This window comes from Bidens hawaiensis, unplaced genomic scaffold (genome assembly GCF_021521415.1).
Source record: "Bidens hawaiensis isolate Kalapana, Puna unplaced genomic scaffold, B.hawaiensis_p1.1 tig00006845_1, whole genome shotgun sequence".
Taxonomy (NCBI): Eukaryota; Viridiplantae; Streptophyta; class Magnoliopsida; order Asterales; family Asteraceae; genus Bidens; species Bidens hawaiensis.
The window spans coordinates 720,027-792,115 of NW_027491467.1; the positions used below are offsets into that span (position 1 = coordinate 720,027).

The 72,089-nt window shown below is 37.4% G+C and overlaps 3 protein-coding genes and 3 pseudogenes across 6 annotated transcripts; 3 read left to right on the forward strand and 3 right to left on the reverse strand.

The window, feature by feature from the left end:
- Positions 1 to 21,410: 21,410 nt before the first annotated feature.
- On the forward strand, positions 21,411 to 25,427 carry LOC143633658 (putative beta-D-xylosidase 6). Its single transcript, XM_077101913.1, has 5 exons — positions 21,411 to 22,160; positions 23,109 to 23,275; positions 23,373 to 23,470; positions 23,555 to 23,905; positions 24,373 to 25,427. Exons 1-5 carry the CDS (start codon positions 21,411 to 21,413, stop codon positions 25,362 to 25,364), a joined length of 2,358 nt encoding a protein of 785 aa, XP_076958028.1. The 3' UTR covers positions 25,365 to 25,427.
- Positions 25,428 to 27,330: 1,903 nt separating this feature from the next.
- Positions 27,331 to 30,218, forward strand: LOC143633673 (ABC transporter G family member STR2-like; annotated as a pseudogene). Its single transcript, XR_013153708.1, has 2 exons — positions 27,331 to 27,777; positions 28,529 to 30,218. The product of XR_013153708.1 is annotated as an ABC transporter G family member STR2-like (transcript).
- A 652-nt stretch (positions 30,219 to 30,870) lies between these two features.
- LOC143633675 (putative inactive purple acid phosphatase 29 pseudogene) lies at positions 30,871 to 32,950 on the reverse strand (annotated as a pseudogene). The gene is made up of 2 exons (XR_013153709.1): positions 32,893 to 32,950; positions 30,871 to 32,354 (listed from the first exon to the last, which is right to left on the reverse strand). The product of XR_013153709.1 is annotated as a putative inactive purple acid phosphatase 29 pseudogene (transcript).
- A 2,374-nt stretch (positions 32,951 to 35,324) lies between these two features.
- Positions 35,325 to 39,496, forward strand: LOC143633659 (nodulation receptor kinase-like; annotated as a pseudogene). Its single transcript, XR_013153703.1, has 10 exons — positions 35,325 to 35,508; positions 35,639 to 36,152; positions 36,702 to 37,177; positions 37,259 to 37,378; positions 37,452 to 37,678; positions 37,774 to 37,900; positions 38,144 to 38,212; positions 38,315 to 38,504; positions 38,591 to 38,723; positions 39,152 to 39,496. The product of XR_013153703.1 is annotated as a nodulation receptor kinase-like (transcript).
- A 134-nt stretch (positions 39,497 to 39,630) lies between these two features.
- LOC143633688 (protein BRICK 1) lies at positions 39,631 to 41,408 on the reverse strand. The gene is made up of 2 exons (XM_077101942.1): positions 41,230 to 41,408; positions 39,631 to 41,063 (listed from the first exon to the last, which is right to left on the reverse strand). The coding sequence occupies exons 1-2, from the start codon at positions 41,360 to 41,362 to the stop codon at positions 40,939 to 40,941; spliced, it is 258 nt and encodes an 85-aa protein (XP_076958057.1). The 5' UTR covers positions 41,363 to 41,408; the 3' UTR covers positions 39,631 to 40,938.
- Positions 41,409 to 43,143: 1,735 nt separating this feature from the next.
- Positions 43,144 to 47,829, reverse strand: LOC143633689 (serine hydroxymethyltransferase 1, mitochondrial). Its single transcript, XM_077101944.1, has 16 exons — positions 47,623 to 47,829; positions 47,471 to 47,521; positions 47,299 to 47,385; positions 46,651 to 46,772; positions 46,464 to 46,540; positions 46,249 to 46,373; positions 46,075 to 46,167; positions 45,560 to 45,652; positions 45,265 to 45,462; positions 45,066 to 45,170; positions 44,909 to 44,974; positions 44,347 to 44,424; positions 44,136 to 44,247; positions 43,946 to 44,056; positions 43,376 to 43,538; positions 43,144 to 43,294 (listed from the first exon to the last, which is right to left on the reverse strand). The coding sequence occupies exons 1-15, from the start codon at positions 47,710 to 47,712 to the stop codon at positions 43,393 to 43,395; spliced, it is 1,554 nt and encodes a 517-aa protein (XP_076958059.1). The 5' UTR covers positions 47,713 to 47,829; the 3' UTR covers positions 43,144 to 43,294; positions 43,376 to 43,392.
- Positions 47,830 to 72,089: the final 24,260 nt, after the last annotated feature.

Genomic DNA, 72,089 nt, shown 5'->3' on the forward strand with positions numbered 1-72,089 from the left:
CGTCACACTCATGAGTGGTACAGCCACTGTTGTTCCACTAACTTTGGAGAAAAAGTCTCCTGATGAAACGCAGGAAAGGCTGACCCCAACAAACACAGTACAGCCTAAGGAACCAGTCCGAACCTATGTTCCGCCTATTCCATACCCTGGAAGACTGAAGCAGGAGCGATTGGAAGCCCAGTATGGGAAGTTTCTAGAACTCTTTAAGCAACTCCATATCAACATCCCTTTTGTCGAAGCTATCGCTCAAATGCCAAAATACGCCAAGTTTCTCAAAGAAGTGCTGACAAACAAAAGGAAGCTGGAGGAACTCTTGCATGTCACCCTAAGTGAAGAATATTCAGCTTTCCTCCAAAGCAAGCTACCGACAAAGATGGCCGATCCAGGGAGCTTTACTATCCCTTGTCTCATAGGAAATTTATCTGTTAGCAATGCCCTAGCAGACCTAGGAGCTAGTATTAATTTGATGCATTATGCGGTTTTTGCAAAACTAGGGATAGGAGAACCAAAGCCCACCCGCATGAGCGTTCAGTTAGCTGACCGATCCGTTAAATATCCTCGGGGCATTGTTGAAAACATGCTTGTCAAAATTGACAAGTTCGTTTTCCCAGTAAATTTTGTGATTCTAGACATGGAGGAAGACAAAAGTGTACCTCTAATTTTAGGAAGACCCTTTCTAGCCACCGCAAAGGCTATCATTGATGTTTGCACCGGCAAATTCACTCTTAGGGTCAATGACGAGGCAATCACTTTTGACATAGGAAAATCTATGCAATATCCGCAACAACACGATGACACCTTATACTGTGTTGATATCGTAGACTCCATCGTAAGTTGCTATATGCGAGATTCCTCCATCAATACTCCCCTAGAAACACAAGTCTTAGACAAAACACTAAACAAACCCATTTTAGAAAATGAAAATTTCAATAACAACTACCACGAAGAATCAGTAACGATATACGAAATCATTGAAAACAATGAAAAATCAAAACCATCAATCGAAGAACCACCAGCCTTAGAGTTAAAAGAAGTGCCAAAACATCTTGAATACGCCTTTCTCGAGAAAGATTCTCAACTCCCAGTAATTATTTCATCTCACCTTTCTAAAGAAGAGAAAGACGAACTTCTTAAGGTTCTCAAAAACCATAAGAAGGCTATCGCAAGGAAGATCATGGATATCAAGGGCAACAGTCCTTCGTTTTGTACCCAAAAATCCTCATGGAGGAAGAATACAAACCCGTGGTCCAACATCAAAGACGTCTCAATCCCAACATGCAAGATGTGGTGAAGAAGGAAGTAATAAAACTGCTTGACGCCGGATTAATCTACCCGATCTCGGATTCACCTTGGGTTAGTCCCGTTCAGGTAGTACCCAAGTAGGGAGGAATGACAGTCGTAATGAACGAGAAGGACGAACTAATACCAATGAGTACCATCACAGACTGGAGAGTTTGCATCGATTACCGGAAGCTAAATGATGCCACAAGAAAAGATCATTTTTCACTTCCTTTCATAGATCAAATGCTCGAACGATTATCTGGAAAAATTTTCTACTGTTTTCTTGATGGATTATCCGGATACTTTCAGATTCCCATTGCTCCTGAAGATCAGGAGAAAACTACTTTTACATGTCCATACGGAACCTTCGCTTACCAAAGAATGCCATTTGGATTATGTAATGCTCCAGCCACCTTCCAACGCTGCATGGTAGCCATCTTTCATGAAATGATTGAAAACTCTATGGGAGTTTTCATGAACGACTTCTCAGTATTTGGAGATTCCTTCGATCATTGTCTGAAAAACCTAGACAAAATGCTATCTAGGTGTGAAGAAGTAAATCTAGTGCTCAACTGGGAAAAATGCCACTTTATGGTAAAGGAAGGCATTGTTCTAGGTCACAAGATTTCTCAAAACGGACTAGAAGTTGATAGGGCCAAAATAGAAACCATATCCAAACTTCCACCACCAACTTCAGTCAAAGCCGTTAGAAGTTTTCTAGGTCACGCCGGTTTCTACCGCCGCTTCATAAAAGACTTCTCAAAAATCTCAAAACCTATGACCAAACTTCTAGAGAAAGACGCACCATTCGTGTTCTCTGAAGAATGTGTTGAGTCATTTAATACACTGAAAGACAAACTTGTCAACGCACCAATCATGACCACACCCGACTGGACCCTTCCATTCAAAATCATGTGCGATGCAAGTGACTTTGCAGTTGGAGCCGTACTCGGACAACGCAAAGAAAAACACTTTCACCCAATTTACTATGCCAGTAAAACTCTTAACGATGCACAGGAGAATTATACCACAACTGAAAAAGAGTTACTAGCAGTAGTATTTGCCATTGAAAAATTTAGATCATACCTAGTTCTTTCCAAAACCATAGTTTGCACCGATCACGCCGCAATACGATACCTATTCAACCTTTAAGATGCCAAACCTAGACTCATCTGATGGATCCTATTACTCCAATAATTTAACATCGAAATTAAAGACAAGAAGGGAACAGAAAATGTAGCCGCGGACCATCTTTCACGATTAGAATGTCCAACTCCCGAAGAGCTTCAAGAAGAAATTATCAACGATAATTTCCCACATGAGGTTCTCATGCACATTCAAGGAGTGATAGAAGAAAAGGACGAAAGTCCTTGGTATGCCGACTTCGCCAATTACTTAGCTTGTAGGATCCTCAGAAAAGGACTTACCCATCAACAGCGGAAAAAATTCTTCTCCGATCTTAAGTATTACTTCTGGGAAGATCCATACGTGTTTAGGATAGGTGCGGATCAAATCATTCGTAGGTGCGTAGCAGGAAAAGAGGCCTTAGACATTCTCAAACATTGCCATGAAGGACCAACAGGCGGACACCACGGTACCGCCACCACGGTCAGGAAAGTGTTTGATGCAGGATTTTTCTGGCCCACTATATACAAAGATACACATACTTTGATCCAAGCATGCGATGCTTGTCAAAAATCCGGGAACATCTCATCAAAAAATGAGATGGCTCAAAAAGGCATTCAAGTTTGTGAAATCTTTGATGTATGGGGGATAGATTTCATGGGGCCATTTTCTAACTCATTCGAAAATAAATACATCCTTGTAGCAGTTGACTACATGTCTAAATGGGTAGAAGCACAAGCTCTTCCCACCAACGATGCTCGAGTAGTTGTACGATTTCTGAAAAAGTTATTCTCAAGATTCGGTACTCCAAAATCCCTCATCAGCGACAGAGGTACTCACTTCAGTAACACCCTGATGGACAAGGCCTTAGCACGGTATGGGGTTCACCACCGACTAGCAACACCATATCACCCGCAGACCAGTGGGCAGGTGGAGGTCTCAAACCGAGGAATTAAGAGGATTTTGGAAAGAAGTGTGGGGATGAATCGCAAAAATTGGCTAGAAAAGTTAGATGACGCATTGTGGGCCCTCATAACGGCCTACAAAACTCCCATAGGAACGACACCCTTCAAGCTCGTTTACGGGAAGCCATGTCATCTACCAGTGGAATTAAAACACAAAGCTTATTGGGCTCTCAGAGCAGTGAACTTTGATCTAACGTCCGCCAGAGCAAACCGGGAAGATCAAATTCGTGAGCTCGAGGAACTGAGAACAATGGCCTACGAAAATTCCTGGTCCTACAAAGAAAAGACTAAACGAATACACGACGCTCATTTAAAAGGAAACAAGAAATTTCAAGCCGGCGATCGTGTACTGCTATACAACGCTCGTTTACGTCTTTTCCCAGGAAAACTGAAATCCCGATGGACAGGTCCATACGTAGTTAAACAGTTTTTTACTATGGAACCATCGAAATTTTAAGTTCAAACGGCCAAAAGTTCAAAGTCAATGGACATCGATTAAAACCATACATCGACGGTCCACTTAAAGAAGTTTTGGAGGTACTAACCCTCCAAACGTTTTAACATAAGACATTAAGGAAACAAGGTCTGGCCAAGACCTTCACAAAAGTAGGCCTTGTAAATATTGTTATTAAATATATATATATATATATATATATATATATATATATATATATATATATATATATATATATACGTAAAATATATAAAACCACGGGGGCGTGCTCCTTAAAGCACGGTCTCGTGCCTAAAAATGCGGGCCGGCATCTACGCTGCAAAAATCTCAGTCAGACTGGTTTGTAACAGAATTGTCAGAGTAAAAACACGGGGGCGTGCTTCCATAAGCACGGTGCCGTGCTCGGTTTCCTGTTTGGTTATAAAAGGCACCTTGTGTCATTGCATTCCTTGCACAAACCAAAACCAAAACCAAAACCAAAAACCTCTGATAATTCAGCATACCAACTGAGATAAATGAAGTAATTCCCGTTTCCCAACATCCAAGAAACGATGCCTGCCATGTTTCCAAAACCGAGCTTCTCTTGAAACTTCAAGAACTCATGAGAGAACTCACCGAAATGAATCTACTCGCGGAGATGCTTCTCGTGCAACTCAACGTGTTAGTGCACGAAATTGTTGTCCGGAGCATTCGAATAATGTATACATAGTCTAGATTGTTTATTTATTGTAAAATGGCCATTCGCTATGGATTGTATAGCGAATGCATCCATTCGTTTGTAATCTAGGCTAGTTCGTTAAGTTTATAAGCCCATTCGTTATGTAATATAACAAATGGAGGCTGGTTTGTTAAGTTATCATCATTCGTTATGGAATCATAACGAATGGAGTCTAATTCGTTTATGAAGATATAACGAATTAGACATAAGTTAACGAACTGGTGCATTGGCCTATAAATACGCATATCCATGCTCATTTGTAGGTGTACATATTTAGAGAGAGATCTAGATCTAAGTTAATACTCTCCATAACTTATTATGTAATTATTCACACTATTTATCAATAAACTATGTATTTAAAGTATCTATATCATATTGTATAATCGATGTATCATAGCGGCTAGATCCGTAACGGGTTTCTACACAATGAATCAGTGGAAAACATGAAAATGGAACTCCGAGACATCAACGAGCAACTCCCGTTTCAAGTTCTCGGTTTCACGTATTTTCCACCACCAGGACCATTCGGAGGAGGAGCGCCTTTCGGAGAGCTCTAGGAAACTTAATTTTATGTTTTTATATGTTAAAAAGTGCATTAAGCACAATGTGTTAGGACTTCGGGATTAACCCGATTATTTTCTTTTCTTAGGAAACCCGGGCTTATCCCGTAACTGTTCTAGGATCTTTCTTTAATGAAAAGTAATCTTTAGATGACCAAACTTCCAAATTATTACAATAAATGTCATTCTAAAAATTCCGCATTGTGAATCATGTTGAGAACTAAAAAAGAAATGCACTGTGACAAAAAGCACGGGCCGTGCTTTCCTAAGCACGAGACCGTGGTCACCCAGAATCTTCAGCATAATACGCGCTGACTCCGTACAATTCTCTAACTCAGAAACATTTATTCTTCTAGCAGCATGGGGCCGTATTCCCATAAACATGGTGCCGTGTTCAACTTTCCAGTCTCTATATAATGCATGCATAAATTCACTATTCCATTCACACCAAACAAAAACTACCTAAATGGAAGGAAAATGGGTTGAATGGAAACCAGTGAAGAAGGGGAAACAACATGAATCTTCCTTCCTTGAGGAACAAATCATGAGACTCCAATGCATCGTAAGAGACCAAGTTGAGAGCAACATGCAAACCGAGGCTCGAGTAGTCAAGCTGATCAACAAAGTCGACCTGCTTAGGTTCGAGAAATTCCATGTTGTGGATGGCCACCACAAAGATGTGACTTCCAAACTTAACTTTCTCAATCGAGAACTCGTCACGCTCAACAAAAATCTTGACGAACTTTTGGAAGCCAAACAAACACCACCACACATCCAGGACTTGTTCGGGGGTGGTGGCCGTTGAAGTTCTAACTCTGTTTCGTGTTTAAGTTGTTCCCGCTAGTACTATGTGTTAGGATCGAGAGTTGTTGTTGTACTTTTCGTTTTATCTATCTTTAAATTATGTCTTTAATTTTATGTTTTAATGAAATCTAGGACTTTTAATTACCATGTTAAAATAACCAGAAAATAAAAACCCAGTAAAAACAAACCAATCTCGACAAAAAAAAATAAACAAAACAGTATTATTTGCACTAAGCAGCACGGTACCGTGCTTCCAAAAGCACGGGGCCGTGTTTTTGGTGTCAGGGCAGTTACGAGTTTTAACTTAACAAAATAACTTTCTCCAACAACCAACCCTATTTTTCACTGTGTTCGGAACCAAGAGACCGCCGACCTTCAACTATTTTGCTAATTTCTTCATCTAATCTTCAATCCTAAACCTAAGGTATGTTAATTTAACAATTGAATTACTCAGATTTGTCATTCTAGGTTTAGATTAACCCTAAAATTGTTCAAATCGACCAAATCGGGTCAAAACCCGAAAAGGGTATGGGTTATTATGCTTGATTATGATGAATAGATTGTAGACTGTTTGTTGGTTAGGGATTAATTGAAAGAAACAATTCGGGTTTTGGGTGTTAGGATAAATACCCGACAAACCATTAAACCCAATTGATATAACCGGTTAGAAACGAGGGTTTTAGTCTAAGAAAGTTAGAAATCGGTATTAAAAACATGAGCCGTGTACAAAAACAAAACGAGTCGTGGTCAACAAAAAGTCAAACTTCAAAGAAAACTGAACCAGAAGCAGCAGCACGGGGTCGTGCTTCTGAAAGCACGCCACCGTGCTTTGCTCTCTGTTTCAGCAAATTGGAATTTTTATGAGTTTTGACTAATTTAAGTTTAACTTGCAGATGGCCGAGTATGGGGAAGAGTTTCATGCATTCCTAGTCTTCGGAAACCGGAAGACTAAGGACCGATTGGCAAACGAAAGATTAACCTATCTCAATAACAGATATCCTGAAGCTCACTTCCATGCATGCGGAGAAACCCTCAGACAAGTTAACCAATGAGAGTGCTATCAGAACATCGTCACAGGGCCGTGGAGACGAGTTTTTAACCAGACAGGGGATTCAATAACTGAACTTACAAAGGAGTTCCTAGCCTCATTCAACATGAAGAAGAAAAGGTTCGACATGTGGGACACCAAGGCAATTGAGTTCCGATGTGGGGGTGTTTTGCATACAACCTCTGTCACTCAACTGGGGATTGATTTGGGTATCTACACAACCGAGGAAACTGACACAGATATCTGGTTCGAGGCCAAAACGACTTTTACAGATGAGGGTGACGATGATGAAGCTGAAACAGGTGCCATAATGGACGAAGCTTGGGAACAGTTAAGTTATGGAACAGCAAAGTATAGACCAAGCGTTTCGAAAAGCACAGCACTGCGTGACCCGCTCATGAGGTACATCCACCGTTTGCTGAGTCATACCGTCATAGATTGAGGACAGAGCGAAGGGGTTGTTAACCTAAAGGACCTTTGGGCATTATATTGCATAAAAAACGAAATACCATGCAATATCACTATGCTATTTTGCAAGCTTTTCATGTCAAATGCCACTGCCCGAGGAAATACCACGATCTTTGGTGGTCCCTGGATCTACAACCTCTATAGGGCCTATGGTGCAGACACAGAAGGAACCCCGAGCCCAGACTCGATAGCTCTCAACCTTGATTACTGTGAGAGCATGCAGATGGTTCAGCAAATCAGCCCGGGTGTGTGGAGATTTTGTGACAAGTACAATCAGGTTTGGGACCCAGAAGACCCGTCAGAGATAATGATACAGGATGTGCATGAGAGACGACAATCACTGCTCAGACAACACCGCCGCCGAACCTACCATCAGACAGGAGGCCCATCTTCATCAGGGGCCGGCCCCAGTTCATCACATGATAGCCGATACTCTTTGGAGGGTATATATGGACTAATCGATCAATTCTCATCTAACACTACCGCCTCATTTAACAGGATCAACGAGCAAATGGCTGCCTCCGATGCACAGCGAGCAGCCGAGTATGAAGCAACGAGGCGAGAGATTGAACGATTGGGCTATTGCATGGACAGGCAGTGGGGACCGTTTGACCCGGACACGGGTAACTGATGACTGACGGCACAGGTAGGTGAGCATGGGCACGGGCATGGGATGGTAGTACTTTATGAACTTATTATTATTTGTGTTTGAACAATTTACTTTTCGTCGTACTTGTTTATTTGTGTTTGTGTTGGTTTGGATACTATTATGGCCATGAGTGCCAAAGACATTATGTTAGGTACTAATTTAGCCCGAAAGGGCAAGGGATGGATGATTCCATACCCAATTTTCAGTAGTTTATGCTTGGTAGTTTATGGATGTTTGCAGTTTTATTTTATACAGGTACAAAAACAGGAAAACGGACGAAAAACAGGGGACGCTCTGTCGAAATTTCGTTAACCCGTAGGGAAGTAACTCTCCATTTTTACCCATAAATTAGAATTTTTATATTTTCATGAATCTTGTCACATTAAGGACAATGTGAGATTCAAGTGTGGGGAGGGGAATTACTTGACCAATTGTTTGTCCAACTAATTATAAAAATTCTCTAAAACAAATATTTTTACAGCAGACAAAGATTATTCTAAACCTAAAAAGAAATCCAAGAAAATTTTTTGCAAATAACAAATCATTAAAAAGTGAAAAAGTAAGAAAAAGTTTTGTAATATTGAGAATAAATTTATGCAAAATATGGCGTTAATACCCAATTCCTCCGTTATTGTGAGATAAACCTTATGCCGTATCAATATTTTTTCGAAAGCTTTGAGTGAGTCATATATTTCATGTGATTTAGAACTTGTCGCAATTATTCATTTCAAGACCGAACGAAGAGTTGTATAAGGAAGAAGGTAATATTTACACAATTCCCTCAAACCCATTACCAAAATTACAAAACCCAAAAAAAAACCGATCACTTTATCCATTTTCACCGGTAAAATACAACACTGGTCTTTTACCGGCAGACCCTAAAGAACTGGAAATGCATTCTTTCGATTTCAATTTCATTTGCTGCATACACTTCACAAAACCTAGGTTGCCTCCAGAACTTAGGGAGAGAATCTTTCTCTTTAGCAATGAGGTGAGGAAAAAGTGGCGCCAAAACGAACAAAGGCCACCATTCTGTGGAATTTCCAAAAACGCAATGAAGAGAAGAGCAAAAAGATATGAAAGATGTTTAGGTTGCGGAAACTGGTCCCACGAAGGAAGATGTAGAAAAAGTCAAACTCAGTCTCAGCATGAATACACCGAACTAATGAGGGTGAGGGCTATTAGGCTCAAAGCCGAACAATTCATTAGAGTTGGAAGTTATATTCAAAACATGATTGAGGAAGAATTGATCCACATCCTCGATAAAACTGGTCTTGACGATCTGACCTTAAAAGAGTCATTAGGTATCTAAAAAAACTCGGAGAAAAAAGGAGCTAACCATCGAAGACATCTCAAAACTCCCAACAAACAGTGGAAGTTGTATTTATCATTAACCCTTGAACCACCACAAAACACCAATTCCGACTCACACTAAACCAAAACCCCTTTTCACCTTCTGATCTATGAAACCCTTCGAAAAGGTAGAGATTTAAACTTGTACAAGCTTATTTATCACAGGTTGCATTTTGGCTAAGAGTGTTCACATACTTACATCACAGGTATGATCAGATATAAAACCGAGTGTGAGTGAACATTGTGAGAACGTGACGTTTTGCATAAACAGAAACTCATAAAAACAAAAGTTCTCTCTTTCATCACTAACATAAAGATTGGTTATTTTGTTTCGTCTTCTTGAAGCTCACTTAAGGGGTAGCTATGATCTAAATTTGTTGTTTTTAGAGGATATTTATAAGAGGATTGCTTGAGGACAAGAAATGTTCAAGTGTGGGGATGTTTGATGTACATATAAATATACATCTTTTCGGCATCAAATAATCTCTAAAACTGCAATTTCTATCCAATAACATAGCATAAAAGACTACTTATCATAATAAAACATAATTTCAGGTGAAACCAAGCCTCAAACGAAGAAACAAGCAAAAAGACGAAGAAAAACAAAAGAAAACACAAGAAAACAAAGAAACGCGCCCCCATGCCTCAAGAAACACGCCCCCATGCTTCTGACACAAGAAAAGACAAAATCTGGAAGCAAAAGCACGGGGCCGTACTCATCATACACGGGGCCGTGGACGGGAACACAGAATAGACAAAGAAGAATTTAGCACATGTCACTAAAAATCACGGGGCCGTGCCTACCAACCACGGGGCCGTGGCCACGTCACAGAAAAGACAAAACAAATCTGGCACATGTCATAAAAATGCACAGGGGCGTGCTCATCAAGTACGGGGCCGTGCCTCACTCTCCAGATTGCCTATAAATAGTTTTCTTGTGCCATTTGAAGAGTGTGCCTTGAAAAGAATTCTCTCCGGTTTTCACTTATAAAAAAACACACTAACACTCATTTTGAAGATCTAGTGAAGAGTTTGAAGGTTTGGAGGTCATCACCACTAATCTTCATCATCAACCATCATTACCATCATTAAGAAGAAGGATTCATCAACAATTGGTTAGATTGTTCCAAGTTTAATCATGTATTTGTTATTATCAATCATCTTAATGCTTATCATTATGCTCATTATGAGATAAACTCCTTTTACCACCTAAAATCTATGGAGAAGCTTTGTTTTACTTGATAATTAATCAAGACATGTGATGTAGTCTAGTAAAGTACATGGTTATATTACAATTATCTTTTGATGAGAAATGTTTCACCATCTTAAATCAGTAAATCAAAGTTGGTGGTTGTCAATATCTTTGGCAATCGTTCATGATCGATTCATGTTCTTAAAAGATAGAAATACTTTGATACATTATCGAAACATTGATCCTTATATTGTACTTAGAAATGATGATATATAAGTTATGGTGTATTTTTCTAAACCTTGGTAATCCGAAAATGGCTTTGCTTAGGATATCAAAATAGTTAAAGACACCATATGTTAACGGAATGTGTAATTATAACCTACATAAATCAACCAAGGGGAGGTTGTGTGATGAACTACAACCACCCGAAGTTGTTAGAATTGGTATTTGAGAAATTGAAGTCAATCCTAATCTTTCTACTTTACGAAACTACTTGTCAACTCAAATCGACATCATTGAGATGGTATGACATTAGGAAAGGGTGGACTTTAAAATGCGCATACCATCTCCTTAGTGCCGAAGATGCTCACTTAAGGTTTAAGGAGCTATCTATCATATATTGCTACGAGCAAGTTTATCACATTTCTACGTATTAATTATCAATGTTAAAATGGAGTGGATTCTTGATCTTAGATGGTAACCTTCGCATAATTGAACAACTCGTTTAGAATCTCTTTTCCCGGTCACCTATATATTATATATAAGTATTTATATTTTATAAAAAAAAAGTTAAAAATCAACCCCAAAATGATTAAAACCTTCGACTGAAGTTAAACAACGATTTGTTATTAGAAACCTTTGTATCCACGAATCGATACTTGGTTCTTACCAATACTATTCTACATATACGATAGGTACACTTGCCTATTTTGTGTGTGTTTAGTCTTTGTAGAAATCACTTTTATAAATTTAAAACACGATCTTGTGCAAAAGCTAAATATCCAACCTTTTATATTTTAACCGCACACGCACGCACACATCAATAACTTAAACAACCAAAACATAATATTCAAGAACACAAACATGGATACCACAAAAGCTTGTTTAAAACCTATTCAAATACTTGTGACAGGATCAGAGAATGAGTTGGACGGTTGTACTCGAGTAGTCATTTCTTCCCCAAATCGAGCGAATTAAGACGAACAAATTCTGGCCAGTCATGAACTCTAAACTTGTAATTACTATGATTGTATTCAATGTGGATTCTAGTCATCACATCCTCACCATTTGGGTTTATCAACACCAACCTAGTCTCTTTATCTAATCCATTGTCACGTGCAAATTGAACAGGTAAACGCTGTAAAATATATAAACAAAAGTATTTAGTGTTTATAATAATGCATACTTGAATACAAAAAAGTAAGTATACCATAACCAATTTATGACATGGAAAAAAACTTACCAAACGATCCCTGATAACAACTTCAAGAAAATTGTCACTGACATCCTCATCTCGAATCCAAACACGCTCACCTTCTATATCAACAACACCAAAGCTATCATCATCTAATAATAAAAACATATAAAAAAAGTTAACAAATAATTATATTTTGATACACAAATTATTTCAATATTGAGAAATTAACCTGAAACAGTAACTATATCAACATTGTCCGAATAACCAACAATATTCATTCGTTAAACAAACTGTGTCCGTTCAACACCACGACTATCAAACACATATAACCTGAGAGTATTGGGATCAACTGGTAAAAACACAAGATAATCATTAACTTGTAGGTTAACATGCCTTGCTAAAATGGGGCATTCACCAACAAATGCATATCCATGAATACTGCTTTTGACACTTTTAAACACAAGAGTCCATCTACTTCCATCAGCTGCAGAAACATCCCAGTTGGCAGATGACCTTCCACGATTCAGATATGACCGATAAAGTACAAGCTGATCGTCTCTTAATTGCTGACATGCAAATTTATAAAACATTGTTAAGAATACTGTAAAAGACAAATTTTAAGAAATAAACATATAAATATATAAAAATTTAAAACTGATATATAAGTAAGAATAAAAATACGCTTTAACATACCAACTTATTCATTGATGGATAAGAGACATAGAAATAAAAAACCTTATGCTTCCAATCCGGATGTTCAGGAACATATAACAATCTCCACTCGTGTGGCTGAGTGGGAAAGAAAAGAAAAACATCACCAAATCTGAAACCGTTGTCTTTTACAAATGGGAACCATCCATTGCCAAATACATACTTATCAAAGCTTCTATCAATATCAACACTCCACTATTGATTTAAATGTGCAATCTTAACGATCTCATGGACAGACTCATGAGGGAAAAGAAGCTTAAAATAATCTTTGGGAATTTTCTATAAAATACAACATAAACAAAATTAGCATAGATTAACCTAAAAATTAGAAGTACATTATAATAACGACAACTTTTAACTTGTAGATACTGACCATATGTTCAAGGAATGGTTGATTAAACACGGCTAATGCAGGATAATTCATCTGATTAGTCAATATTATTGGTAATTAGCTATACAGTAATAAAAACAAATATATTAAATTCAAGTAAATGATGAACAAATATGTGTACTAATCAACAAAATCTATTAATATAGATTATTTGGGAATAAAATCAAACAATAATTAGGGTTGAAGTAACCAACTTACCTTCAAAACACGGAAGAAAATCGAGAATTTTTTTTATATTGATCGAATAGTTGAAATAGAGTAAAAAGAATTTAAAATTGGTTATAAATAATACCAAAAGTCGGTTTCACCCGGGTCATCAAATGGTAAACGGGTTTCTTGAAAATATAAACATTATATTTTAATCTTGGAATATAATATTATAACCTAGATAGCATATCTATGCTATTTATATTGATCTTATCTTAAACTTTAATATTTGTAGAAGTTAATTAAATTATTTTAAGTCAATATTGAATACATTTTTTATAGTCAATATTGAATTATGTAATCCCAAATTTAAATAATTAAATTTTCAAAAACGTAAAATAATAAAATTAAAACTAAAATATATGAGTTGCAATAAACAAAAAAACCCAAAATAAGGTAAAGGATAATTAAAGAAATTAAAAACCACCATCATAAATAAGAAATGTATGTAAATAAAATCAAAACCGAACCATAAAGTCTTCAAAAACACCACCAAAATGAAGTCTAAAAATATAAATAACACCGAACACAATCAGGTGTATTTATTATTAATTACTAAAATGTAAATAAAATAAAACCCAGCAATAAAGTCTTCAAGTCACTTCTCGACCTTCGGAGTAAGAAATTTAACACCATCCTTGCTTGATCCAACAATGCTAACCAACTCAGAATCATCTTGAACATCAATTATCTTCGACTTAGTAGAAGAAAATCCCGATGGTTGATCACCCTCAAAAACATCCACAAGCTTACGCTTCAGTTTGTCATCTGAATCACTACTTGACAACTTGATCTCATTCACTTCATCATCAACCAAACGATAAGAAAGTGGAGTCTTGTTATCCACATCATTAGAAATCTGTCCAAAAAAAAGGTGTAAACAATATAAAAACAAACCAAAAAAACAAAATAATGAAAAGTATATAGAAGTGAAAAAAACCTTTAAAGAAGCATAACTTGTAGATTGAAGATCAGTTAAAGAATTTCCAAAAGTTAGCGATCCAGAATCAGAAGGCTACAAATATAATACAAAGAATTAAAACATAAGGCAATAATGTAGTTGCTACAAGTTTAAGGCAGATGAATTTACCACTATAAACTCAGGCATTAGTCTTTTCTCAATAGCAGAAATTATTTGTTGATCATCTGTTAGCTTTGATATACCGTATACCTCAACATTATTCCTAAAATTGAAATCGGCAATCTCAACTTTAAAAACAAACTTCTTTTCTAACAAACAGTTCAACTCACTGGGAAATCCACTATGCTCAACATCATCCTAAAAATTTATAATAAAAACATGTGTTACATAAATTTCAATTTATATAAATAAAAAAATAAGCAGTAGAATATGAATACATAAAAACATAATCTCGTCTTTAGTAGCAAGAAATTCAGATGCTGTTTTGTTGATAATAAGTTTGGCATCCCGATCAAAAAGGGTCAACGAAACAACACCACTGCCATCTTGAACTCTTAGCTTAATCTTAAAACTGAAATAATTTTTTGAATCAACAACATTGCAACATTTATTATTAAAACGTATTTACATATACAATATACAATATACCTAGGAGTATGTGTAACATCCAAAGTGTTACATCTCTGATTCTTGCATTCATAAACATCTTCGCCTTCCACCAGTCACGATCACCTTACGACTACAACTATTGCAACCGACATAGTACCATTCTGAATCCGGTCAAACCGCCTTTATGGTCCCGAGTACTATAATACTCTTAGGCTGAAATAAATCAATTAAAAAAGATAACATAACCTTATGTTAAATGTTATAAACTATAATTAGATATTATTATAAAAAAAATACCTGCATTATAGTGCAAATTTCACAAATGTTGAAAAATGATGTAGCCATCAGAAACTCTTCATCAAGAGTAGACATCAATTTTACAGGAATCGACCTACGAATAACACCATCAACATTGAAGTCTAAAAATTCAAACAAACTGCAAAACAAATTCATAAGAATTTAGAAATGCAAAGGAAATAATTATTGAATAAACAAATCAGGAGATATATTAATAATATTACCGTGTCTTATAATCTTTAATCTCAGAAATACTATCATTGATGAACACACGAGTAACATTAGAACCGTAGGAATTAGACACATACTGTTTCTCTAAAAATTTAAACACAAGATAGTCATTATGATATTAAAATAAGAAAGTCATAAAAAAATCAATTACATATTAAAAATAAAAAAGCAAACCTGTATGGTATTTAACTCTACCAAATTGCATGAGAATAGTCATATGTGATTCATCAAAATGGTCAACAACATACTAAGAGAACTGTGACACGTAATCCCCCCAAAGAGTAACGTAAACACTGTCACCGCTATAAAAATCACAAATATTAGAACAAAAATTTTATAGTGTTCCAATATTAAGAAATATTAATACAAACTGACATATAAATTAATGAAAAACATGTACCTGATGTCAACAACCTCCATAGTTAATCTTGCATTTCGTTTTACATCTCTCAGATTAGAATTGTTATCTTTAAAAACATGAACAACATGTCCAATTATATCTGGCCGACATCGGATTAAAGAATTAGAAATACAAAAAATGTTGATAAATAAAAAAAAATAAACTACTTAAATAATACCTATAGTAGCTTTCAACGGGATCTCTTTATTAATAACTGACTTGAATGAGTAAAACTTAAAACCGAATGTAGGACCATATAACTGGCTACAAGGATTAACATGGGTACTGGAGTTTAACACTAACTTATTAGGGCAGTCGATAGCCTTGTAATTAGACGCATTAGATCCAAGGCTATGGTTGACTATAGTTAATATAGCATTCTCGTTTAAATAATGTTTAAAACGGAATATATATTGTTTAAAAACTGTAGACTGCATTCAGTTACCCTGGATTTTTAAAAAAACAAACAACAAATTATGAACCATAACAAAAGGGACAAAAAATAATAAACATAAATGGTAAAACTAAAGATTACCGATTCATCCATAAAAACCATCTCAATCAAGAAATCTTCATTAGGTTTATTGTTATCCTTGACACCCCAAATCTTCAACACTTTTACCTTAATTGTACATGGAGTAGATCTAAGAACATCAATCTCGTGTAACATAGTAAAGTTCCGGGACTCCATTGACCTTAAGAAATAAGAATAAAATTAATTAGTAACGTATAATGAATGAAAAATGTGAAAGACAAAACAAAAAATATTAAATTAAAACTAAAATTGACATTAACTTGGATGAAGATAAACAATGGAGGTTCTAGTTGCTGAAGGTGATGAGAAAGATTAAGAAATGAACGAATATATAGTGTAAATTATTTAGTTATTTATGTAAAATGAAATATAAATAGAAATGATTTAGAATAATTGGGAATTATAATTATAATTCTGGACAAATTGATGTAGACATCATATAAAAGTATCAACTTGATTTTGACTAATTGCGAATTATATTGTTCAACCAATAAAATATTTTTAATGTTACAAAATATTCTGAAACATTAATATATTTGATTTGGACTAAAATATCTTTAGTGTTACAATATATATTTATCACATATATTGTTTAAATAAAATAAAATATATGTAACATTAATTAGTTAAGGGATTGTCAACATTAAACCAGAATGAATGTGATTTGAATCAATATTGATTTTTTAAAATTAAAGGAAACATGTTAAATAGGAAACAAGAAACTTTTTGACCATATATTAAATGAAATTAAAAGGAAACATGTCAATTAATATGGACTTTTTGTTTATTATAAATTAAAATTAAAAATCAAATCATATACCAAAAATGTATAGAGATACCATAGATAAATTGTATAACTTGATTTGCAATTTAAATGTAAATTAGTAAAGTTGTTACTCCGTATTATGTATTATTATTTATAGATTATGAACATTTAATTTTAAATATATTGTATAACTTGATTTACTTATTATTATGTAAATTACGCTTAATTAATATTAAGGATTTTAGTATAGATGGTAGTAGTGATTTACTCATTGTATATTAATATAAACTAAATTAATTGTATTAATTGAGGAAAGTCAATGTATAACACCGAATTCGATCACAAATTAGGAAAGTCAAACTATTATAAATGGAATAGTTAATGGTTTAATTTATTAACAAAATGGAAAACAAATAATATATATAATTGAAATATTTAAATACATGAATATTGAAAATTAAAATAAATATATACATGAATAAATAATAAAAATACAGATACTAAAGTCTTCATCAATAGTCATATTAGTATAGATGAGTCGAACAATAACCTGAAATAATACAAATGAGAATTAATAATTATATTATGAACTTTTAAACAATAATTAAAAAACAGAAAATTTAAAACGTGTTACCAGAAAAAAGATATTGTCAGAATGACCATGGTATACCGGAAAAGCGATATTAGTATAGATGAGTCGAACAATAACCTGAAATAATAAAATCGAGAATTAATAATTATATTATGGAGTTTTAAACAATAATTAAAAGACGGAAAATTTAAAAGGTGTTACCGGAAAAAAGATATTGTACGAATGACCATGGTATACCGGAAAAGCGAAAGGAGCATCTATTAATCTTGTCATTAACCTGAAATTAAAAAGGTAAATGAATAGATGATAAATGAAAGGAACAAATATTGCAACAAATATAAAAAAATCATTGTTATAAACATGAAAGGAAAATATAACCGACAAAACTTACCGGAAAAAAGTAGAACGTCCACATATCACCTTCATGACGGTTTATGATTTACAACCTAAATTGATTTTTTTAAAATCAGTTAACAATGAAAACAAAACATAAAAAGCTTAGAAGAAATAATAACCGGAAAAAATAATAAGGTTGCCGGAAATTAATTTATATAACTTTACCTTAAATTGGAAAGATTAACCGGAAATAAGAAGCTTAGAGCGGCAATTAGGGATTGTGAATAGCTGAAGCAGACGAAATTAGACTTAAATATAGTATTTGAATTAACGGGTCAATGGGTTAAAGAGATATCCAAGACCCGCGAGAAGTTAAGCTTAAATGGGTTAATGGGTTAAATATAGTTTAATTGCTGAGTTGACATACTTAAGAAAGAAAATGAATGATATGGAATTGAGGTGGGATCCTATGTGAACACCCTAGAATGATACCATATGAAAATAGTTCCTTGATTTAATAGTATGTATCGATTGAAAATTAAAAATAAAAAAATGGTTTAGTTACGTAGTGCCAAGCGATGTCACGTGGCCAACCATTAAATTAGTATATTGTTCACGTTTTGTGAGGTCAGTATCTAAAATATTCTAAATATAATTTAGTAAAATACATATGAAATTATTTAATAGATTAATGTAATTTTTTATATAATGTTATATATAATCTTTTATGTAATGTTAGAAAATATTATATTACAGTAATATAATAATATAACACGGCATAACAATATATGATATTATCTTAAGTTTAAATCTTAAAAGAGTTAAGTGTCATTTTAGTACACGTGGTTTGATTAACTACGCAATTTTAGTACTTTTTTTGATTTTTTCGCAACTGGCTACTACATGTTCAAAAACTGGCCATTTTAGTATTTTTTCGTAACTCCGTTTAATTTGTCCGTTAGGTCAAAGGCATAATTGAGGACACTTTGATAATTTCATTATTTTCTTTATTTCTTTTCTTTTAACCCCCCCCCCCCCCAATATACCAGTAATACCAGTAAACCCTAAATTACTAACCCATAACATCAACCAATCCAAACTCTAAATCCCCAAATTAAAAGCCCCTATCTCCTCCATCGATCCTCGCCGGAAAAACGCACCCAACCACCGTCGCACCCCCTTTTACTAGTCGGAAAAACGTACCCAGCGTCCCAACCACTTTCGCGTCCACCGTCTGCTAACCGGAAAAGCGTACCTCTTGTTCGCCGGAAAAATGCACCTCTTAATCGCCGGAAAAATGCACCTCCTCCTCGCCGGAAAAACGCAGCCACCTCTTGCTCGCCGCACCAACACTTACATCCACCATTTTTACCCACCTCCATTATCTCCATCGCCGTTGCACCATACTTGTCATCTCCATCACCGGAAAAGGCGAGTTCCTTTCGCCAGCAGTGAATTAGGGTTTTTTCAAATTTGTTTAATTTTTCCTGTTTGAGCTTCGATTGAAATTGGGTTTCGTCTGATGAGGGTTTTGGTTTAGGGGTTTGGTTTGGATCCTCTACGAGCTTCGAATATGCTGCAAAGATGCTTGACTTTGCCTTTGATTGAATCAGAGGGTTTCTTAACGAATTCGGAGCGATTTAGGGTCAAATTACGTGAGGGTTTTAGTGGGTAATAGATGGTGGAGGTTGAATTAATGGTGTAAGATCGGTTGTAGATTGAGAGGTGAAAGAATGAGATTAGGGTTTGGATAATAATATTAAAGGTGGAAGGGAAGGAGATTAAAAGAAAAAAGAAAACAAATAAAATAACTAAAGTTACCATTATACCCTTGACTTAACGGACAAATTAAACGGGGTTACGAAAAAGTACCAAAATGGCCAGTTTTTGAAACATGGGGTAGCCAGTTGCGAAAAAATAAAAAAAAGTACTAAAGTTGCGTAGTTAATCAAACCACAGGTACTAAAATGACACTTAACTCATCTTAAAAATATATATAAACACGAAACCTTCCTACATTCTCTTAAGTTGCCAGATTATTTTATTTATAAACTGAGGTTTCTCATACATTTGATCAGAATCCACATGTATGAGTCTCACCAAACTCAGGTAGCCTTTAAACAGATTATAACATCTCATTAAATTAAAAATTAATCTCACCAAATTTGATATCAAAATCATATTGAATAGGGATATACTAAAAATTAGTATCCGATTTTTTTTAAAGATATCACTTATAATTAATAAATAATTTTATAGTAAAAATATAAGCGGGTCATGAGTTTCACCAAATCCAGATAGCTTTAAACCGGTTTATAATATCTTATTTATTTGTGATACCTTTTTATTATCAAATCTTAAGTATATTATTATCTTACTTACAATAAATAAAATTAAAATCCAAAAAATATATAAATATTATAAACGAATAATGTAAAACAACTTCATAATAATAGGGATAAAAAGTAGTTATATTAGAATAATATGTGAAAAGTTAACATATAAAGAAAATTAACCTGTTAAACGTGAGATCCAAATAAAATAATTATAGATTAATCATTTAATTACATCATATAGTAATTATTAATTTTATTTGTATTTGATTTAAATCAACAATAATATAAGATATTAGATAATGTTAGATATTATAATAACATAATAATGCCATTATATATACAAGATACCATTATAGGTGGTTTAGTTTCAAAGTGATGGTCATGAGTTCAATCCTCATTATAACGTATTTGGCTGTAAAAAAAATTATATATATATATATACAAGATACCCCACCAAACAATCACATTTATTAACTTTTCAGCTAAAAAAACGTAACAAACACAATTATTATTCTCTTTTAAAAACAACTTTTTTTGTCAGCCTTGTTCTTGAGTTTTTTAACCAAGGAAAGAGAAGGAAAGGAGAGGGAAGGATAAGAAAGAGAAGAGAAGAGAAGGAATTTTTTTTAATTATGTGTGTTCTTGAGTTTGAAGGAAATTAGAGAAAAGGAAATGATAACTATGTTAAAAAATAGTTATCCTTAGTAATCATCCTATTTTTGAGAGGATAACTTATTGGGAAAATATATTAATTTAATCTCTCCTAACTCCTCCTACTCCTTTCCTTTCCATCCTAAAAAAACTCAAAAACACTCATTTTTATCTATTCTTAGCTTTCTTTTCCTTTCTATCCTTTAAAAAAAATTTAATAACAAGACGCCGTAGTGTGATAAATTAAACTCCAAAATGTAGCATCTCTTATATATAGTGGATTAGTGAAGAACAAAACCAGGAACAAATCATCATCAACAAACAATGGAAACTTAAACCAACTTAAGAGTCAACGCCATCTACAACTACTTGAACTTTATCCACTTTCTCCGATGACCACCACCACCACCATCCTCTTCACCACCTTATTATTATTATTATTAACACCTTCCAAATCAAAACCCATTAACTACCCATGCAAACCACCACACAACACCTACACCTTCTGCAACACCACCTTACCCATCCACACCCGGGCCCACTCCCTCTTATCCCACCTCACTCTCTCCGACAAGATCGCCCGCCTCTCCAACAACGACACCGGCACACCCCGCCTGGGCATCCCGCCGTACGAATGGTGGTCGGAGTCCCTCCACGGCATCGCCGTCAACGGCCCCGGCGTCACATTCTCCGGCGGACCCATCCCCACCGCCACCGGGTACCCGCAGGTCATCCTGACGACGTCCTCGTTCAACCGGACGCTTTGGGGGTTGATTGGTGCTGCCATTGCTGTTGAAGCCAGAGCAATGTACAACTCCGGTCAAGCTGGGTTGACTTTCTGGGCGCCGACGATTAATGTGTTTAGGGACCCCAGGTGGGGCAGAGGGCAGGAGACGCCTGGGGAGGATCCGGCGGTGGTGGCGGCGTATGCGGTGGAGTATGTCACTGCCTTTCAAGGGCTGGAGACTGGTATAGGTGGTGGTGATTATAATAATAATAATAAGAAGAAGAAGATGGGTCAACGGAGAAGGGTGTTGGTAGATGGTGATGATGGGTTGATGGTGTCTGCGTGTTGTAAGCATTATAGTGCTTATGATTTGGAGAAGTGGGAGATGTATGCCAGATACAACTTCAATGCCATTGTAAGACTTTATAACTATCCATTGATGCTGATTTCGGGTTTCAGATTTTTAAATTCTGACCCAAAATACGACCTGAATCTGTCATGGGTTTTTTTGGGTTCGGGTAATCGGGTTTCAAGTATTTGTCATGCTTTTTTCGGGTTTGGGTTTGAGATTTTTAAAGTCAAACACGAAACCCGACCCAAATCTGTCATGGTTTTTCAGGTTTGTGTTTGAGATTTTTTTAACTCAAACACGAAACCCAACCCAAATTTGTCATGGTTTTTTTGGGTTGGGTTAATAATGTTTTGAGTATTTGACCAAGAAAATAGATTTTTCGTTTTAGAAAGTAAAATGGAAAAATTTGAAACAGCATAATTATGTTCACTTGTGAACGTAAATAACCAAATAATAAACCAACATAATCCAAAAACTCAATCCGCAAACATGTAAAATTGAAAAAAGTCTATCCGCAAACATGCAAAATTGAAAAAAGTCTAATGACGAAAAAAAATCCGGCATAAACGTCTTCAATCTTCACGATCAATCCTTTGTTTGTTCCTCTAATTCTAATGGTATATTAGAAAAATAAAGTCAAACATAATGAATGTTATAATTTGTTAGATATAGCATGAACAAACCATTAACAATAACAATAAAAAAAATGCCTTTATCAATTTCGGGTTGACCTGAAACCCAAAAACTAGATCTAAAATCCGACAAGAATCACTACGGTTTGAGTTTGGGTTAATTCTTTTTTCAGTTTCTGGTTTTCTCGGGTTGGTTTTCGATTAAAAGCGACAAGCTTTAATGCAATTTATCTAATCATCTAATATTCTAATTCCATCAATGTGATTTTTCTTTAACAATTTAGTAAAAATCGAAAATAAAATGAATCAATTATTTGTATAGAATCTGGTCAAAATTTTAAAACAGATATCAACCAAAATAAAAGTTGCATGTGTGCAGGTAACCAAGCAGGATATGCAGGACACATATGAACCACCATTTAGAAGTTGCATCCAAGATGCCAAAGCCAGCTGCTTAATGTGTTCATATAATGCAGTGAATGGAATACCCGCTTGCGCTGACCGCACTCTGTTACAAAAAGCACGAACCCAATGGGGTTTTAACGGGTTCGCGATTTATTCAGTATTTCATAAACTTATACAAAATATGAATAAATTCCATTTTTTGATATTAAGGAAATCTGATTAAATGCATAAACTACAGATACATAACTTCTGATTGTGACGCGGTGGCCACTATATACGAGTACCAAAATTACACAAACAGCCCCGAGGATGCAGTAGCCATTGCTCTAAAAGCCGGTTTGTTACATTTTCAATGATAATTGTATTTGTTAATATTATTTGTTGATTCACTGATTATCCAAACTTGATGCACGTGTGTAGGAACCGATATTAACTGTGGAACATACATGTTGAGGAACATGATGTCTGCAATTGATGATGGGAAAGTGAAAGAAGAAGATTTAGACAAAGCTCTTATAAATTTGTTTAAAGTACAGCTTCGGTTAGGACTTTTTGATGGGAACCCACTGAACGGAAAGTTTGGGAAATTGGGGCCCGCGGATGTTTGCACTTCGGGTCACAAGAATTTGGCCTTGGAAGCGGTTAGACAAGGCGTGGTGCTTTTGAAGAATGATAACCGGTTACTGCCTTTGCCAAAGAAGGTTGTTGAGTCGTTAGCTGTTATTGGTCCGATGGGGAACGTTACTGATGAGTTGGGTGGAGGATACACAGGTTTGAAGTTCTTTAATTTGATTATTTCGGAGATTATATAGTTAGAAATTCAGAGCTCGGCTCGTTTAGTTACGTGTATCTAAAGCTTGAGCCGAGCTCGTGATAATTTTCCAAGCTTGAACTCGGTTCGCTTATCATTTATTAATAGCTTACGTACATTTATAATTATATATACATACATATATATATATATATATTGTAATTATAAGTTTAATATACAATCTTATATATAGTAATAATTATTATAAAAGTATATATTTATAATAAATATTTATTAAAAAATAGACTCGTTTAGGCTCGCGATCCAGCTTGAGCTCGAGTTCATTTAAGCTTTATAAGTGAAGCTTGGGCTTGCTTATTAAGCAAGCATATTTTTAGGCTTGACCTCGTTTAAGCTCGGCTTGATTCGAGTTTTTAGCGAGCTGCTCTCGAGTAGCTCACAAACAGTCCAATTTGTTCATATGCAGGAGTTCCATGCAGTCCAACAAGCATATTCGAAGGCCTAAAACAATACATAAAGAAAACAACTTATTCACCGGGCTGTCTAGACGTTGCGTGCACTAACAACACGGGATTTTCAGAAGCTGTTTCCATTTCCCGAGAAGCTGATTATGTAATCGTGGTGGCGGGTCTCGATTTGACTCAAGAAACCGAAGACCGTGACCGGGTTAGTCTTCTTTTACCCGGTTATCAAACTGACCTGGTCACCACCATTGCCAACAAAACTAAAAAACCCATAGTTTTAGTCCTCACAGGTGGTGGGCCCCTTGATGTATCCTTTGCACAAAAAGACCCACGGGTCGCAAGCATAATATGGGTCGGGTACCCTGGAGAAGCCGGTGGCAAAGCACTTGCAGAAGTCATATTTGGTGATTATAACCCGAGTGGAAAGTTACCCGTGACGTGGTATCCTGAATCGTTTACGCGCGTACCGATGAATAATATGAACATGAGACCCGATCGGTCTAAACATTATCCTGGTAGAACCTATCGGTTCTACACCGGTGATGTTGTTTATGGGTTCGGGTATGGTTTAAGTTACTCTAACTACACCTACAATATCCTCTCAGCGCCCGACAACCTTAAAGTTTACAAAAACATAATACAGAGAAAACAGGATTTTGACAACTATCTTTATGTGGATGAGCTTGAAGAACAGTGTGATTCTTTGAGGTTTCAGGTGGAAATCTCGGTTACAAACCATGGCCCCGTTGATGGTGGTGCGGTTGTGATGGTGTTTGCTAGAGTCCCAGGCTTGTTTAAAGGTGCGCCGTTGAAACAACTTGTTGAGTTTGAACGTGTGCATACGGTTTCTTACAAGGATACTAAAACAAGTATCTTGGTTGATGCATGTAAGCATCTTAGTATCGTTGACGAGTTTGGAAGATCGATATTGCCTTTGGGTGATCATCTGTTGTTGGTTGATGATATCGAGCATGTTGTGTCGATTGTAATGTGATGAAAGTACAAAGTGTATACCCCAGCACATTGCTGTTTTGTGTTGAAATTATTGGTCATGAAGCATATGATACCATGCATTATGTTTCAATTTTTCTAACAGTCAGCCCCCCTTCTCTCTTAAATCAAGGAAAAACAAACCATGAAGAACAACCAAAAATAAATAAAAAAAGATTACAGGGGATGAAAGATAAATACAAGGAAAATGAACTTTAAACATATGTTACAGGGTTTAATGACAATGAGTTTTCTTAGTCATGCCGTTTTACCTCTTGTCGGTGTGTTTTGTTTAGATTTGATGCTTGTTCATATGTGAACCAACTCAAGTGTTTCACATGTAAACTAATGTTACTCTAGTGTGTAACTCAGTATAGTCATAGAGAGAAAATTTACTACACATGAGATAACATCGAGTTTGAACCGCTTTCGAATACAAATAAATTAGCTGATTGGTATTGTTGGTTTGCTTCTGAACTGAGAATTTTTAATTACCATAAAAGTAGTATATCAATTAACAAATAGGGAGCCTAATTATAAGATAAAAAAGACACTCCTTTTATTTAATTTACTTCTTATATATATTGGTTTAAAATCAAAATGATTTTGAAATTCAAGTATCAACTCTATTTGGCTTTTTTTTTTTTCCTTCACGTAGCAAAAACAAAATTTATAAGACACTTGATTTTAATTATTAGAGTGTTATTTACTGTGATTATGAATTTTAGTGTCGAGAACCTGAAATTACTTGATTCAACTTGAAAATCGATCTAGATATTTTATTATTAGATCGTTAATTGTGAGAATATAAGATAAGAGAATGATTAATCACATTTTTAATTCACAATTCAGATAACTGTAAGTCATATAACCAAACATGTTCCGATCTAAAACCTATCCCATGTTGAAAACCGTCCCGGCCCGTAACCCGAAATGAACCCGTTCCAATCCGAAACTTGTCGGGTGCTGACACCCGTATCGTGTGGAAATCAATTCCGGCCTCGAAATCCGATCTAAACCGAATCCATCCTGTGCCAAAACTTGTCTCGGCCTGAAACCCGATCCGAACCAAACCCGTTCCGATTTGAAACCCTTTCTGTGCCGAAAGTCGTGTCCGCCCGTCCCGTGTGGAAACTTGTGTTGACTAGAAACCCGATCCGAAAAGAACCTATTTTGATCCGAAATTCATCCCGTCCCGACACCCGTCTCAGCCTGAAATCCGTTCCGGCCCGAAACCCGTTCCGATCCGAAACCCGATTTGTGTCGAAACCTATCTCGTGCGGAATCTTGTGTCGGCCCAAAACAAGCTAGAACCAAACCCATTCCAATTTGAAACCTGCCTCATTTCTTTGAGACACTAACCCAAATTGGTCCATTTCTTTTAATTTGTTGACCCGTTTTAAACCAAAAATAATTGAATGGAATTTTAAGTTAAAATATCTTACCTAAATCAACCCATATAAATTGTAAAAGCAGCCCAAACTAACCAATTTGAAAGGTTTTAGTTACATACATACAAAGAGAGGGAGTGTATTGGTTGTAGTTTTAACTTGAAAAACAAAAGAGTGAAATAACTCTTTCGGTTTGTCGTTTGATTAATCAGTTTCTCTGCGCACTTCAGTCGTACTAATCGTGAAATCAAAATCAGACTGACAAAGAAATAATAAAAAAAAAAGACGAAGAAAACAAGAAGAGTCTCTATATAGGGAATGTCATCTGCTTCGATGGCTCCAAACCCATTTGCACAATGCAACTTGTACGGTTGTACCGCACCATCATTGGAACCATCACCATTTCAACTCTCACAATTAACAAATAATTAAAAATAAATTACCTAACTAACTAACTAACCAACCTCCTACTTAAATCCCTTTCCAAACTTCATGGAATCAAACTTTCTAAACTAAAATATATCTTCAACAAACCAAAACCCGACCCACCCGTCAAATGACTCATAACATATGTCACTGATCGATATGGTGAAGCCCACAAGCTTCACGGGTCGGTTAGAGTTCACGAACCTAACATACACCGTGGTCAAGAAACACAAAACCGATGAGGGGAAATGGGCGTGTCAAGAAGCCGACTTGCTGAACAGGATCACTGGGTATGCACCGAAAGGGTGCATCACCGCTGTTATGGGTCCTAGTGGTGCTGGGAAATCTACTTTTCTTGATGGGCTAGCCGGGCGTATTGCAAGTGGTAGCCTTAAGGGTAAGGTGGTGTTTGATGGAACCGAGATGAACCCAAGCTTGATCAAGTGAACTTCCGCCTACATTATGCAGGATGACAGGCTATTTCCGATGCTAACGGTTTATGAAACGTTGATGTTTGCTGCTGATTTTCGGTTAGGGCCGATCGCAAAGGCTGAGAAGAAGCAACGCGTTGAGGCATTAATCGAGCAGCTCGGTTTAACTGTAAGCACAAAATTTCATTTTCTATGCAGGCCTTATTTGTGCAAATGTGTAATATTATCATCAAAAGGGGGTGGCGGCGTAGCTTGTTGCCCACTTACCTGCCTCTTTATTGTAATTGGAACTATTTTTAATATTAAAAAAAAATGATATTAATTAACAACATAAAAGCCTTTATACTTTCTTATATTTCAAAAAAAATGTTTTTAACCTGATTTTGCAGTATAATAGTCACTCAACTTGTAAAAAATACACGTAAAAGTCACTAACTAGCATTTGTATATCAAAATCCCTAAGCTTGTTTAAAATGAAAGTAATTGTAATTTTTTCAAAATAATGAGTTTTTAACTATTCAATTAGTTAAAAACTGATAAAGTGAAATTTAACTAGGTATAAATATTTTTTTAACCCATCTTATTTTGTTCATTTTAAAAGTTATTATTTTTAGAAAGTTCCAAAACTACATGCATTCAAGACAAAATTAGGGACTTCAAAATATATAAGAACGAACTAGCTAGTTTAGTGACTTTTTCATGATAATAAGAAGCATGTTGATTTTTTATGATATCAACTTTGTTATTAGTACAATAATATAACTTTTATAATCAGATTTAACACATTAATAATTTATAAAATTAAGGAGAAAATAAACGAAATAAGTATTAATGGGTCGGTCCAACCCGACTGTATCTGTTTGGACCCTCGTTAAAATTTGAAAGCTCAATAATCAACTTACATTTTTTTCTTCATGTAGTCAGCAAGAAACACCTACATAGGTGATGAAGGTACTCGAGGAGTCTCGGGGGGTGAACGTAGGGGAGTAAAGATTGGTGTAGACATCATCCACGGGCCACCATTACTCTTCCTCGATGAGCCTACTTCGGGTTTGGACTCGACCAGTGCTCAAAGTGTCATTGAAAAGGTTCACAACATTGCACGAGCCGGAAGCACAGTTGTTCTAACCATTCACCAGCCCTCTTCGCGAATCCTACTTCTACTTGACCACCTTATCATACTGGCCCGCGGTCAACTCATGTACCAAGGCCCACCAAAAGACGTGGGCCCCCATCTTGGTCAAATGAGCCGGAAAGTTCCTAAAGGCGAAAACCCTATAGAATTCTTTATTGATGTGGTGCAAAAATATGATCAATCCGAGTATGGAGTAGATGCATTGGCGGGATTCGTGACAACAGGCACGAAACCGCCAATGCTATCAGATGATGACGTGGTATTTCCAGTCACACCATCGCCACAGCCACGACATCAGGACAACGGGTTTGATCATAGCGTGAGAAGCCCGTGGAACCAGTCGAAGTCTTGGACCCAGTTGGGAGTCATGCAATCGGTTCGGTCAAACTTGGTCAACGAAGACGACTACATTACACCATCAGTGGCTACAGAGGGTTCAAACCACCAACACCATTTAGGCCCTAAATTTATGAACTCTTTTGTTCAAGAAACATGGGTTTTGATGTGTAGAAACTTTATAAACATTAAACGGACACCAGAGCTGTTTCTATCACGGCTCATGGTCTTAACCATCATGGGTTTCATGATGGCTACAATGTTCAACAACCCGGAACGAACCATGCAAGGGATAACCAACCGGCTCAGTTTCTTCATCTTCACTATCTGTCTATTCTTCTTTTCATCAAACGATGCAGTCCCCGCTTTTATCCAAGAACGGTTCATATTCGTTCGAGAGACTTCTCACAACGCGTATCGGGCCTCATCTTACACTATAGCAGGCCTTGTTACTTACCTCCCATTTCTGTTACTCCAAGCAGCGGTTTATGCGGGCCTCACATGGTTTGCTTTGGAGCTCGAAGGCCCATTTGTTTACTTCTTGGTTGTGCTTTATGTTTCCCTACTCTCAACCAACTCGTTTGTAGTGTTCGTGAGCTCGGTGGTCCCGAATTTCATTCTTGGGTATGCTGCGGTTATTGCGTTTACCGCTCTTTTTTTCTTGTTTTGTGGGTATTTTTTGAATGATAATGATATACCAAAGTATTGGAGATGGATGAATAAGATATCTACAATGACGTACCCGTATGAAGGTCTTTTGATAAACGAGTATCAGAGAGATGAAGTTTTTGGGCAGACTCCTGATGGGACGAACGTGACTGGGATCGATATTCTGCGGTCCCTGCAAATTTATCATGAAAAAGATAGAAAATGGTTAATGGTTTACATAATGTTGGGATGGGCAGTTTTATATAGGATCTTATTCTATATAGTCCTTCAGTTTGCTTCCAAGAACCAGCGGACATAAAGATTAAAAGCGGATCTTGAGTTGGTTTTATGTCTCAGATAGAAAGGGGGAAGTTTTCTAATGCAATAACTTTTACTGATTCAGGTTTATATAACATACATATAAATTCAAATGTAAAACTAGAACAGAATTGACATCCGTTTATAGTTTGTTTTCTGATGTTGTACATCTTCAGAAAATTTTATTATTTCTCTATGGTTGTGGTGCATACAAAGATATTAACATACTACCAAAGACCATGTTCTATTTTCTGATCATAAACATATGATAGTCCGTCATTGTTTGCAAGCTAGAGTCACAAGAACACGTGCATAAGGCACACAATAAGGCTCGCTCAAAGCTTAAAACGATCTGAGTTTAAATGAGATGATGTGAGCTTAAGCCTAAACTGGAGATCATTTAATAAACGAGGTTGAGCCCTAGTTTCATACACCGAGCTTGATTAGGCTCACTAGCTCAAACGAGGATATAATTTACATTTATATATTACATATAACATGTAATCATACAATTGGTACTAAGCTCGATCTCTATTAGAGCTCAAGTATCATTCATCTGGGGCTTAGCTCCTAAATCATTTTATTCAAAAGATCAGACTACTATTAGTATAGTTCTTGTAAGCATATTTGACATAATAATTCTTTATTAAAACTTAACTATTGAACAATAAGTGTAAGTATTGTGAATCACACATTCAGACAAAAAACATATCTTACATGTCACCATTTGAACTTAGTTTTTATCGAAACCTATGTACAGTCTCATATAAGATACATGGATTAGGTCCTGAAATAACAAGAAAGCTACTCACAATATTCTCTCTTTTTCATCCCACACCATGTAATCAACAGGCTTATGCTAAAAAGATGCTAAAGATTATCTTTAGATGAGATACACAAACTGAGTTTACAACACAACACATTACCATTCAAACCAAATCCTTCACTAAACTTTTATTTTAAGACACAAAAAAAGATACTAGTAATACAAGACTATCAAATATTATTATATACCTTCACCAAGCTTCAGCATTTAAATCCTCTGTACAGTAACTGATGATGGTAAACAATTCATGTATGTAGGATTTATATTTTGGTACAAGTATTAATTACACTTTCGGGACGATTCAAACAACACTTTTTCCTTTCTTTCTACCATTTCCAGATGGAGTCTTAACCCAAAGAGTTTGATTATCAATCACAGTTAGGTTTTCATCATCAAGCCGTTTATACGTTTCAATAGATTTAACCACTCCCCAACCACCCTGTGACCTTTTCTCCAACGACACCACAACAACCCTCGCCCTTCTTGACCATCCCGCCTTTCCATAAGCATGGTACCCAAATCCTCCAGCATAACATAGTTGAATTCCTGTCAGTTCTCCACAAAAATCATTAATATGATCATGACCCGTGAAAACCGCCTTCACATCCCCTGCTTCCACTAATGTCGTAAAGAAACCGGAATTAACAGAAGCAGAGCTTATCCCTTCTTGTTTCACACCCGTAAAGTTTGACGAGTCAAAGCTTGAATATTCAGGCAATGGGATGTGAAAATAAGCAAGTCCAGGAGCTTTTGACATTTTCTGAAGTTTCTTAGAAGTTTGTTGAAACCAAAACTGTTGAGACGGTTTGATCCACCCGTAGCCCGGGATAGAGGGAACTGTAGAGTAGTCACCACTGTCAAGAAAGTATAAGTTGAGAACTGATTCATTATTTGATCCTTCAGGTCCGTGTACTTCAAGATTGTAATTTCCAAAACCGTCAATAATACCAACACCAAAAGGGTTTAACTGGGATAAAGTATGGTTCATTCCAATTATATGTTTCATGACATCTTGTCTTGACAATGTGGATTCTTGATCATGATTGCCTAAGACAGCGGCCCATGGGATGTTCGAAGAGACAGCGGGGGCGAAAGCTGCATTCATGGAGGCAACTGGATCTGTTGTATCAGCTCCGTAGATATTGTCACCAGTGAAAACAATGAGGTCTGGTTTCTCGGCTTGGATCATTCGGTTGATGAAGAAAGTGGTGTTTAGGTCGGAACAATGGGCGTATTGTTCAGGTAACACATTCTCACATGGTGTGGTTCTTCCATTAGCATAGTGCATGTCAGCAACCTGCAGAATCCTAAACTCGCCCTTGATTTTATCGAAGCGCAGCTGTTGTATGCCATTGCTAAAAGAAGACGAACTTTGAACCAAAATAAAGATTGAAAAGGAGTAGAGGAAAACGATGATGATTCCTGGTAATCTAGCCATAGCTAACCGATTAAATTTCCTTTTATTGCTGGATGTTGAGTAATTCTACAATAAAGTTGTGAAGAAACCATGTTATGCATCACTCAATTTCCACAATTCATAATCACACACAAATCAAAGCCCTAAATCGTAAAATAAAAGGTTTCAATTCTAGAGCTAGAGCTTCAAATTTAAAAAGAAATTCCTTTTATTTATAGATGCTGATGAATTCTAGAACAAAGATGTGAAATAAAAACTATGTCTTCATCACTCAATTTCCAGAATTCATAATCAAATGCAAATCAAGCCCTAAATCGCCTATAAAAAAGCCAATAAGCAAAATTCGCAGTAAACAAAAGGTTTTATTTCAAGAGCTAGAGCTTTAAAGTGAATAAAAATTTCCTTTTATTACTGGATGTTGATGAATTCTACAACAAAGATGTGAATCAAAAACTATGAATTCATCACTCAATATCTACAATTCAAAATCACACGCAAAATGAAAGCCCTAAATCACCTATAAAAAGCCAATAAGCACAATTCACAGTAAACGAAAGGTTTCAATTCTAGAGCTAGAGCTTCAAAGTGAATAATAATAAACAACCTTTAATTTGATCTTAATCGATTCTAAATTAAGGCTTACAGATCACACACAAACTATAACTGAAGCAAAACCAAAGCAGATAGATATTATATAATATAATACAATACAATACAGTATAGGATTAAGACACGCTAAACAGTACATACAGAAGTGGTGGGGCCGGTGGCGGGAATGGCAGTTGCTGTAATTACTGACAATCGTGTTTAATTTCTGAAGCGTCTTGCCTTTTATAGTGATCGAATTTACAACTAACATATGTATGTTTAATTACGTTTTGCCCCCCTGTATTATCAAGATCTTTTGTTTTGGGATTTAGTGTGTCTGTTTTGGACAAACAAAGTTGATACCGAGATTTGGCAAGATTTGGCATAGATTGTAACGAGTTATTATACCATTGCCCATTACGGCTGGTTTGATACCGAGATTTAATAACATCGTGGGAGGTTCTGGCCACTCCAACCCTAACAAATGGCCTTGCTGGCCAATAATAAGAGTTTGTTAGAAAGCTCATATGAGAATATTGTAATTTATTAAAGAACGAAAATAGTCTGCCCGGTAAAAGTAAACCATAGTTATTAATTAGGTGGTGTTTTGTTATAGCTTTGGGGACATGTGTTTTCATTTCTCTTATTTTTTAATTCAATTAAAACATGTTTTGCTACAAGTCTGATTTTTCCCCGTTGCATGTGACAAGAACAAGAATAAAATAAAATTTTTCTTTCATTCAGGCAATTAATATATCATTTTATGATTTTGAGCTAGACTCGGTTACTCGGTTTGATTCAGTTATTGCTTCAGTATATCCTGTATAACCAAATTAATTTTGTTCGGAGCTCTATGATCTTTTGGTTTTTTAGGATGAAATTCTTTGAGTGTTTATTTTTTTTATAAACCAAGGACGTCCAGTGGTCAATGGTCCACAATCTAACTCATATTTTGGGAATTTTCCTCTTGCTCGTCTCCCTGTATGAATAAGGTTTATGTGAAAAGCTTAACGATCCTAAGAAAGCACGATATATAATTTGGACATTTTATCAGAGCAAGTAATTGCTAATCACATGGACTAGAATGAGCGAATTGTATGGCTCAGAGAGGCAAGATTGACAAATTAGATAAAAAGTATACAATGATGATTATTACCCTTCCTTACTTTCTAGTATGGTTGATTGACCTTGATCAAAGGTCCATGGGCACTTTTTTAAAATAGACTTTTTATTTGGTCCAAACATAATACGCTAAGATACACTTAGCACATTTTTATAACAGACTATTTAATTGTTCCGTCTATTATAGGTCTAGATACATTTAATACATTTTTAAAATAAACTGTTTATTTGATCCACCTACTATACGTTTAGATACACTTGGTACATTTTTGAAGTAGACATTTTTATTTGGTCTATCTACTCTAGGTTCAGATACACTCGGTACATTTTTAAAATAGACTTTTTAATTAGTTCGTCTAAAATAGGTAAGATACACTTGGTACATTTTTAAAATAAACTATTTATTTGCTGTGCCTCCTATATGTATTATTCATTTACTTGGCTGTTTTTTTGGCTGCAACTTAGGAGACTCTTTCAATATGTTTGATCATCAAATAATTTTTATGCAGATTGTTACCATATTTTTGACATGAAACGTTAATAATTAAGATTAAAGGTCTCCAATATACTATAAATATCATTCATGGGTGTTTGAACGTGCTGCAAAACAATCTAACTTCTTAACTTTATGGTTGGGTTATTATCTTATTGGAACCCCAATGTTCATGTCTTTACTTTGCTTATTATTATATGGTTCTCTGATGTTACAATAATGTTTGAAAATGAACATCCAGTACTTTAGTCGGTTCATCAAATTGGTCAACCATTGTCACTTTCACCAAACTAACAAATAACTTATATTCTATTAATTATGCTGTGGTAAACAATATTAACATATACAAAAAAGAACGGTCCTAGCTTACCTGCAAATCCATCATCTTCCACCTGCTCAACTTTCCTATCTTGTACCGTGGCAGATCCAGTGGTTACGGTTTCTAGTTGGAGATACATGAATTAAGGTCACTAACCGATGATTGAAGGTCACTAACCGATGAGCGTTTTTGAATAAAGTAAGGTTTCATGTTGTTGGATTCTAAGGTAGCAAACACTAACGACTAGTCTAATGTATATAAAAATAATGGAAATTTCCAAGCAAAATTATTGAGAAATTTAAGTTAAATTATTCCAAATCACACATTTCTCTCTCATCTTCCTTTAAAGGCATCTGCAATACTTCAAATTTAAAGTCAAACCACTATTATTTCATGCTTTTTTTTGTCCTTAATATCACCAAAGACTCATCCTTTATTAACAAGGTCAAAAGGGTTCTTCAAAAACTTCATATTCTCCATCACATTTTTTTTTTGGTTTTGATCTGACAAGATGCTAAATAAACCCCTACAGGTCAGCAGTTTGTGATCAAATAATGGGTCGAATTCATGGTACTAAAGCAAGATGTTCAGTTATCAAAGCATGATGGAAGACCTTATTAACAAGAATTTAAGATTAGCTTCATGTTGTATTATAATTTGCATCTTCATAGTCATCCAGCCAACATGTTCACAAGAAGGTATGCATAATTTTCATAACCATCATGCAAATCATATTTATGATAATATTGATCGATAAACTATACTAACCATAACTTGTGCAAGACTTAATCTTGGTCCCATTATTATTTTCCTTTTTTTTTTTTGTAGGTTTTGTAAGTGTACAATGTTGTGCTGATTCCAAATTCACCGATCCAAATAACAATATAACATGGATCCCAGATAATAAATGGCTTCCTGACAATCGACAATGTGAAGACACAACATCCTTACGAAATGGTAGAACTTATACTCATGCTCGGTTTTTTGGCACAAAATATGGTTCAATATGGTGTTATGATTTGCCAACAAAAAAGGGACACAATTATCTAATTAGGGGCACATTTCCTTTCGAAGATGTGAAAACATCATCTGTAAACACGTCTTTTGATGTTTTAGTTGGTGTAACACCGATAGGGCGAGTTAACTCGTCACATGAAACCGAGGTTGAAGGGGTAACAAAAGCTACTACTGATTATATCAACTTCTGTTTGTTACCAAAAGAAGGAAATCCTTATGTTTCCAAGATTGAATTAAGACAGTTGGGTTTTAATTATGGAGAGGCGTCAGGTGTTCTCAAACTTGTGCATAGAGTTGATGCTGGTAATACGGGAGGAGAAATCAGGTGTGTTCCAAATCTTCAGTAAAAAAGTTGCAATTTACCTACATGCCCTTGTAATAGGGGTGTGCACATATCAGTTTCCGCTAATTATATGCTCAAACCAAACCGATTTTGGGTATTAAAAAATCATTCGCTTTCGATTTTTTTTTTTTTGTTATTCACAATGAGTTTGGTTTAATCATTTGAGCTTCAAACTTTTGGGTCAGAAGAAAAAAATGGCCCAATATAATGACTTTATTTGGGTGTAAATTGTTTTCTTTTTTGTACATTAAAGAGTAATTGCTTATGATATAGATTAGAAACTAATTGTTTGGGCTACACTGTTTGTTAACTATTTATAAATATAAATGACTTAAAATCGGTTTTTTGTTCAGTTCGGTTCCAATTGGTTCGTTTTGGTTGATAGCAGAACCAAAAAATCGTTTAAAAAAAATTAAAACCAAACCATCGGTTTTTAATTTGACCCGGTTGCGTCGGGTATTCCAGATACAGTTTGATTATTTTGGTTCTGTGCACCATGCTAGCTTGTAATATTCAAATATGCAATTTCAGGTTCCCACAAGACATATATGACCGAATCTGGAAACCCGACTCTGATTTGAACAAAAATGGCAATTCCACGTCACTAAAAAACAGTGGTATCATTGTTCCTAAAGACATAAAAGCACTGCCTCCTATCCAAGTGCTACAAACAGCTAAAACACATTCAGACCGTTTAGAATTTTGGCATAACTTTAATTCGGTGTACAATAATTATATTCTCAACCTCTATTTTCTTGAACTCGATGACTCGGTGCAAAATGGGCAACGGGTGTTTGATATATACATCAACGATGTCAAAAGGCAACAGATTGATATAATGTCGGCTGGGTTAAACTACAAGGCTATTTCTATCAACTTCACAGCAAACAAATTTCTTAACTTGACGTTAGAAAAACCCTCTAATGGATCTCAGTTTGGTCCAATTTGCAATGCTTATGAAGTTTTTCAAGTTCTACCGTTGCTTCAAGCTACAGATCAACAAGATGGTAATTTAAGTGTCTAATTTTATATGACCTTAACATCTTAATTTAAATATTTAACCGATTCAGGCTACACCTTTTTTATAGCAGCAAATGGGGGTTCAGTTATTGTAGTTGCAGGAGTATTTGCCTGTCTAATTTGCTTTTATAAGAAAAGGAAGAGAACAGAACGGAAAATACATACAAATATACAATGACCAAAAGTGAGTACATTATGAAAAGTTTATATGATTCTTAAAAGATCTTAAGCATATGTTTGTGTGACAAACCTAATTTGCAGATGCCATTTATGCAATGCCAAATAGTAAGGATGATATTAATTTGAAGGAGATATCCATACAAAGCTTTACTCTTGAGCAGATAGAAAGTGCAACACAAAATTATAAAACTTTAATTGGTGAAGTTGGGTTTGGATCCGTTTATCGGGGGACCCTAAAGGGTCAAGAAATAGCTGTAAAGGTCCGGTCAGCAAATTCAACACAGGGAACCCGTGAATTTAACAATGAGGTGAAGTATATATGTTTCATAATTATTTTAAGTGTATTATGTTTAGCAATGTGATATAAGCAATTAAAAATAGGTAATTACAATGTTATCTACAGTTGACACTTTTATCAGCTATTCAGCATGAAAATTTGGTGCCACTTCTCGGTTATTGTTGTGAAAATGAGCAACAAATTCTTGTTTATCCATTCATGTCTAACGGGTCTCTACAAGACAGGCTTTATGGTATGTTTCCTTACACTATGTAAAAGTAAACGGGAAAAAATCTCCAAAAGTTGTAATTAGAATGAATGGGATTAGGGGAACCTTTAACCTTAATATATACCGGAAAGAAACCAGAAATCCTATATAAACCTACCCTGTGCCAGGGGCTAAACACAATTAAACCCTAACAATACAATACTAAATAACTATATTTAACGCATTATACTATTCTCATGGGCCCGGTTGTGTTTTAACAATTAACAGGTGAAGCATCTAAACAACGGGCACTAGACTGGCCCACCAGACTTTCCATAGCTCTAGGATCTGCTCGAGGTAAGTTAGCCGCATCTTATATATGCATGTGTGAATTTAGATTTATTTGTAGGACAGATGTGATGATAATAAACCATCAATGCACACAACTTAAACCTTCAGGTTTGAGCTATCTTCACACATTCTCCGTGCGTTCTGTCATACACCGGGATGTGAAATCAAGTAACATACTCCTAGATGATAGCATGTGTGCCAAGGTGGCAGACTTTGGTTTTTCAAAGTATGCGCCTCAAGAAGGGGATAGTAATCCATCCCTAGAAGTTAGGGGAACAGCTGGATACTTGGATCCAGAGTAAGTATAACTTTTTAAATTCCTAAATATAAAAACTCGATCATATTTTTAAACTTTGAACATTTACAAACTAAAACTCATGGTAGGTATTATTCAACGCAACATTTGTCTGCCATGAGTGATGTCTTTAGCTATGGAGTAATGCTGCTTGAAATCATCACAGGTCGGGAACCTCTTAATATACACAGGCCACGAAATGAATGGAGCTTGGTTGAATGGGTATGCATCAATTTATCCAAAATCAAAACTTAACGCTATTCAAATAGAATAGAAGCCCCTGTGTTTTGATCTAAATAACCATTTTAGTCCATTTTTTTTGGCTTTTCTAATCAATAAGTTTCATTGAAACTCCACGCTTTTAAGAGGTAGAAATGGTAGTATTTGTTATTAAAGAAAAGGGTAGTTTTAATATTTGTATCAGCTGTATTAGTACTTGTACCTCAGATACAAAGACTAAAACGCCTTTTTATGAGAATATGTAACATAGTTAGAAACGTGGAGTTAACTGGAACAGTGGAACGGGAATGAAACTAATGGACTAAAAAAGTCCCAAAAAATCTGACTAAAAGAGTTATTTTTGACAAACCACAGAGACTAAAACCGTGTTTAACAACATTGAAAGATCATAAATTGCCATTTTTATGCAGGCAAAACCTTATATAAGAAACTCGAGAATTGAGGAAATAGTGGATCCAAATATAAAAGGAGGATACCACATAGAGGCTCTGTGGAGAGTTGTGGAAGTAGCATTGGCATGCACCGAGCCATTTTCAACTTATAGACCGTCCATGATAGACATTGTTCGTGAGCTAGAAGATGCTTTGATTATTGAAACTAATGCATCTGAATACATGAAATCACTTGATAGCTTTGGAGGATCGAATCGGTTTTCCATTGAAAGACCAATTTTTAATATACCGTTATCTTTACCTACTCCAACTCCATCAGAAACAAAGATAAATTTGCAACTAAATGTAGCAGATGATGAATAATATTAAGTAAATGTGCTTACTTTCTGTTTATACTATTATAGTAAACTTAATAATGAATAATAAAGTTTTTTGAGGTCTCCTAAATCTCAATTATTTTCATGGCAACTTATCCCTTGTTTTGCTCTATATCAATATATCATGAACAACATAGATGAGAAATAAACAGATTAAGGAAAGACGCATATGAAGGCAAACGAAGATTGTTTTTTTATATTTCCATTTTGTTTTTGTTCCTTTTTCAACCAACTTATGATTCAAACAGACTTTATTTGAGCGAGATGAAGGCATCTTCAGGAAAATAAATTCATAAGTTCCAAACATGTATTTGTAAGAATCATATATCCTATATCCAAATGGATTTAAAACATAAATATATAAATTCCACCATTAATATACATGCTACTCTATGCAGCATATAAATTCACCAAAGTTTTTCAACCATATATTAACCCAGGTTTAAGTTCAACCATAATCGTTTAACAATTGAACAGCACATAAAGTTAGGAATGAGCAACTCACGAGTCTGACCCGTGAAACCCATGGAGTAATCAGTAAACCATGAATCCCATGTAATCAAACCGTACACATATATAGAGTTGGTTCTCGGTCCACAATAATTAGTCTAAAATGTTCACGGGTCAGTTCTATACAAACCCGATGTCATTGTTGAAACATGTGAAGCCGATTTAACCAATATTTATTACAGGTTATGTCTCCATGAAACATGTAATCATGATTCATAAAACGACAGCGGCATTCATCTTCCTCAATCCTCACGAGCCTTCATCATCATCATGATGAATGCTCGCAAGGATTAAAGAAGACGAATGCTGACTTGGCTTCATGAATCAAGATTATAAATTTATATGTATTATGGAAACATTTCCTATTATAATTTGGGTTTAAATCGGTTTCGCAGATGAATCTACAATTAAAAGGGGACACAAATACATTATACACAATCAATTCTTTATACGAATTCCAAACTACAACATATGTTGTTTTTCCTAGATGAATCTGAGTCCTACTGTTGATATCTCCTAGTGTTCCCTCAGATAAACATATGTACAGATTTTAAACTTATTGTGAACGCATTCACCAGAGCTTATGTTCACATCCCTATTTAACATCTAGATAATCTTATATGTTGGTCTATACTCTACTCCAAAGATCCTACTCGACATGCCAATTATTCACACACAACTAAACTGATATTCTAACATTTATTTATCCTCTAAGCATTCTTTTGGGACACTGATATGCAGACACGCACAACAAGCCGCAGTCAGATATTCATCAAAACAAAAGATTATGCAAAAACATAATGCACAAACGAGCTACATAAATACTTATACGAACATAAGCATTAACGAAACAACATCCAAATATATCACACTCAAATTTGAAGAAAACAAGCTAAACAACTCACAGTCCGTATCGCCTCAAGTTTTGAACAAATTCGGATTGGCCGTAGCAGTACTAACTTGCACTTCAAGCAATTCCAGCCGACGCTCTAGCGTATCGAGTTTCTCATTGAGAGACGCCAATTTACTCTTTGTTGTAGCCTCTGAAAGAGAATCACATCACATGTTGTGTAAACACACAACATCAATTAAATTAACAGTTCTATAGCATATTCTACAATAGTTGTAATCAAATACACAGTATGCACAAATGTCATGATAAATAAGGTGTAACAGAAGTAAGGAGGCCTAATTAAGTGAGGATATTACCGAATTGAACGAGGAAATCGAAGAGTTGACGAACGTTGAGAGAGATGTGAGAAATGAATTCGCGATTCTCCCAATCAGCTTGCACTGCGATCCCTACGTTTACTGCATTCGTTATTCCACCTGCTCGAGCCATGTCTTCTTCTGATGATGATTGATTTAAGCAACGGATTCGGTACCAGACGTGATGGTGCTATTTCTGGCAAGTGTTTTGTCAAAGGGAAGAAAGATATTTTAAGAAGAACCCTCCGGTTTGTGAAAGCTAACAAACTCCCTCAAAACTTTTTTAATATTAAGCTACGCGTAGTGGGCCGGTTCACCTCACAAAAACGCCCCAAAGCGTCCGGCACACCGTCCACCAAGGCGTCTTGAACTGGTTTTGGGTTGGAAGCGTTTTCTACAAAGTGCCTCCCCCATTATTCATTCAATCAATCAGGTTTTTTTCCCACAAACTCTAACCAATCAAATCTTTATGTTTATTAAACATAGTAATATATAGAAAAAATATTAATTGGGTAATGATTGAAAGGGCTCCATCCACTAAATCATTTTGTTGTAAAAAGCTCATATGATGACCTGGCGCAAAACGCCCCCATATGGGCTCCATCCACTACACATTGTCTTACATAGCTCGTTATCGAAAGGTGGATTGTGGTTTTTCACGGTCGTTAGAAACAATAAACTAAAACAATAACATGGTTTGAAAATTTTTCTTAAGTTATGACTGAAGCTTTTCAAGAAACCAGTCGTAAAATTAAATTGATAAGTAGTTTGGACGGTTTCATGGTTGAAACTATAAACCGTCCAAATAGTCTAGAAAACTATGTATTTGGTAAATTAAATCCATGATGCTTATGTATGCTTCCTAAAAATTTCTTAAGTTATGTTTTATTAAGTTTTGATGTTTATGTTTGTCTTGCGGATATTTTAGATTTTGTAATTTGTACAATATATTGTTGAATAAACCAGCCAAAACACGAAAAAGTAAGAGAACACGTTCAAACTCGTATTTATAATACATGTATTAGGCATTATAAGAGCATCCGGTGTTTTTTGATATTCTCTTTCCTTTCTCATCTCTCCTAGTCACTCTCACAAAGGATATTTTCGTGTGTTTTTATGAAAGAATAAAACTACAATCTTTCATTTCTAAACTATCTGTTTTTTTCTTCACCTTATTTTCTCTCTTCCCTGAGAAAACCAAAAAAATTATAGTGTGAATACTTTAACTTACTTTTTCATTTGCTGGTACATATATATTAAAATACGATTGAAATTTAACATGTTACTTTTATACATAAGGACTATATGTTTATTATGTGGTATTTAAGATGGATAACCTACTTCTATACGATCTCCTTCTTCTACAAAAAAAAAATAATAATAAAAACAAAATTACGCCATCATTTTAATCATATTTTCTAAAGTTGAAAGCTTTAGATTTATCCTTTTATTTTTACTCTTAGTTAATGATTTTTCGATTAAACCTTAAAAACTTGCATAATAATATATATGTCCAACGAAAATAATTATCATGTATCAATATAAAAAAACTTAAGACTTTATACCCATTTTATTATAATACAACTTATTATAGGTTTATAATACGCATATATGTGTCCTTTACACTCTAATTATCTTATGCTAACACATGTTTTAAGAAAATGCTATAATGTGATAAAATAAAAAATGTGTATATATCAATCAATCAATTAATCATTCCTAGTGAAAATAAACCTACAATAAAGGTATTGATAAGGTTTGAGTAGAGATGTGACACACCATACCTCTATCAAATATAATAAAGAGGTTAAAAAAAAGTACATTTGATATTGTAAAATTTTTTGTTGGGTAGTATATATGATATCATACCAAGTTTTAAGGGGATGTATGATAAGGAAATCACACAAAGAGTAATTAGTAATTAATCAAGATTAAATAAAAAGTTTAATTGAAATGCTCCATTGATTTACATATACATAAGTTTCATCATACAGAAGCCTTATAATCCACATTCTAGAACAGATACTGGTTTGATATGGAAGCATCACTTCCATCTTCATGGTACCTGTTCCATACATCAACATATTAAACAAAAAAATAAGAATCACAAAATAATCACACCCCAATGTCTCATTCAAATCCATACCTAGCTTGTATGATTCCTTAGTTTTTGTATTTCATGGTTTCTTTCTCAAACCCGATTGTTGGGAATTGTTTCGCATACTCCTCCACGTCATGGCGTAGCTTTGAGATTTCTGATTGGAAGCCACTTGACTGCAATGCAGCCACAAAGTCCTTCAACTTTGTCCCTGATTCACAAACAAGAATATATTAGTTAGAATTTATTATTGTTGTTGTTATTATTATTAATTTATTATTATTATTATATTAGTTAAAAGTTTCGATGTAAACTTCAATCTAAACCGAGTTTCTATGACAATGTACAAGTCATTGAAGCACAGACATACAATCTGTCAAAGCTGCTTCAAGGTTTTGTTTTTTTATAGTTATTATTTTGTTTCCTCTTACAACCTTTAGATATGATGTTTTATAAAAGTCTATATTTTAATCAGTATTTCGACCTGAATTTTGTTCGCGGGAACAATACTAATGCATAAGTCGTCAAAACCAAGCCTTACAAATTTTAACACTGCTGCCCACTAGTTGTCTCACATAACATAATAATGATGAACATGAAGGTATGAATGTGTAATACCTTGGGCTTCACCCTTGACCTTCAGAGCCAATTTTACAGCAAGGTCAAAGAAGTAAGCAACTTTAGCAAAATCCTCTTCAACAAATCCCCTAGAAGTGAGAGCAGGGGTTCCTAAAACAACACAGGTATGGATAATTATTGGTAATATTGATTAAATGTGAGTTAAAAAAAAATAAAAAAATTTGCTCACCCATTCTGATGCCACCAGGAACCATGGCGGAAACATCACCAGGAACAGTGTTCTTATTGGCTGCAATGTGAACAGCTTCCAACACCTTTTCAACCCTTGAACCATCAATTCCCTGGTAATAAGTAAAGTAGATGCAAACGAGTATAATTTCAATATATATTTTAATATTATCGTCAAAATGAATATTTGAATGGAGCTTTCTCTTGTTTACCTTGTTTTTCAAATTAACCAGAACTAAGTGGTTATCTGTTCCGCCAGAAACAAGTTCATACCCGTGCTTAACTAGAGTCTGAATAAAAAAAAATGACTTATGATGGTTATTGAATTTGAAAAAATGAAAATGAAAATTTCCAGAAATTACATGTGGCTTAATTATATCTAGGGTTGTTCTAAATGCTCTTGGCTTGTGGCTCGCTCGAAGTTCGCTTGAAAAAGCTTGGCTCGGAAAAAACTCGTTTGCAAACAAGTCGATCCGAGCCAGCACGCTTTGTAAGCGAGTTGAGCCCAAGCCAGGGTTGGGTCGGCTCGATAACTGGCTTGCTGGCTGCTTGATTAACTAATTTAAGTTAAACCCCAATATTAATAATAATAATAAATCTATTATGTGTATGTTCGACGAGCCAAGAGTTGGTTAGAGTCTTTTACGAGCCGAGCTTGAGCTCAACTTTTCAGCTTGTTAAAACAAATGAGCCGATTCGATTTGGCTCGTTTAAGTTTGAGCTCAAACTCGAGCCCAACCTGGATCACCCTGACTTCGTTACATTATATCATACCTCTGCAAACTTGGCAGAATTACTCATGACTTGTTCTTGGTACGCCTTGTATTCTGGTGTTGTTGCCTGTATTCATGTAAGTGCAAAACATAAACAGAAAATTGGGAAATTAAACTATTATCAAAAGAATTTATATAAATCGTTGAAAGAAACAAACCTGTTTCAATGCAACTGCCAATCCAGTGATGGTGTGATTGTGTGGCCCCCCTTGAAGTCCAGGAAAGACAGCCTGGTTGATTTTGTCTTCATAATCATAAAACACCTTCCAGAAATAAAGAGCGTATTATAAATAATTCAATATATGATAGTAATAATAATAATCCAAAATTAGAAATTAACTACTTAGACAAATGTACCTCTTTGCCTTGTTTGTTAACTTCTTTCAGTCCTTTCCTGTAGAAAATCATAGCACCACGTGGGCCCCTGAGTGACTTGTGGGTTGTGGTGGTTACAACATCTGCATATTCAAAAGGGGATGGGACGACCCCGGCTGCAACCAACCCGCTAATGTGAGCCATATCTGCCAACAGAATAGCCTTTTGCTTGTCGCAAACCTGTTGAATAAATGATATTTGAGAATATGTGAGTGTAATAATATAAAACATAACCATGCTTATATTACAATAAACAATCTAATTTTATAGTACTTACTTTGCGGATTCTAGCATAGTCGTATAATCGAGAATAAGCACTTGCACCAGCAACAATCAGTTTTGGCCTGAAGAGCGTAGCACTTTTCTCCAACTGCAATTTGGGAATTACCAAATTAACAACCAAATCCTCTTTAAATTTCAATATAGTAAACAGACACACAAACACAAAGGATCAGGATCATTCCAAAACTTCCAGAGAATATGAAAACTCTTAACAACCAATCATTTTTTGTATTTAGTTTATATATCTAATAATACTTGAGGGTGGTTTTGTTAATTATTATATGTAATTTTGTGATCACATATATGCAATCACAAATTTACATGTGTATTAATCAATTTACATATTATGTAATCATGAAATTACGTATGATAAATGCCAAAACTACCCTCACATAATATTAAATGTATAAAATAAATAAATAAATAAAATGGTTGGTTGTTAAAAATTCTTGAAGTTCTTAAATTTTGTGGAGTTTTGAAGAGATTCAAATGGTATAGAGTCAAGAGTACCTGGTCATAATCAATTAAGCCAGTGCTCTCGTCCAATCTGTAAGGCATGGTCTCGAAAAATATGGACACCGCAGATATTTTTTTTGTATCAGTCTGAAATTGTTAAAAGAATAAAAATCAGATTATAGTAAAACGACACTGTTCTAGATGAGAATGAAAGAACATTTTTAGCACCTGATAACCATGTGACAGATGACCACCATGAGGAAGATCCAGTGCCATGATTCTGTCATGGGCCTTTAATAACGCAGTGTAGACCTGGAAATTAGATGGTGACCCTGAAAGAGGCTGCACATTCACTGCATCATAAATGATAATTAAACATCTTGTAAGTTTAATGAATATAAATTGGTATTAGCAATATGCATTATTAAGTGAATTGTAACTACCTCCCCATTTTGCAGGGTCTAACCGAAAGGCTTCCAAAGCGCGCTTCTGACACAAGGTTTCTGCCATGTCAATATACCTAGAAGCAGAATTTTGTAACATCTTAAAAATCAAATTGCAACAGAAGATGTATAAACTAAACCATCAACACCTAACAAACACCATGATTCAGTAAAGAAAAACGCTTACTCATTTCCACCATAGTATCTAGCACCAGGGTATCCTTCACTGTATTTGTTGGTCATCACTGATCCAACTGCTTGCATCACTGATAGGGAGGTAAAGTTCTCTGATGGAATGAGTTCAAGACCCTTTAAAAGCAAAATAAAATAAATAACCAAATCAGAGTCAGATAATGAAACTTCAATCCATTGTCACTGTTTTTAAAAACTTGAAAACTGAAACCTAATCTAGCATCACTGTTGTCTCAATTTATTAAAATAAACAAATAATACTAATAACAAAATCCGGATAATCTCTGTTTTACAAATAATAATAATACTGTTTTTCTTGTGTTTTATTTATTTAAACGCTTCCTCACTACAATTTAACACGGATTTCAATCCTACTATTACGCGATTATGAAGAAAAACACATAATTAACCTAAACACCAGGAAGCTAGAAAGTATATACACCTTCTAATTTATCAATCTTCATAGAAAGTTTATAAAGCATAATCTATCTATACTTGTTAAATATACATTAAACTATTTGAATTTACAAACAAAACTTCACTTTAAACCTAAATAACCTTATCTTCTCTATTAAACCACCTAGATCTGCCAATTGAAAACCTAATACACATAAAGTAACAGTATCAGATTAACAGAAATAACCTTCCATTGGCGAGCCTTTTCATGCTCGATAATATCCGCAATCTCAGGATCCACAACCTCAAGCGGAGCATTCAACTGCTTCGGCCACTACAATTCCAAAATCCTCCACCATCAATAATAAGCAACCAATTCACACACAAAATCAACAAATCAATTAAGAACTTAAACTCACAGTAACTCCAGGCCTCTCCTTCTCGTACACCGCCTCGCTAGGTAAACTCGCCTGCGAAACAAATCACACAACAAACTCAAACCAATGCAAAATCACCTATAACACACATATAACCAATTGAAACTAATAAGAGCAGAAATGAATCAACGGACCATTGCGTACAATTGACCGCCATTGAAGAGACGTTGCAACGGCTTGTCAGCAGAAGATGAGAGCCTGCGAAGAGCTAAGGCCATCGCCATTGGTGATATGTTTCTCTCTCTCTCTAGGTTTGGGTTTCTCTCTCTAGAAGAGATAATAATAAGGAACAGTTAATGGAGTACAGGTATTTGGCGCGCACAATTTGTTTTGGTGCGGATTGGATTTGGGTGAGATTTTGGTGGTTGGAGATAATTGGGGTCACTTTTATGGTGCTCCTTTCTTTTGTAGAAAAAGATAAAACCGAGTGTTATCCGTTTGCTCCACGATTACCCGATCCGCACCTCTTAACGGCTTTTTGAATTGAAATATCTTGATTAACTTGTTTAGGTGCGCTTATAGACCGAACACATCACTGATTGTAAAGTGTTGTCAGTAGACCCTAATTATAAGTGAAACTGATTAGTTGGCTCTGGGGCAACTAGGAGCGCCACACGAGCCTTGGAAGATGGTGTCGTGGCAGTGTAATATGAAAGCATGTAGTTATTGTAGATGTTAGAAAGGGGCTGAAGAAACACGGATCCGATCCCCGATACTGGGTCATGGATCCAATGAGTCCACAGGGTAAGATACGATAATTACGACCAATGATATGAGTATAATTCCCCAAAGTCCAATGACCAGAACCTGCAAAACAGACACCGTGAGTTTCGTTACAGGAAGGACAAGAGTGGGGGTTTTCCTGTAACCACCCTCCGGCGTGAGAATCAGTAACGTTCGTAAATAGAGGAAGTACTGAAGTAAATAGACTAAGTGTAGTCAGAATGCAAGTGAGTGAATGAATACCTCATACCGTTTGACAAGGTATTTATAGCCGAAGGATGTAGGAAGGTGACTGGGCCAGCTGTCCTCTTCTAGAAGATCCTCAATAACCGTCTGGACACGTGTCCTTTTATGATAGGTTAAGCTATACGTCCCATGTGCATGGGTATAACACCCGGTCACGTGTTGCCCAACGATAGGACGGATCGCACCCTGGCCATGTGCACGGTTATAACAACCTGGCCAGGTGCCCTTTGTTCATTGGCTAGTAGGTCACGTATTTCTCACATAAAAATCGTGGATATTCTTCTAGAAGGTAATTGGTTGGTGACAGCTGTTCCGCTGGCACTTCCTCGCGGACGACTTTCGAGGGTGCAAGGATGCTTCCGCGCGTGAAATGAGGACATTCTTCCACTATCGTGATATGCGGGTGATCTGTGTGCCCCGCGGGTGGCTTATTAGAGGTTCCTGTGTGACCCGCGGGTAGTACTTAAGGTTATTTGGGTCTTTTTGGTGCCCTACCTCTATAAGTCCCCCCAGTCCAGTGTTTCTTCCGCGTGAGGTCTTTATGCGGGTGAAATTTTGGACTCTAATGAGTTTTGGGGATTTTTGAATTTCGAAGTTTAGGTAAAAATATCTTCTATTGGTATGGATAATCATGAAAAAGGGACAAGTTGACTACTCGCAGGCGCGTGAATAGATGATGGGACGTTTTTGACGGCTGTCACTGTACCCAACTGTGCAGCTTTTTCTCTTTTTCAAATTTCCCGCGTGACGTGTCAGTCGCTGATTAGGTGATGTTTTTCTCTATCTACTGTTCATATCCCATCGCATTAATTGCGATGGGTATAAATAATAAGAGATATCTTCTATTTGAAGTTTTATCTTCTTTATTCTCTACCCATCCTTCTGCTTTCTCTCTGATAAAGTATCGAACTTTCTTATATTCTCTCTTCAAATCTTTCTATAATGTCGAACGTTCAGACTGAAGTTGACGAGATAGAAGTTGCATGGGACTACTCAGAATATGAAAAGTTATTGGAAACGTATGGTATTCCACCCGAGTGGGAGCCAGAGTTTCCTTCTATCGGTTCGATAGCCAGTTTCCCACCGCCTGGGAAAATGGCTTTGTATGCCGATTATTTTGTTCATGGGAATTTCCGATTGCCCATAACGAGATTTCTTCAGAAGGTGTTAACTGCCTATGGGATTCACTTATCTCAATTGCATCCCCGTGCTATGATGCGGATTCGTCATTATGAATTTGTATGCATAGCACATGACATGGTGCCACATATTGATCGATTTCCAGTTTTTTACCGTCTTACTATCCGTAATGGTTGGTATACGTGTCAAGGGTTTTCTGATCGAAGTATCGGATATGAAGTCGAAAAGGCATCCGCGGATTGGCGAAATAAGTTCTTTTGGATTTCTGAGGACGTGGTGCCGCTAGACATGGTTCGTCGTCCGGTGAATTCTGCCCTTCCTGACGTTGTTTCTGCTGCTCATGAGGGTCAAGAATGGTATCGTATACTCACGATGGAACCAACACCTATGCGGGCCTTGCCAGAAGAAGCTCTAGTGTGGGCAGGCATGAGCCGTTTGTGGCCAACAGAATTTATGGAGCCCATTTTTGTTGACTTATATGAACGTAAGTTATCCTTACTGTTTTTCCTTCTTTTGCGATGTATTCTATTATTAAATTTTTTATCTCCTCAGGTCGAAGTTCGATGTTCAATGCCCTTTTTGAAGATAGGGGTTGTGTCCGACATGGCATCCGGGATGCCGGTGACATGCCTATTCTTGAGAAGACTGAGTCCCGCTTCCTTTTCCCAAAGAAGGTGCGGGCTAAGCCTATTGTCTCGAACGCCACCTTTGAGACAGGTGCGTATGTTCTAAACCCTCATCCGCTTTTTGCTATTACTTATGACGGGACGATCGCCACTTTATTGTCGAGTGATGATGACGGCGATAGTTCTGACTTCTCGATCTCCCAATGAGAGAGGGAATCTGATGATGATACACCTGAACCTTCTTCTGTCTCCCATTTGTTGGCAGAATTAGAGAAAAATGAGAGCTTTTATGGCTTTTCAAGCAGGACAAGCGGGCGTCAAGACTGCGGATGCTGAGGCGGGTCCTTTGAAGAAGAAACGAAAAATTCACCGTCCTAAGAAGCCACAATATAGCCTTGCTGACCGTATTGACACTGTTGAAGGTACATATTAATCTTTTTAAGTACTATACTTTCATAAAATGTGTAGCTAAAAATGGCTTTTGTTTTTATAGACCCACTGATCTTTAGTGAAGGTGTCTCTGAGAAGTTGCCTACACCAACTCCTCAAACTGAACAGCAACCATCTCCTTCTCCAGAGAAGAATGTGGAGGATAAGCCTCCGACTCCTCCTAGCAATATTAACACGGAGGATCAACCATCCTCACCTTTAGTAGAGGAAAGGGTGCCAACCCCTCCGATTGATACTGCCATTATGGAAGGATCTAACGTCCAGTCTGAAACTGATACTCGTTTTGACTATATTTTTCAGGCTGGGGGTGGTGCAGGTGGTCAGCAGGACAATCCTATTGTTAATGAGGAGTATTACATGACTGAGGAGTCTCCTCCTCAGCCTCCTCCCCAACAACCTTTTTCAACCCCAGCTCGCCTTAAACCTTCGGGTTCTCGTTACTTCGGGGATACGAGCCTGGGTGATACACATGAATTGTTTGTCCCTCCATGGGGCATTACTAATGGGTCACGGTTCTCTCATCCTAGAGCGTGTATGGATTTCATTGAACACTCTACGCCACCTACTGAAATGGCGTATCAACGCGATCTTTCCCGCCATGACCTACATACCAATGTGGCCTACCACCTAGCTAATGCTTTAGCCGGTAGCCAAGAAGTCCTAAGTGAGTGGCGTACCTTAGGCAGGAAAGTGGGAGAGGCCCGGCGGGCCACTGAGGCTGCCAAGAAAGAGGCTGAGGAGCATCGCATTGCTGCCCAAACTGCTAAGTGGAAGCCGGCTGATGCAGAGAGCCCTCAAGAGCGAGCAAGACCGTAATGCTAGTGCGGCATGCCGATGGAAAGAAGCTTGTGAGAGGCAAAATGCCATTCGTGAAGCTGATCGGGCAAAGGCTCAAAAGATAAAGATTATTTAGCCCGTGCTTAGGAAATCAATTCCTCGTTGGAAAATCGAGTGGCCCTTCAAGGTGCCCGAATTCATGATCTTGAGGCGGATCTAAAGTTGCAAAAAGAGCGAGTCGAACTCAAAGACCAGAGTGCTGCTGAAACTTAGACTACCTATAACTCTCTTCTTCAATCCCATTAGGAATCCATCGCGGAATCAATGGAGTTTCGAGCACGGGCGGAACATGCGGAGCAGGACCGTCAATGGTTCCTTACTCGGGGCGTTGATGCTGTAAGTTATTCTTTATTACTTGTTCTCTTACTCTCATTCTTTTGATACTGGGAACTTATGTTTTTGTCCTGACAGGTCGTCCGCCATATCAAAGGAAGTAAGGAGCTGAATGGTAGTTTTTCCAATGTGATGGCTGCTTCCTTTTCACTTGAGCGTGTGGCGGGCTTTCATGAAGGGATGAGTTATGCTCAGATCAATCGTACATTTAAAGATCACCCGCTTCATGGTGTAAATGTTAAACAAGATCGTGCTAATCGGATTAAAGAGCATGATACTTTGACCATCTCCTTCTCCAGAGATGGTCATCTCCTTCTCCGATTGATACTGCCATTATGTGGAGGATAAGCCTCCGACTCCTCAAACTGAACAGCAACCATCTCCTTCTCCAGAGAAGAATGTGGAGGATAAGCCTCCGACTCCTCCTAGCAATATTAACACGGAGGATCAACCATCCTCACCTTTAGTAGAGGAAAGGGTGCCAACCCCTCCGATTGATACTGCCATTATGGAAGGATCTAACGTCCAGTCTGAAACTGATACTCGTTTTGACTATATTTTTCAGGCTGGGGGTGGTGCAGGTGGTCAGCAGGACAATCCTATTGTTAATGAGGAGTATTACATGACTGAGGAGTCTCCTCCTCAGCCTCCTCCCCAACAACCTTTTTCAACCCCAGCTCGCCTTAAACCTTCGGGTTCTCGTTACTTCGGGGATACGAGCCTGGGTGATACACATGAATTGTTTGTCCCTCCATGGGGCATTACTAATGGGTCACGGTTCTCTCATCCTAGAGCGTGTATGGATTTCGTTGAACACTCTACGCCACCTACTGAAATGGCGTATCAACGCGATCTTTCCCGCCATGACCTACATACCAATGTGGCCTACCACCTAGCTAATGCTTTAGCCGGTAGCCAAGAAGTCCTAAGTGAGTGGCGTACCTTAGGCAGGAAAGTGGGAGAGGCCCGGCGGGCCACTGAGGCTGCCAAGAAAGAGGCTGAGGAGCATCGCATTGCTGCCCAAACTGCTAAGTGGAAGCCGGCTGATGCAGAGAGCCCTCAAGAGCGAGCAAGACCGTAATGCTAGTGCGGCATGCCGATGGAAAGAAGCTTGTGAGAGGCAAAATGCCATTCGTGAAGCTGATCGGGCAAATGCTCAAAAGATAAAGATGATTTAGCCCGTGCTTAGGAAATCAATTCCTCGTTGGAAAATCGAGTGGCCCTTCAAGGTGCCCGAATTCATGATCTTGAGGCGGATCTAAAGTTGCAAAAAGAGCGAGTCGAACTCAAAGACCAGAGTGCTGCTGAAACTCAGACTACCTATAACTCTCTTCTTCAATCCCATTAGGAATCCATCGCGGAATCAATGGAGTTTCGAGCACGGGCGGAACATGCGGAGTAGGACCGTCAATGGTTACTTACTCGGGGTGTTGATGCTGTAAGTTATTCTTTATTACTTGTTCTCTTACTCTCATTCTTTTGATACTGGGAACTTATGTTTTTGTCCTGACAGGTCGTCCGCCATATCAAAGGAAGTAAGGAGCTGAATGGTAGTTTTTCCAATGTGATGGCTGCTTCCTTTTCACTTGAGCGTGTGGCGGGCTTTCATGAAGGGATGAGTTATGCTCAGATCAATCGTACATTTAAAGATCACCCGCTTCATGGTGTAAATGTTAAACAAGATCGTGCTAATCGGATTAAAGAGCATGATACTTTAACCTTCCCTTTACAAGATATGCTCCCGGAACTTGCTTCCGCAGATGACGGCTTGCAACTTTTGAAGATCTCTCTTGGTGAAGAGTCTGAGGATGATTCGTCGGAAGATACTTCGTTAAAGGGTACGAAAGACCCATCAACCTCGAATCCTTAGGATAGGCTTAGATGTTTGATACTTTTAATTTTCCTTTTCTCTTTTTGTAATTATGTTTTGAAAATTAATGAGAAAAAGCTTTTTGACTTTTGTGGACATTCAACTGTTTGGAGAAAATATCTCTAAAAGATATTTTTGAAATTTACAACTTTTTAAAATGTTTAAAAGTTTGGATAACTATGATGATGTGGCGGAGAGAGAAACTCTTTGAAGACAACTGACAAGACGTGGAGAACGTCGGTGAGAGCCTATTTGCATTATCTTGAAATTCCCACATGACGTGTCAGCCATCTGGCGGTCCACGGTTTCTCTCTCCTCTGTCACTTTATGGATCGCATTAATTGCGATGGGTATAAATATAACCCTTGCGATTTCCATTTAACCTTTATCGCTTTCAGATTTCTCCCAAACATTCTAGACTTTTCAACCTTCTCTGAGATTTCTTCTACTTTTCTGAGATTTTTTCATCTTTCTGTTATTCAAATGGCTAAAGAAAATAAGAGTACCCCTACTATCAACGAGGTTGAAGTATGCCTTAAAGAAGAGGATTATAATGACGTTGTAAACGTATACGGATTGACGACGGAATGGGAACCAGAGCGTCCTGCTAGTGGTTCTATTGCCACTAGTCCTCCCCCAAAGAAAATGACTGTCTATGTGGACCATTTTACAAAGGGGTACTTCCGGATTCTAATTACCAAGTTTGTCGAATCGATTTTGACAACTTATGGGATTCATCTTTCCCAGATCCATCAGTTTGGGATGTTGAGGATTCGACATTTCGAATTCTGTTGCCAATCTCGCAACCTTGAACCGACTGTCGGCATGTTTGCCGTGTTTTATAAAATGACTTTTTCCGATGGATGGTACAGTTTTGAATCCATCGAGAAGAGGACCATAGGTACGGAGTGGCTCCGTAGTCTCCATGGATGGAAGCCAAAATTTTTCTGGATCCGAGAAGACGCCATTCCCTTCAAGATGACAAAACGCAAGGCGGACGCTCCCATGCCTGTGGTTTCCGCCAACGCTCATGAGGGCCAGGCGTGGTATAAAACGCTAAAATGCACGCCCACTCCCCTGCGCCCAATTCATGAAGGGGCAATGGTGAGCGCCAAGATGAGTCGTTTGTGGCCATTCCCCAAGTTAGAACCATATTACGAAAGGACCAACAAGAGTAAGCTTCGTGTTATATCTGTCTTCTTTTTGTGTTGTCGTTTTTTTTATATATTATGAACGCCCAATTTCTGACTTGTTTTATTGTTTGTATAGGTGAAGGTTCCGCCTTTAACACTTTGTTGGATCATGAGGGGGGAATGATGGTGCGCCGCCCCATCGATAAGAGGGATGCATCCTTTCTTGAGCGCACTCGTTCTAACTTCGTATTTCCCACAGCTTTCCGCCAGGAACCCAAAGTTTCCGAGGCGATGTATGCCAAAGGTGAGGCATATGTTAAAGATTGCATCCAGAAAGGTGAGGGAATTTTGAAACCCTGACCTGTGACTGCTATTACTTCTAGCGGAGTGATTGTACTCTTTTCGTTTAGCGAGGAGTCGTCACTTTGCGAAGAAGGTTGTTCAACTGATGTTAATAGAGCTGTGGGTTCAACTGCAGGTCTTACCCGTCAACGAGCCACTGCTAGTCAGTCGGCGGGTCAAGATGACGCTGGTACTTCTGCGGATGTCAAGGGTCCGGAAGCTGATGATACCACCGCTGAGGGTAAACATCCAGTCGTTGATGCGGACGTTTTCAAGGTGGTGGGCAAACGTAAGGTTAATCCGGTGAAGATTGTCTTGAAAAAGAAAAAATCTAAAAAGACAAATCCTGCTGCCTTGGAAGCGCGTCTGGAACAACTTGACGCGGAGGATCCTTCGTTAGGTATGCAAAACCTTTCTTTATTATGTTATCTTATTTGGATTGGAGTACTCCTAACCCTCCATTAATGGTTTTCAGTGAACCTGGATAACCTTTCCGAAGGTATTTCTGGTTTAAAAGACTCACCGCTCCGTCCGCCACCACCGCCTCCTAACACTGCCAAGGAGCCCATTGAGGTGGCGGACGACTCTCCTTTGAAGAACAAGGAGGCTGACACTTCTGAGCATGCCCGAAGATCGCCTTCTTATTATGTTCATTCTTTTAGAGATCAAGGATGCGTGAGCATGTTCCCACACGCTCCTCAAACTTCTCCAGCTCCTCAGGAGGAAGATCCCACCCCCCATCAACCACGCTGGACATTACGTCTTCCGAGACGTAGATGTATGTTTCGAATTTTGCGGGAGTGTCTTCCTCCTGCTGAGAGGGAGCGTCGTCGCCATAGTGTTCGTCAAGAGTTATTGAACTCTCATTCTTACTATGTGGCGAATGCTATTTCCTCCAGCCAAGAGATAACTAGAAATTGGTTGGTGATGAATGAACAGTGGGACGAGCTGGCAGCCTCTGCAACTGATGCCAAGGAGGAAGCTCGTAAAGTGATGAGCGAATCCCGAGAGGTCCGTCAGGCTCTTGAGGCGGAGAAGGTTTCTCGGTCCGTTGCTGAGGAAACCAAAGTCGTTCTTCAAAAGCAACTAGAAGAACAAGCCAAAGCAATGGCCGAACAGGCCAAGTTGATTGAGGCCCTTCAAGCTGAATCGGCGGCGAAGGATAAGCGCCTATCTGATCTTAATGCTAAAAACCGTGACCAAGCTTTAGAGTGCGCTGGCCATAAGATGGAGCTTATTCAGGCCAAGGCGGATCAAAAATGGTTATTGACAGAAGCCATTCCCAAGGTATGTCTTTTGTTTGTTTCCATAAATAATCTAAGTATTGAAGGTCAATTAAACATAGTTGTTTTAACAGGTCATCGCCGATGTTCGGGCTAGCGATGAGCTTGGGAATTGTGTTGCTATCCTTTTGAAAGCTTCTAAACAAGCTGGTCGCCAACTGGGCTTCCAAGAAGGTTACCAATTTGGCTCAACTTCGAAGCTTCCTGAAGAGTACATCCTAGCTGGGCAAGACATTGTTGCCATCCTTAAGCAGAAATCGAAGGATTTTGATTCGTTGAAGTTTTCTTTGACGAATCAGATATCCGATCTCGCTGATAAGGAAGACAACATCCAGCAGCTAAAAGATCTTCTTGAGCTTGATGAGGAAGAAGAAGATGCGGAAGGAAAGGATGTTGAGCATGATGATGCTGCTACATAAATTTTTCTGTTCTTGTAATTGATCCTCTTTTTATCTGTGTTGTAATCCCTTTTGAGTAAATAAAGAAAGTTTTAATTCTGCATCCGGTACACTTTGTTCAATTGTCATAATATAAGTGTTTATAGGATATTCGTTGTGTGTCAATAAAGGATTACAAGTCATAAGTGACTGAAAATAAAATTTCCATTAGAAAGGCATAAGCCGAATTACAAGAAGCAAAAATACATAAATTGTAAACATTCAATTGGGCACGCAGGCCAGAAGAACAAACTATATATAACATTTCTTTAGTTGGGCCCCATTCCAAGTCCTAGGGATCTCAGTCTCATCCAACTTTTCCAACTTGTAGGCCCCTTTGGATAAAACTTTCTGAATTTTATAAGGTCCTTCCCAAGTTGGGGCCAACTTGCCCAGAGGCTCTTGCCCGGAAGCTTCATTATTGCGGAAGACAAAGTCTCCCGCATCGAATTCACATCTTTGAACCCGCGAGTTATAATATTTTTGAAACTGTCGTTTGTAATTATGCTCGCGGATTGATGCTAGTTCTCTCATTTCCTCGAGGAGGTCAAGATTCATCCGGAGTTCAGGATCATTATCCTCAATCATAAGAACTCTGACGGATGGGATACCAATCTCAGCGGGAATCATGGCTTCCGTGCCATATGTTAAACTGAAGGGGGTTTCGGAATTACTGGAATTCCTTTGAGTGCGGAAGGCCCATAGTACATGGGGCAATTCGTCCACCCATCCTGTTCGTTTCGTCCCTAATCTCGTTTTGATTCCCTCTTTGATCGTCCGATTGGTTCTTTCGACTTGACCATTCGCTTGCGGGTGGGCTACAGAGGTGAAGATTTGAGAAATGTGTAATTCTTTTAGCCATTCTTGTAACCCACTGTCCGGGAATTGTGTTCCGTTGTCACTAAAGAGCTCTAGGGGGAGGCCGAAATGACATATGATGAATTCCCACAAGAATTTTTTAACACACGCTGTTGTTATAGAAGTAACTGGTTTGGCCTCCACCCATTTTGTAAAGTAGTCGATGGCTACTATTAAGAATTTGATCCGTCCAGGGGCTTCAGGTAAAGGTCCCATGATATCAATAGCCCATTTTTGGAACGACCAAGCTGAAGTGACTGGAACTAACTCATTCTTTGGTCGTAGCGTGTTAGGGGGCATGCCTTTGGCAAGAATCGCACTTTCTGATTTCATTCACCGCATCCAAGTGCATCCCCGGCCAATAATATTCGGAATTCATTAATTTCGCCACGACCATGCGTTGGCCAGCGTGAATACCACAAATTCCTTCGTGAACTTCTCTGATTAGGTAATTCACGTCCTCGGCATCCACACGTCGTAGTAATGGTCCGAGGAAGGAACGTCGGTATAAAACACCGTCAAGTATCTGATAGTTCAAGGCTTTGTGCTTTATCTTCCGGGCCACTGCCTTTTCTTTCGGAAGTGCTCCGGATGACAAATATGCTATTATGGGTGTCATCCAGGATTCTACTCCCGTTTGGATCACTAAAACTTGATGCTGTGGAACAGACGGGCGATCTAATATTTCTATGCGGATTTCTTTGGCAAAATGTTCAAAGTTTTTTGAAGCCAATTTACTGAGAGCATCCACTGATTTGTTCTCGCTTCTCTTTATATGAATAACTTTGCAAGAAGAGAATTGTAGCATCAGATCTTTCGCCTGTGATACATATGAAGCCATGATATCATTTTTTGCTTCATATGTGCCGTTAATCTGTCCCGCGATCAACATGGAATCCACTCGGGCTTCCAAATGCTTAACCCTAAGCTTTTTAGCTATCCTTAAGCACGCCAAGAAAGCTTCATATTCTGCCTCGTTGTTGGTACTTTTGAAGTCCAACTTTATGGCATATGTAAACTCATGGCCTTCGGGATTGACTAGCCTGAGGCCTGCGCCACATCCCTCACTGCTTGAAGCTCCATCCGTAAATAAGGACCAAATCTGTCCTGATTCCGGAGGTGCTTGGGGTTGTTGCTCAATCAAACATTCTTTTTCTTTGTGATGCGGGACCTCTGTCACGAAGTCTGCCAACACTTGCCCTTTAATTGCTGGCCTCGGTTTGTATTCTATTGCGTGTTCACCTAGCTCGATGGCTCATTTGGCCAATCGCCCAGACAATTCTGGCTTGCTGAGAACGTTTTTGAGCTTGTATCCAGTTAAGACATTAATGGGGTGTCCTTGAAAGTACCTGCGGAGGCGTCGTGCAACATAGATCAGTGCCAAAACCAGTTTTTCTAGCATGGAATATCTTGTTTCTGGATCCGATAGTGTTCTGCTGACGTAGTATATCGGTGTCTGAACATTCTTGCGATCTGTCAGAAGGACGGCCCCAATAGAAATGTCTGAAGCTGATAGGTATAACGTCAAAGGTTCTCCCGCGTGAGGTGCTGTTAACGTTGGGAGTTCCATCAAACATTTTTTAACCTCCAAGAAAGCTTGTTCTGCTTCCGCGGTCCATTTAAATTGTGCTTTCTTGAGGCAATTCCTTAGAGTTGAGATGAAAGGATGAGACTTGGCTGCATGATTTGCCAAAAAATGATTCAAAGCAACCAGTCGGCCATTGAGTGTCACACCCCACTTTAGGGCCTAGGCGTGTGACCAATAGTTGGTACCTGTTTTGTAAATAAATCAGAGTTGTTGTGTGTAGCGGAAGTCTTTAAAATATTTATATTGAAAACTTATTAAAATCTCGGGTTTAAATACCCGCTTGATATTTCAAATACATTTATTTATAAAACATAATTCTTTTATAATATTTTCAAATAAAATATCTGAGCCACCAGATAGCATCTAATGACTCTAACTCCAATCTTCTATTCCTTCTTGCTTGTCTGTTCTAACCTTTCTTGTTTCCCTGTAACATGGGTGGGAAAATACGTCAGTACAAAGCTGGTGAATAACGCTGACTCTAAAATCTCTTTTCAATACCTTTGTGAAACCAACAATAATACCTTTGTGACTACTCATTAGGCACCCAATTAAATTGGGATCAAATTACCCTAAGTACCATGAACAATTAATTATATACACAATATCATTTCTCCGAACAGTCCCGTAGACCTTCAGAGGCATGTTGATGATATGCATGGCCTCGGGGAAATACCGAGTCACCATGTATGAATGGATCATGCATACTCTTAATCAAAGTGTCCGTTTCTTATTATTGTACACAAAGTTTTTAAGGATTCGTAAATCCTATGCAAACATTCAGACTCATTATAAAAGGTTTGGGGGCGTATTCACCTTGTCTATTTATAATCAGTTTCTGTTACTGATTCTTGTTTCCATCTTCTTGTTTTGTTACCTCGGACCTATAGTACGAGAATAACATTTTTGTATAAATATCTAGATCAACGATCTAGCTTTAAACCTTTAGTCTATTTCGTATAGCTTTTAACCTTGATAAAAACATTTGGACCTTTAGTCCTTTTCTTTATTTATCATTTATATGCTACGTTTCTTCTTCAAGAAGAAACGTCTATACTGAGTTTCTTCTTCAAGAATAAACATTATTTAATTATACTCTTTGAATATTATATTTCTTAATATTAAAGAAATATTGTTTAACTATAACCTTTGCTTAAGAAAAGTAATATTATTCTTAATCGTAATCAAGGTTCGGCTATAACTTCGACTATGGTCTAAGCCATTTATAATAATATAATAATAACTTAGGCAGAACCACTTACCTCGCACGGGTATTCGGAGTTAGATATTCCTAAGTTTATACGGGCAGCACTTCTACTCTATATGCACGTTTATCGAGACGTTCTTGATCCACCTTTCTTAGCACGCAAATCGAGGCAATGTTCGGTCGTCACAGGGTCGTGCATGTACTTCAAGACGGAATGTCGGGTTTCTTGAGTGGCACGTACTTCGAGGAAACACCGGGTATTTGACGGATTACGAGGTGATGATTGTCGGGTCGGTGGCACGCAAAACGGTGTTCGACACGCAAACCGAGGTAGAGAGAGAAAGTTTTTTTAGAGAGAGTGGCTGTGATGTGTGTGAAATGAGCCGGATCCCTCCCCTTTTATAGCCATTTTTGTGTCCCATCGCGTACCGCGATGGGCACCTTTTCAACACCGTCGCGGTACGCGACGGGTACCAATCTGACACGTGGTCTGACACATTCTGCCACGTGTATCGTCGTGTTGCCACGTGTCACCAGAGTGTGACAAGTTTTCGTGAGTCATCACGGCCCATCGCGTACCGCGATGACCGTCTTCTTGGACTCATCGCATGGCGCGATGGGTCCCTGAATATTATTTTTCACTTTTAGCCATTCGTCTTTGATAGCTTGTCATTTCTAGGCTAATTCTAGTTGTCCAAAAATACTAAGGCGGCTCTTAAAGCGGCTCGCGGCAATACGAAGTGCAAAGTGCGCCATCAAAGCGCCACATTGCGCCCAACGCCCTTCGCCGTCGCCGTCGCCGTCGCCCGAGCCCGAGTGCGTGCGCGTCGGGTGCTACGCACCCTCCGCTAGGACCACTTGGTGCATGATATTCATAAAAGAATATAACTATGAAAATTTTATCTCTTATAAAGAGCTTCCATTTCTTTACCACTTTTCATGTGGGATGGAATCCATCTTCCTTATTTATACCTTGTTGGAATGCTTCCACTTTCTTACATTTTCCAATGTGGGATGGAGTTTTCTCTTTACTTATTTCCTCCATGTAAGAATACTTAGTTTTAAGAAATATTTTTGTTTCCTTATTTTTCTTATATTTCTTTATTTAATATTTTCTCATTACTTAACTTGAGATTATTTTTGATCCCTCAACTTTCCTAAGTTGTTAAATTTGGATCGAAATTTTGGGGATGTTACATTGAGTGTCTGAACTTCCTTGAGGGAAGATGGAGAAGGCATGCGGGCTATAGCTTGAACTTTATCTGGGTTAGCTTTGAAGCCCGCATCCGTGACAATCACTCCCATAAACTTTCCTTCTTTCATTACAAATGAACACTTGGCCGGATTCAGCTTCATGTTAATACCTTTCAAGGTTTCGAACGTCTCTTCAATATCTCTCAACATCTTGTCTTCCTCAACACTTTTTATTACGAGATCATCCATATACACTTCTAAATTTCAGCCAATTTGATCTTTGAACGCTATGTCCATTAATCGTTGATATGTGGCTCCGGCATTTTTCAGTCTGAAAGGCATTCTTTTGTAACAAAATGTGCCTTGACCGGTATGAAATGTTGTTTTGTCCTCATCGCCCGCTGCCATGCGGATCTGATGGTAGCCTTTGTAAGCATCCAGGAAGCATTTGAATTTGAATGGTGCTACAGCATCAACCTTGAGATCTATTTCGGGTAAGGGATAACAATCTTTGGGACATGCTTTATTTAGATCTTTGAAATCAATGCACATCCGCCATGACCCATTGCTTTTGGGAACAATAACTGGATTAGCAACCCAGGTCTGATAACGAATTGGACGGATGATTCCAGCTTGTAAGAGGTCCTGGACTTGCTCATTCATTGATTTTGTTTTTTCTGGACCCATCTTACGTTGTTTCTGAACAATTGGAGTAAATAACGGGTTTACCCTTAATTTGTGTTCCGCAATGTTCCTCGAAACATCGGTCATATCCGCGGGTTGCCATGCAAAAACATCAATATTCTTTGATAATAACTGTTTCAAGAAGATCCGTACTATCTCGGAAATAGCAGGTCCTATTGTTACAGTTTGATCAGGAATTTTTTTGTTCAAAACCCATTTCTCTGGTTCAGTCTTCACAGTTTGTTTTGGAATCTTGCTTGGTTTTGAGCTCTCGGTTGCAAAGCAGTGCCGATTAACATAAATTATTGCTATGTCAGTGCAAGTTGGAACTCCTACTGCACCGTGTGCTGTGGACGGATGAGCATTAAAGTCACCAATCGCTTCTCTTCCAAGAATAATGTCATGTTTTGATGTTGCTGGCAGAACCAGAAATTCGACCTCCTCGGTCCTAGAATGAATTCCGTCACTTAGGGTGATTGGGAATTAAATTACACCTCGCGGGTGCATTATTTCCCCTCCGAACCCCGATACTAGAGCGTGGATGGGTTTTAATCTTTCCTTATCTTCCTCGTCAAGCTGTTCAAAACATTGTTCATACATAATGTCGGAAGTACTACCGGTGTCGAAGAAGACGTATTGGGAACGGTAGTGTCCGAATTGGGCAGTGATGATCAAGGGGTTCTTGTTATTCGGGCCCCCTTGATACGAGGAAAGATCACTGGCTCATTCTTCCATTCCTCATCATCAGACTCCTTCCTCTTTTTCCTTGTATCGTACCCGCCTTGTATCATATGGACGTTTAAATCTCTGACTTGATTTTTACTCGGGCCCTGGATATCCCGTGCGGGAGCTTTACCATTGTCAGGTTTCCCACATTTTACCAAGTGTCCAAGTTTTCCAGACTTTACAGCTGCTTCAATTTCATTTTTTAATGTTCTGCACTCATTCGTATTATGACCGGTGTCATCATGATACGAACAACGCTTTTTCGGGTCAAGGAATGACCTTCTTGTTAATGGCTGAGGTTTTCTAAAATTCACATTCTCCGTGGTGAGAATTTCGGCGGGAGTCTTTGAAAGAGGAGTCCAATTATTGGGACCTCGGTTCGAGGGTCCCGCTTTGTTTTTGTTTCCTATGAGGGATCGTGCATAAAATGGTTTTGATACTTCCGTACTTGGCTGAAGTCTCGACCAGATAGGACCTTTCGCCTCTCTATTTGGTCTCGGAGTTTGAAACTCGACTTTAAATTTTTGCTTTGAGTTACCACTTCTCAATGTTTTCTCAGTTTTCGCATACACCTTTGCTGCAGTCATGAGATCGTCCCACTCTTTTGGCATTCCATCTCTGCCAGTAAGTGTGCGGACTAAATCATTACATCTGACGTTTTTGCGGAAGGCACCCCGAAGCATGTCTTTGCTAATTCCACCGATGTTCAGGCTCTCGTCATTGAACCTGGTGATAAAATCTTCTATAGACTCGTTATTGCGGCGAATGACGTCTAAAATTTCTGACTGTTGAGAAAATTTCTTCACCAAATCGTCCCAACTAGAAATTTCACCATCAGGTAACTTTTCGAACCACTCTCTTACTGCCCCTGTTAGTGTCAACGCGAACATGTGACACCAATAGGGAAGCGTCCAACCACTAACACCGCCTACTGCCACAAAGTTCTGGAAATGATCACTTGGATCAGTCATACCATTGTATTTACCTACCGATGTAGGTATTTTAGCATTAACAGGAAAGGGTGTTGTGGCAATGCTTGCTATAAATTTTGATTTTTCGGCGAAAGCCGCGGGGCGGTATGGTTTGGTAAAGTCTCGTTCAGCATTGTTGTGGTACTCGGTGTGGCGGACTATGTCATGCGGACGACTGCTTCTCGCCTGTGAGTTCATCCTACTATCCCCGGTATACATACTGTAATCTCCCAGGTGATAAGATGAATCGTAACTATCAAATTCGTCCAAATAGGATGGTATCCGCATGTCCATGCGAGGACGAGGGTGTAGCCTCGGTAATTCGCCAAATTCTGTCTCCGCCTGTTGGTTGTAACGAATCTGACTCCCTCTCACTATTGGTGGAGGGGAAGGAGATCCCCTAGGAGATTCCTCATAATCCAAAGTGCGAGCGTGAAGTCGTTCATTACGCTTTCTTCGCTCGTATTCAGCCACCAAATTTTGTTGTTGCACGTGAAGCCACTCCTCAGGAGTTAATGCTCCTCTGGATCTAGAATTACGTTGATGAGATCTCGCGATATCAGAATCCAGTTCTGGCCGTTTTCGGCGAGTCTCTTCCATAATTCGTTTTTGACCCAAATTGGAACATTCCGGTGCCAAGGCACGTCCCATGTTTGTGGGAGTAGGATCGGTTGGTGCTGTAACATTTTCTAGGGAAAAACCTCCAGGTGTTACCTCAGTGATTCGTAACCCCGGAGCAGTGACACGTTCAAGAGCACGGCCACCCGGAGTCGTGATACGTGCAAAAACACTAAGACACGGAGGTGCTTCTGTGTTAGTTACACGTGAATCAGGTGCAGGAGTTCTCGTCGGCCCTTCAGGAAGTTTACTCATATCAAACGAACCAAAAAACCAACGGAGAAAAAATTATGCAGTTCTAACACCACACGGATGGCGCCAATGAAGAAACACGGATCCGATCCCCGATACTGGGTCCTGGATCCAATGAGTCCACATGGTAAGATACGATAATTACGACCAATGATATGACTATAATTCCCCAAAGTCCAATGACCAGAACCTGCAAAACAGACACCGTGAGTCTCGTTACAGGAAGGACAAGAGGGGGGGTCTTCCTGTAACCACCCTCCGGCGTGAGAATCAGTAACGTTCGTAAATAGAGGAAGTACTGAAGTAAATAGACTAATTGTAGTCAGAATGCAAGTGAGTGAATGAATACCTCATACCGTTTGATAAGGTATTTATAGCCGAAGAATGTAGGAAGATGATTGGGCCAACTTTCCTCTTCTAGAAGATCCTCAATAACCGCCTGGACGCGTGTCCTTTTATGATAGGTTAAGCTATACGTCCCATGTGCATGGGTATAACAACCCGGACACGTGTTGCCCAATGATAGGACGGATCGCACCCTGGCCATGTGCACGGTTATAACAACCTGGCCAGGTGTCCTTTGTTCATTGGCTGGTAGGTCACGTATTTCTCACGTAACAATTGTGGATATTCTTCTAGAAGGTAATTGGTTGGTGACAGCTGTTCCGCTGGCACTTCCTCTCGATCGTTTGGGCGGACTGACGTCCTATCCTGCGGACGACTTTCGAGGGTGCAAGAATGCTTCCGCGCGTGACATGAGGACATTCTTCCTCTATCGTGATATGCGGGTGATCCGTGTGCCCCTCGGGTGGCTTATTAGAGGTTCCTATGTGACCCGCGAGTAGTACTTAAGGGTATTTGGGTCTTTTTGGTACCCTACCTCTATAGGGGCAAACATATTACAAATACAAACTTGATGTCTTGCATTTATGCCTATTAAAATAGGTTGGTTAGACGATAAGTCAAAATGAGCATGGTAAAAAAAATTATTTTCAAGAATAGTAACAATTTGTTTCAGGTCAGAGCGCGTTCCAAACAAAATGCTATTATATTAAAATTAAAATGAGTCGTTTTAGAAAAATGAAACTAGATAGGTTCACCCCTTAGATTTTTTTTATGGTGGAGGTGACCGAGGTGGTGATGACAGCATCGGTGTTGGTGGTGTTAGCAGGCACGACGTGGAAGAAGTAGTTGTGGCAGGTGGCAATGATGGAGGCTGACAACAATCGTGGTAGTGACAATGATGAGTGATGGTGTCGATGACAGTTGTGTAAATAACATCATAGACCATGGATATAGAAATTTTGATTTATAAGAAATGTCATGCATCTTAAATCTCTCCATCCCTTCCTCTAAAATTATATGTAATTTCTAATCGAGAACACATCTTTTTCATATCTTCCTTTCATTAATTTGTAGAAGTAACATACTATTTAGGAGGTAGGGGTGTATGGCACACATAAAGCAATTGAAGTAAGGAGAAAACTTAGATAACGTTTAATATGTAGGATTTTTTTAATGGAATGTGATTAAAGTTAAAGAGGAATTGAATGAAAAAAAGGAAGTAGGGAAGAATGATTTTAATGAAATGTGATTTATTGTATATCGTTTCTATTTCATTAAACAATCAGACACCATTTTTTTCATTATCCCATAATTAATCATTCAATTTCACCAGTTATTTCTACATATCAAACGCCAACCCCGTGGCATCTCATTTCCTAAAAAACTAATAATTCATTATCTTTAAAGGCTATAAGGTAAAACAATCATCATCATCATCATCATCATCATCGTTTTACACACCAATCAACTCACAAAACAATATTTTATATTAGTTTAATTTTTTTCGTAAAGCGTTCAAATATGATTCCAATCGGGTTTTGTGTAGTGAGCCTTTGGATAACGGGTTTTTCTGCAGATGGTACGCTTGAACTATCCAACACTGTTTGTGACCACGGGTGTATGAGGGTCATCTTTGTCAGTTGAATTACCCCATAGCCGGGCTTATACCTCAGTCCCCCCCCCCCCAAAAAAAAAAAAAAAAAAAAAAAAAAACTTTCCCTAAAACGCACGATATAACAATAACCATCAAAAGCTAATATGTGCAACAGTTATATTGGACAGGTCGTTAATACTAATATATAATTTAAAAATGAAAATGCTATAATAAACCCAACAACCTTTCCTTATATAATTAATTAGCATTATTTGTTACTAAAAAGTTGGGTCGGCCTTGTATCACTAAATATGGCAAATTTATAATATGAGGTATCAAATCAGACATGTGTAAAGATGGATAAACTCATGGCGAAGATGAGCCTCTTTATCTTTACAATTTACACCAAACATATCAACTAACAAGCATACACATCCCTCACCCAACAACCATCAAATTACCAAATAACCCTTCATCAACCACCTATATATATATTCTCATGCAATATATCTTCCATTCATTATCAAGCTTCTGATAGATTAAAATGGCCGTTAAAACCGTCTTCAAACCCAACACAGCTAACTGCCAACCAACTTACTTCTCTTGCTGGTTATCTGATAACGACGAAGGTGGTTGAAGATTGCAAGAGGAGTATATATGGGTCGTCAAAGCCCTTGATATTTCGATATGATAACGTTAGTTACTCGCAGAATTTTGATGAGGGAAACTATTGTGATGTATATTATCTGCATGGACATAGATTTTGTGAGCCAGCTTTAACATAATGCATTTCACTCCAAATATATATATAGGTTGTAGTCTTTGTACACAAAGCTAATCTAATAATTAAGGGCCGACTCCATTTGAACCAAAGTGGATAAAGGTAGAAGAATATGAAAGGATAATATCAACTGATTCTTGATTCTTATTTACAATATGTACAATAAATACAATATACAATCTCTTGATTTTGGGAACCGATCGATCGATTTACAATAAAAAAGGAAAATAATAACCATGATAATAACTATGAAATTACATTTATGAAATTACATTTATAAATAACATAGATTATATTATTCGAACTTTGGGCGGCGGGAGTATTGTTATTATGCCCACGCAAGATGGACGCCTGGAGGAAATACCAATCTTGGAAAAAAGATTATTAAACCGTGGTTTTAGTAACGGTTTTGTAAGAGCGGCGACAAGCTGATTGTCACCGGAGATGTGTGTGACCCGAATGATGCATTATAGAACCTTTTCCCTTACAAATTGAAAGTCAAGCGCAAGGTATACCATACGTAAGTGGAAGGCAGAGTTTTCTGAGTAATGTGTAGCGCTTAAATTATCGCAATATATCGTTAGAGTAGCAATGGACTTATAACCAAGTTTAGATAATAATGAGTTCATCCACTCGGCTTCAGTGATTGTTGAGGCAATGACTCTGAACTCGGCTTCAGTGGAGGACCGGGGCAAGGTTGGTTAACGTTTAAACATCCAAGCAGCATGATTATAGGTATACGATGTATCCCGTGGTGCTACGATAGGTAGACTTATCACTAGCCCAATCAGCATATGTGAAAGCATGGAGATGTAGTGGTGAATTAGGTTTAAAAAATAACCCGTGAAGGAAGGTACCATGAAGGTAATGAAGTAGTCTTTTGAGGGTGGTCCAGGGCAAGTTAGTGGGCGAGTGTATGAATGTGGAAAGTTTATTTACCACAAAAGAGACATCGGGTCTTGTAAGTGATTAATATTGCAAGGCACCAACGAAAGCACATTATTGAGTGGGTGTAGTGAGAGGAGTACCATCGGTGGGGGTGAGGCAATCCGAGAAGGACGTTGGGGTGGAGGCCAGCTTGCATCACTCATGTTAGCTCGATTTAACAAATCAACAATGTATTTAGATTGAGAAAGGAATAGACCGGTTTTATGGGAATAACTTCGACACCTAAAAATAAGAGAGGGAGCCAAGATCTTTGAGAGAAAAACGTTTGGCAAAAGAGTTAATGAAACAATTAGCAAGAGAGGTGTCGGGACCGGTAAGAATGTTGTCGTCAATGTACACGAGAAGAAAAATGGAAGATTTGGTGATACGATTTCCGAGTGTCCCACCATCAAACATACCTTTAAGAAAACAAACATCGCCATCAAAGGTGATGGTAAAACCTTGGTCGATGAATTAATTGAGATAAACTCACAAGATTTCTATCCAAGGTTGGTACATAACATCCTGAAAGTTTCATGTCAAAAATGTCCAGTTTGAAAGTTAAGTAGTTTGGCTTTTGATATTGTTGCGGGTTTGGGTTTTGTATTTTATGATGGTTTCGGTGCGATACTGGTCAAACATATTATCCGAAAAAGGTTGAAAATCCTGTAAATTGGTTCGGGAATAGAGAAGTTGGGGTTGATATCTGTTGCGAAAAGTTCTAGTATTGGGATAACACTTGGTGCGAGAAGAGCCAAACTGTGGTGGTTGGTTTTGGAATTGGGACGGCAATTGGTTTTGAACGTTAAGCCCAAGATTACGAGAACTACTAGCTCTCCCTTTCTTCGCACCTTTGCAAGCACGATCCATGATTGTTGTAAAAGGGTATGTAAAAAATATAGAGTTTATTGGTAATGAGGGGATGCATTATTTATGTGAAAAATATTAAGTATGTTAATTTGTATGTTAGAACTTAAATAAAATATATATTTTTTTAAATGACCGTCGCCAACGTTATAGATAATCGTCGTGGCCATCCCAATCAGGAACAAAATTCTTTGGTGCCGATATGGGTGTTCTTGTCGGTACTAAACCCAACCCAATCCCATCTGAAACGATCACTCCGTCTTCCCTTACCGAGGATTATCCGTCGTCACTAAATTGTTTCCATAGAAGGTGATCAGTTCGGTATTCTTTTATTTTATCTTTAATTTTTTTTGACAATTAAGTAGACTATGTCAGTTATTACTTGGTCAACAACACTTTCTGTCGGAGTGTGATCTCGGATGCCCTCTACTTACTTGTCAAGTAACCTTTACGCTGGAAGTTTGTACTAGAGCCAACCCTCTTATTCTCACCTTTAATTTCAGATCCAACAAAATCCACCAACCATACCGCTTATATTATTTATAGTTTAAATTTTACAAAACACAACAACATTAAGTTCTCCAAATACTTGATACAATATTTTATTAATTGTTTTTCCATTGCAGGTAGTGCCAACATAATGATGTAAGTTTGTAGCTACTTTTTGCCTTCTAATATCTTTTGTTAAAGTTATGATTTATTTCTTTCGTTATAAGTTATGATTTATATATGACGTGCAAAAATGCAACAATGTATCTTTCCTCTCATATCAATAACTCGACCATGATACAAACTGAAAGGGTTGTTAACTTCCTTTCGGTGCATGACAATGGATAATGGGCGACACGATGATCTTAAAAACCTCAAGTCAAATAATCTTTTTGCCTTTATGTTATTTTGTAAAAGTTGAGGTCACAACTCAGAAGGTAAGCATTCCACGTGTATTTTAGTCAAAAAAGGATCATTTAACAAACTTTGATAGGGATGTGTGTTTTGAATTATATTCAACCTGGATAACATTCTTTTGGTAGATGGTGTCACCAGCCTCTTTTACCCTTTTGCTTATTTGTTATAACATGTAGGTTAATAATGTATTAGGGGTTGTTTTTGCGTTAATCTTGTTCTGAATCATTAATACGATTAATTGATTAAAATATAGTCTCTGAATATATTTTAAAACTTAACTACTAAGAGATTTCACTAACTATTAAAAGATGTCTTTTTAGTAAATCAAACACATTTTACCTTTAATTGATTGAGACATAGCTTCTGAGTGAAATACTAAAATGTTACCAAACAACACCTTAATATCATTTATTATTCTTAGTGATTTCTTAAGGTAATATATTCATCAGTTTACTTTATATATAACACATAAAACAATTTTAAGACAAACAAAATCTAATGAATTCAAAATACATAAAAAGCCTATGATGAAAATCGTTAAGTCACTTATCTATTCGTGAAATGACACACCTGAAATTGTTTTAGTGTTCATATATTAACTTAACTATTATTTGTTAACAATATATAGAAGTTTATACAAACATCAAATAAATGTATCTTCATAAATACTTTACTTATGTTGTATGATTCGTCAAAATATTATATATGGAATCCGTGGTGTAAAGATTGCAAAGTGATGAAATGACCCCTTTGCACCATGCATCAAATTGACCCCAATGTTCATCTATAAAACCCACTCCATCATCCAAAAACAAACAAAGAAATCATATACAAATAATACATCTTTCTTGAAAAATTGGTGATAACCAGTTACCTTAACAACACCAAAACCACCATGGAAGGACGATCATCTAACTTTTCTGAATGTTCATCATTGTCATCCGTGTCGGACCACATAGAGTTCACAAGAATGAATAGTGACAGAGGCAGCATATGCGGGAGCCGGATGTGGAAGAAACTAATGAAAAAATTGGTTGTAGAAAGCAATAAAAGCTTATATAGATCTTCAAAACCTTTGACTTTTCAGTATGATCCTTTTAGTTACTCGCTCAATTTCGACGAGGGAAATCATGATGACGAATATTACTCATATCAATCTAGATGCTCCTCTCAAGTCTCTAATTTTAGTTGAGTCGTGTTACTCGTGTAGTTAGTGTCAGTTATTGGTTTATTTAAATTTAGAGCTTAGTATAACAAAGTATAAATATGTCTAAAGCTACAAATATCCTCAATTTGTATTTTTGGTTTGTAAGGAATCCAATGATTTCTTGATGTAATTAGTCTCATTTACATAATAAAGTTATTGTTAATTTCCAACACTAATGCTGAATAACATATAGTTTGTTACACACACTCTTATATTAACACGTTCGGACATACATTTGTGTGAACTGTTATAAGTCGTGAAGTGATGAGTAACATATGCATTCTTCGAAGCTTGTTTCCTCTTGGACAAAAAGTTTTACATTGAACACTAGCCATCGCTCTAGAAAAGTGAGCACTTTGCAATGCCAATTTACGTAGGAAAATGGTTACAAACTTCCGACAAAATCTTCTTCTAGGAAACTGGTAGGAAAAGGTTTTGTTACTTATAAAAAGTATA

What these genes read in the sequence shown, in the direction of transcription:
- LOC143633688 (XM_077101942.1), bottom strand. Translation starts at nt 41,362, where the DNA reads ATGGCTCGAGCAGGTGGAATAACGAATGCAGTAAACGTAGGGATCGCA. An exon ending in CGATTTCCTCGTTCAATTCG is followed by an intron (nt 41,064 to 41,229) that starts GTAATATCCTCA and finishes ATTCTCTTTCAG; the next exon opens with AGGCTACAACAAAGAGTAAA.
- LOC143633658 (XM_077101913.1), top strand. Translation starts at nt 21,411, where the DNA reads ATGACCACCACCACCACCATCCTCTTCACCACCTTATTATTATTATTA. An exon ending in AGCCATTGCTCTAAAAGCCG is followed by an intron (nt 23,471 to 23,554) that starts GTTTGTTACATT and finishes GCACGTGTGTAG; the next exon opens with GAACCGATATTAACTGTGGA. An exon ending in GTTGGGTGGAGGATACACAG is followed by an intron (nt 23,906 to 24,372) that starts GTTTGAAGTTCT and finishes GTTCATATGCAG; the next exon opens with GAGTTCCATGCAGTCCAACA.
- LOC143633689 (XM_077101944.1), bottom strand. Translation starts at nt 47,712, where the DNA reads ATGGCGATGGCCTTAGCTCTTCGCAGGCTCTCATCTTCTGCTGACAAG. An exon ending in TTAACAAACAAGGCAAAGAG is followed by an intron (nt 45,171 to 45,264) that starts GTACATTTGTCT and finishes TATTTCTGGAAG; the next exon opens with GTGTTTTATGATTATGAAGA. An exon ending in GGTCAAGGGTGAAGCCCAAG is followed by an intron (nt 43,539 to 43,945) that starts GTATTACACATT and finishes TTTGTGAATCAG; the next exon opens with GGACAAAGTTGAAGGACTTT.